At 38.3% G+C, this 50,663-nt stretch overlaps 5 protein-coding genes across 6 annotated transcripts; 2 read left to right on the top strand and 3 right to left on the bottom strand.

The window, feature by feature from the left end:
* Nucleotides 1-1,275: 1,275 nt before the first annotated feature.
* LOC131012615 (uncharacterized) lies at nt 1,276-3,760 on the top strand. The gene is made up of 4 exons (XM_057940599.1): nt 1,276-1,711; nt 1,917-2,125; nt 2,758-2,865; nt 2,949-3,760. The coding sequence occupies exons 1-4, from the start codon at nt 1,420-1,422 to the stop codon at nt 3,624-3,626; spliced, it is 1,287 nt and encodes a 428-aa protein (XP_057796582.1). The 5' UTR covers nt 1,276-1,419; the 3' UTR covers nt 3,627-3,760.
* A 13-nt stretch (nt 3,761-3,773) lies between these two features.
* LOC131012614 (G-type lectin S-receptor-like serine/threonine-protein kinase At2g19130) lies at nt 3,774-6,801 on the bottom strand. Its single transcript, XM_057940598.1, has one exon. It carries the CDS (start codon nt 6,329-6,331, stop codon nt 3,899-3,901), a length of 2,433 nt encoding a protein of 810 aa, XP_057796581.1. The 5' UTR covers nt 6,332-6,801; the 3' UTR covers nt 3,774-3,898.
* A 318-nt stretch (nt 6,802-7,119) lies between these two features.
* LOC131012616 (uncharacterized) lies at nt 7,120-8,847 on the top strand. Its single transcript, XM_057940600.1, has 2 exons — nt 7,120-7,950; nt 8,081-8,847. Exon 2 carries the CDS (start codon nt 8,111-8,113, stop codon nt 8,717-8,719), a length of 609 nt encoding a protein of 202 aa, XP_057796583.1. The 5' UTR covers nt 7,120-7,950; nt 8,081-8,110; the 3' UTR covers nt 8,720-8,847.
* Nucleotides 8,806-11,558, bottom strand: LOC131012613 (G-type lectin S-receptor-like serine/threonine-protein kinase At2g19130). The gene has a single exon (XM_057940597.1). The coding sequence runs from the start codon at nt 11,369-11,371 to the stop codon at nt 8,936-8,938; it is 2,436 nt and encodes an 811-aa protein (XP_057796580.1). The 5' UTR covers nt 11,372-11,558; the 3' UTR covers nt 8,806-8,935.
* A 5,055-nt stretch (nt 11,559-16,613) lies between these two features.
* LOC131012612 (putative cyclin-D6-1) lies at nt 16,614-19,286 on the bottom strand. 2 transcript variants are annotated; one of them, XM_057940595.1, is made up of 5 exons: nt 18,991-19,286; nt 18,812-18,907; nt 18,518-18,722; nt 17,114-17,244; nt 16,614-17,019 (listed from the first exon to the last, which is right to left on the bottom strand). In XM_057940595.1, exons 1-5 carry the CDS (start codon nt 19,231-19,233, stop codon nt 16,786-16,788), a joined length of 909 nt encoding a protein of 302 aa, XP_057796578.1. In that variant the 5' UTR covers nt 19,234-19,286; the 3' UTR covers nt 16,614-16,785. The 2 variants fall into 2 exon arrangements, with proteins under 2 accessions (XP_057796578.1, XP_057796579.1); XM_057940596.1 differs by having other exon boundaries at nt 18,518-18,719; nt 18,991-19,285.
* Between the last annotated feature and the right edge of the window lie 31,377 nt (nt 19,287-50,663).

Here is a 50,663-nt window from a genome sequence, read left to right as displayed (position 1 = left end):
TAATAAAAGAGATTTATTTGAAATGGGCCTAAAATAAATATTTTATGAAATATATATATATATATATATATATATATATATATATATATATATATATATATATATATATGGTCAGCTTCAATGGAGACCACTTCCCTATATAGATAATAGAGACCAAATCAGAGTCATTGATCTCACCAAAATCAATGAATCAGATTAATTCGAATTCTTCAAGTTTAGGAAATCCCGTAAATTTCTCATTTTCCAATTCTGAGAACCAACGAACATTATTATGAACTTAGGAACATACTAACGTTCGTCGATGTGTTCGTATAAAAAATAAATGAACATACTAATGTTCATCGATATGTTCGTATAAAAACAAATAACATACAAATAAACATACTTATGTTTGTAAGTTCATAATAATGTTCGTTGGTTTCCAGAATTGAAAAATGATGAATTTACGGGATTTCCTAAACTTGAAGAATTCAAATGAATCCGATTCATTGATTTTGGTGAGATCAATGGCTCTGATTTGGTCTTCATTCTCTATATAGGGGAGTGGTTAGGGATGTCAACGGGCCGGATCTGGACCGGGTCTGGCCAATACCAGATCCAGATCCGTTTTCATATACCAGATCCAGATCCAGATCCGTGGATCTGAAAATTTTGGATCCAGATCCAGATCCGTCAGATCCGCGGGTCCACGGGTCCAGATCCATGGATCTGCTATTTTTAAATTAAATTAAAAAAATTTCACAAAATCAACAACATCTAATATCCATCATGAAAAATATAACACAAAATACTTTTATCTAATTACTTTTAGTTTTTATTCTTTTGAATATAATTTATTTATTATTTTTAATTTAGTTAATATTATTAGTAAACTAAATATAAAATATAAAATATATATATATATATATATATATATATATATAAAATAAAACGGATCCACGGGTCAGATCTGGGCCGGATCCGGATCTAAAATCTAAAGATCCAGATCCAGATCTGTTTTCAAAACTGAGATCCAGATCCAGATCCAGATCCGTCGGGTCCAAAAAAATGAGATCCAGATCCGTAAAAACGGATCTGGATCCACGGATCTGGACCGGGTCCAAGATCCACTGCCATCCCTAGGAGTGGTCTCCATTGAACTCTTCCATATATATATATATATATATATATATATTACGTACTTGTGTATTAAACTTTTTCATTAGTATAATTGATTAATTTTCTTTGAAATTAATGCATAATATTATTCATATATATAAATCAACAGCAGCGGAGAAATTTATTTTCAGAATCTCCCGCCCAAAAAAAAGAAAAAAGACTTAGATAGTAATACATTCCATTAAGCATTCGCGCCGCGATTTCTCCGGTCGCCGCAAAGGTCAATTCCACCGCCGCAGCAGCTCGAAAAAAGCATCTCCGATGGAGAGCGGAATGATATCGGTCGACAGATGGACGGCCGGCAGCCAGGCATACTTCCTGACCCACCTCCACGCCGACCACACCGCCGGACTCTCCGGCGCCTGGCGGCACGGCCCGCTCTTTTGCTCCCGCCTCACGGCCAAGCTTATCCCCTGCAAGTTCCCGGGCTTCGATCTCTCCCTCCTCCGCATCGTCGACATCGGCAGCTGGCATTCGCTCTCCCTCACCTCCCCTTCGTCTGGCTCCCGCGTCGATTTCGCGTTCAAGGCGATTGATGCTCAGCATTGTCCAGGTAATTGTGTTTACTGCTTTTGATTCGTAACTTCTCAGTTAGATTTTGCTGCGATTGGCGTTGTTTGGGGTCGGATTTTCCTTGCGATTGAAATTTTCCGATTTCCCCTCTTTTGATTGTTAAGAGCCCTATTGTGTTCATCAATTCTCGGATCCTGGAATCATCTCATTGCTTTTGATTGACCTCTTTCATTCACTCTAAATAGGTTCAGTTATGTACTTGTTTCGTGGTGAATCTGGCTGTACGCTTCACACTGGGGATTTTCGATGGGAAACGAGTAGTTTAAGCACCGAAAATGGAAGGGCTGTGTTGCTTGATGCTCTCAAGGATCAGACACTCGATACCCTTTATCTGGATAACACTTACTGCAACCCAGATTACTCGTTTCCTCCTCGTGAAGTTGCTGCCAAACAGGTACATGTCGTAATCCCTCTGAAATTTGATTCTTGTTTTTCGTGGTTATTTTCGTTCCATTATGTAGTAGACAAGCTGCCTCTTACCGTTATCTTAGAAAGCTGCTCTGTTTTGTGTTATATGAGTGCTAGAGGTTGTTTCAAGTTTCAACCTAGATTTTCACTCATTAATTCTTCAAGAAATGAAGGAAGTGAATCAGAAGATGCTTGTATAGTTGGATTGTGTTAGTAGGTTTACGCGTGGATGAGACAGCGAAAGAATTGTTGCTGCTGCTTCAGATGCTTCGTCTTCTTTTGTGTTAAATGAGTACTAATTCAAGTTTCAGCGAAGGTTTTGATTCATTAATTTTTCAATAAAAAAAAGAAGTGAATCAGAAGATGCATGTATTATGTTAGGTTTACGCGTGGATGAGACAGTGAAAGAATTGTTGCTGTCCACTGTCACATGATCTTTAAATTTATTTGTTCATTGACCAAAAAATAAAAAAAGAAAGAAGAAAGAATTGTTTTGTGGAGCTTTGATTCTTCCTCTTGCATTTATTGAAATATTTCTTTGGGTGAATTAATGTTTTGTGGAGCTTTGAGCTGTCATCTCTGTTATGTTTCAGAAGATTGAACCCCACTTTTTTACAGATTGTTGAGATTATCACTTCTCATCCAAACGATGATATAGTTATTCCAATATACTCATTGGGTAAGGAAGACCTTCTGCTCTATATATCACAAGCACTGAACATGAAGGTATTTGTTTTACCCTATTGCAATAGATTTCTATTACTTTACTAAGTTTATAATTGAAACAGTGAAACTTGGCCTCATTACAGATTTGGGTATGGCCAGAACGATTACAGATTATGCATCTCCTTGGATTTCACGAAAATTTCACGACCCAGACTTCTCTTACTAGAGTTCGTGCCATCCCTCATTACAGTTTTAGCAGTGACACTCTTAAAGAGCTGAATGAATTCCACGGCCCAACAATAGGTATTATGCCATCTGGCATGCCGTGGTCTGTGGCCTGGAAAGATGGAAATATGTCTGGCGGTTCTGCATCTCACGTAAAGAAAAAAGAGTGCAGCAGGAATACCGGAAGTTTGGGTCGTAATTTAGAAAGTGCTACAAAATACTATGAAGTTCCTTATTCTACTCACTCATGCTATTCTGAGATACAAGAATTCATTGAGCTTCTCCGGCCTGTTAATATCAAAGGCATTGTGTCTTCGAGATCATGTTACATTGACCCTCGTTACTACTTTGGACACCTTTGTGGACCTGAGCAAGCACTCTGGAGGGTACAGCAGAAACTTGACTATGAGGAAGGTTTAAGGAGAGCTGAAGTTGCTGACATAAAACCTGTAACAGAATATGTAACCCCTGTGGCAGGAAGGAAAAGGAAGAATGATCACATTGAGTTTTTTGGTATACGCATAAGTAGGGTAAGCTTGTTGAGGAGGTTGAGCCGTGGAGTTAGAATTACAGAATCGGAGTCTCTTCCTGAATGACTAGAAATCATGGCAGTGTATATCCACTTAAGATGTTTAGGAGGAATGGTAAATATAGCTGTGTAATCAGTTGTAATTAAATGACCATTTTAATCTAGTTATGCAGTTGATTGAATAACATATTTACAGTACAAGATCTTTGTGTGCTGGTATCAACCGAGAAAGACTATGAAAACATTGAAAACATATTGATCTTACATATTAACATATTAACAGTACTATGAAAACATTGAAATACTCAAATATTTGATCTTACAGAACTAATTTGCTGTTTATGAGTTTGTCTTGGAAGGTGAAGAGGGCACACTTGATGCGGAGGAATCATTGAAGAACACTATGTGTTCCTGTCTTGCAGCTAAAACGACTCTGAGACCCTGTGGAATCGGAGGCGAGCTCACACCCACAACTCCTTCAAGAATCTGTACAACTCGACTCATTGAAGGTCTCCTATTCTCATCATCTTGAACGCACCAGCAAGCAACTTTGCATAATGTGGACAACTCTTCTTCATCAGCACGCCTATTCAATAAAGGGTCCAAGAGACCGGGTATGTCGCCTCCATTTACTGTCACGCTTGCAGCCAATGAAGGGAAGAAGTTAGCATTATCATCTGCTGAAAGCTCAGTGTTTCGCCTTCCTGATACAAGCTCAAACAGCAACATCCCATAGCTGTAAACATCTGCTTTGGTTGTGATGGCAACTCCTGATAACCACTCAGGTGCAAGATAACCTCTGGTTCCTCGCATTGTTGTCAGAACCCGGCTGAAATCACGACCAACGAGCTTTGCCAAGCCAAAATCTCCCACCTTGGGACAGAAGTCAGCATCAAGAAGAATGTTCTCCGGTTTTATATCACAGTGAATGATGCAGTCCCTGCACTTCTCATGGAGATACACTAGCCCTCTAGCTATTCCCAGCGCGATCTGGTACCTCATTCTCCACTCCAAAACCATAGATTCCTCAGCTTTGAAGAGATGCGAATCCAAGGAACCATTTTTCAGGTACTCATAGACTAACAACTGCTTCTTACCTTCACGACAGAATCCGAGAAGCCTAACAAGATTCACATGTTGGATTGTCCCAATGGTGCTGACTTCTGCCCTGAACTGCTTCTCTCCTTGGTTAGCGCCCTCAAGTTTCTTCACAGCCATGACGGTTGAGTCAGGTAAAGTCCCTCTATAAACCGATCCAAAACCCCCTCCTCCCAACTTATCTGAGAAATTCTTAGTTGCATTCTTTAAATCTTTGTATTTAAAGGCCACCAAAGAACCCTCCACTTTATTAGTCCCAGATCGTCTCCACCTCCTCCACAGTGCAGCCACAACTGCTAACATGACCACAACCACCACGGAACTACCCACTGCAGCACCAATGACAACACCCTTATCATTCTTTTGGCCTCGAAACACTGTGGAATAAGCAGAAAGTCTAATGTAGATAGACCTCCCACTGCTATTCCCCTCACTCACCCGTTGCAGATTCAGTAACCCTCCATCCCAAAGTGAACATCCACCTTCATCATATGCATAAGCTGTGCAAGAGCAAGCACTTGAGCAGGTTGATTCGCATTCGCCTCTGCTCTCAACACTCAACAGTCGAGAGTACTGAGGCAACCCCATGCCGGAACTCATCATAAACTTATCTTTTCTCCTATCAGCATTCCCACACTCCAAAGCATCCTCTCGCACACAACCACCGGAGAAATCATTCAACTCCCACTCATCTTCAAACCTATGCTTAAATCCCTCCAAACAACTACAGAATGGAAATGAGGGCTCCTTGCACACACCAAACTCTCCACAATAAGCACGAACCTCACATTGCATCGGCTTACTCCAGTACACGTTCCAGTTATCCCCCATCCAAATTAGCTGCTTTACCTGCCCCGAGACATCCAATATCTGCCTTGTTATAATTGATGGATCACGAATCGTGTACGTGTAGGAGGTCTCATTCTCATTGTCAACATATGTGAATTCATAGCCATTCTTACGAGCTGTCCTCATTTCGGGCACAGCGCTAAAAAGCTCACCATCCCAAGGTCCACTAGCCCAATACTGCTCACTGTTATTCCTCCTTATTACATACTGGCTGTTATCTTGATCCGGCTCGAGTGTGAACAATCCGGGAGCAGGATCCTCAGAGTTTTTCCATGATGTAAGAAATTGCTTCTTTTTAGTAATCTTGTTGTAACCAATTCTTGCACCAGGCATCCATGTGTGAGAAGGGTTATTGTAACTTTCCCATAAATTTTGTGCCGGAGACGAAGAATTTGAGCCTAACCCTTGTCTTAAAACCAAGTTCCCATCATCAAGAAGCACTGCAGATACAGAACTACTTGAATCTGTGGTGTTTAGACCAGTGGACCAAATCTCGATTTGGGATTCGTTTACGAGCACCAGATTTCCTTGTGAAATCTTGAGGTGGGCAGAGTGTTTGTCTGAAATGGGAGTTTCTCTATTTGCAACCCAAATCACAGTTTTTTCAGTGGTTTTTTTGTACCATATGCCTATGTAATGTTTGGAAGATTTACCTGTAGTGAAAAATCCAAGCTCGAATCCACCACCGGATGAAATGATGGTTTGATCACCGGAGAGAGTTTGGTTTGGTGAAATGGTGTCAGCTGCATGGGACAAATATGTGTTGGTGCTGAAACATAGGATGATCAGAGCAAGAATCACAGTAGTATAGATTCTCATGATCATGGCTGTGTGTGTGTGTGTGTGTGCGTGTGAGAGAGAGAGTGAGAGAGAGATTGAGAGAGTGGGCTTGAAGCGTGAAATGGTGAGCAAAGGAGCCGTAGCAGGTGAAAATTATTCAAAGTCAGATTTGAAACTCTTACAGAAAAATACATTTAAGTTTGCAGACTTGCAGTTGATCAAGTCAATATTCTTAGCTTTCAAATGAGCAGTCAAACGTGAACATGTTTTAATATGTGGAATACCATACAGTTTAGGTATGCTGTCACTAATTTTAGTTTTTATATTACCTTTCTGCTTGTTTTTAATTAATGCTGGTCGTTTGCTGCTGCGATTTTTTTTTTAATCTTTTGAACAAAAATATACGTACAATTTTACAACTTATGCTATTGCCCTATGTGTTTTATTAATTGTAGATTAGAGATGTTCGTGGTTCTGGTTCAAATTGGGTCGGAATCGTCAGTTTCACGGTTTCGAAAATTGGAATCCGAGGCCTATTGTGGTCATCAATTCTCGGTTCCTGGAATAATCTTATTGCTTTCGATTGACCTCTTTCATTCACTCTAAATAGGTTCAGTTATGTACTTGTTTCGTGGTGAATCTGGCTGTACGCTTCACACTGGGGATTTTCGAAGGGAAACAAGTAGTTTAGGCACCGAAAATGAAAGGGCTGTGTTGCTTGATGCTCTCAAGGATCAGACACTTGATACCCTTTATCTGGATAACACTTACTGCAACCCAGATTACTCGTTTCCTCCTCGTGAAGTTGCTGCCAAACAGGTACATATTGTAATCCCTCTGAAATATGATTCTAGTTTTTGTGGTTATTTTCGTTCCATTATGTAGTAGACTCGAACTGGCTATAGTACTCATGCTGCCTCTTACCGTAATCTTAGACAAGCTGTTCTGTTCATATAAGAAGTTCAAATGAGGAATCGACTACCGTGAAGATTTGTGGTTTTCTTGTTTTGTTTTGTGTTAAATGAGTACTAGAGGATGTTTCAATTTTCAACCTAGATTTTCACTCATTAATTCTTCAAGAAATGAAGGAAGTGAATTAGAAGATGCTTGTATAGTTGTATTGTGTTAGTAGGTTTACGTGTGAATGAAACAGTGAAAGAATTGTTGCTGCTGCTTCAGATGCTTCCTCTTCTTCCTTACTAGCCTCATCTATTTATAATATTTTACAGTGTTAGCAATATGTCTTTTGTGTTAAATGAGTACTATTCAAGTTTCAGCAAAGGTTTTGATTCATTAAATTTTTTAAGAAAAGAAGGAAGTGAATCAGAAGATGCATGTGTTATGTTAGGTTTGCGCGTGGATGAGACAGTGAAAGAATTGTTGCTGTCCACTGTCACACGATCTTTAAATTTATTTGTTCATTGACCAAAAAGAAAAAAAGAAAAAGAAAGAAGGATTGTTTTGTGGAGCTTTGATTTAAATATTTCTGTGTGAATTAATGTTTTGTGGAGCTTTGAGGTGAGATGTCTGCAGAAGATGTTGCATCACTTAAACCCTTACATCTCCGTTATGTTTCAGAAGATTGAACCCCACTTTCTTACAGATTGTTGAGATCATCAGTTCTCATCCACACGATGATATAGTTATTCCAATATACTCATTGGGTAAGGAAGACCTTCTGCTCTATATATCACAAGCACTGAACATGAAGATATCTGTTTTACCCTATTGCAATAGATTTCTTTTACTTTACTAAGTTTATAATTGAAACAGTGAAACTTGGCCTCATTACAGATTTGGGTATGGCCAGAACGATTACAGATTATGCATCTCCTTGGATTTCACGAAAACTTCGCGACCCAGACTTCTATTACTAGAGTTCGTGCCGTCCCTCATTACAGTTTTAGCAGTGACACTCTTAAAGAGCTGAATGAATTCCGCGGCCCAACAATAGGTATTATGCCATCTGGCATGCCGTGGTCTGTGGCCCGGAAAGATGGAAATATGTCTGGCGGTTCTGCATCTCACGTAAAGAAAAAAGAGTGCAGCAGGAATACCGGAAGTTTGGGTGGTAATTTAGGAAGTGTTACAAAATACTATGAAGTTCCTTATTCTACTCACTCATGCTATTCTGAGATACAAGAATTCATTGAGCTTCTCCGGCCTGTTAATATCAAAGGCATTGTGTCTTCGAGATCATGTTGCATTGACCCTCGTTACTACTTTGGTCACCTTTGTGGACCTGAGCAAGCGCTCTGGAGGGTACAGCAGAAACTTGACTATGAGGAAGGTTTAAGGAGAGCTGAAGTTGCTGACATAAAACCTATAACAGAATGTGTAATCCATGTGTCAAGAAGGAAATGGAAGAATGATCACATCGAGTTTTTTGGTATGCGCACCCAGCTGGTTGAGGAGGTTGAGCCGTGGAGTTAGAATTACAGAATCGGAGTCTCTTCCTGAATGACTCGAAATCATGACAGTGTATATCCACTTAAGATGTTTAGGCGGAATGGTAAATGTAGCTGTGTAATCAGTTGTAATTAAATGACCTTTTCAATCTAGTTATGCAGTTTATTGAATAACATATTGACAGTACTATGAAAACATTGAAATATTCAAATATTCGAACTTACAGAACTAATTTGCTGTTTATGAGTTTGTCTTGGAAGGAGAAGAGGGCACACTTGATGCGGAGGAATCATTGAAGAACACTATGTGTTCCTGTCTTGCAGCTAAAACGACTCTGAGACCTTGTGGAATCGGAGGCGAGCTCACACCCACTACTCCTTCAAGAATCTGTACGACTCGACTCATTGAAGGTCGCCTATTCTCATCATCTTGAATGCACCAGCAAGCAACTTTGCATAATGTGGACAACTGTTCTTCATCAGCACGCCTGTTCAATAAAGGGTCCAAGAGACCAGGTATGTCGCCTCCATTTACTGTCACGCTTGCAGCCAATGAAGGGAAGAAGTTAGCATTATCATCTGCTGAAAGCTCAGTGTTCCGCCTTCCTGATACAAGCTCAAACAGCAACATTCCATAGCTGTAAACATCTGCTTTGGTTGTGATGGCAACTCCTGATAACCACTCAGGTGCAAGATAACCTATGGTTCCTCGCATTGTTGTCAGAACCCGGCTGAAATCACGACCAACGAGCTTTGCCAAGCCAAAATCTCCCACCTTGGGGCAGAAGTCAGCATCAAGAAGAATGTTCTCCGGCTTTATATCACAGTGAATGATGCAGTCCCTGCACTTCTCATGGAGATACACTAGCCCTCTAGCTATCCCCAGCGCGATCTGGTACCTCATTTTCCAATCCAAAACCTTAGATTCCTCGGCTTTGAAGAGATTCGAATCCAAGGAACCATTTTGCAGGTACTCATAGACTAACAACTGCTTCGTACCTTCACGACAGAATCCGAGAAGCCTAACAAGATTCACATGTTGGATTGTCCCAATGGTGCTGACTTCTGCCCTGAACTGCTTCTCTCCTTGGTTAGCTCCCTCAAGTTTCTTCACAGCCATGATGGTTGAATCAGGTAAAGTCCCTCTATAAACCGATCCAAAACCCCCTCCCCCCAACTTATCTGAAAAATTCTTAGTTGCATTCTGCAAATCTTTGTATTTAAAGGCCACCAAAGAACCCTCCACCACTTTATTAGTCCCACATCGTCTCCGCCTCCTCCACAGTGCAGCCCCAACTGCTAACATGACCACCACCACCACGGAACAACCCACTGCAGCACCATTGACAACACCCTTATCATTCTTTTGGCTTCGAAACACTGACGAATAAGCAGAAAGTCTAATGTAGATAGTCCTCCCACTGCTATTCCCCTCACTCACCCGTTGCAGATTCAATATCCCTCCATCCCAAAGTGAACATCCACCTTCATCATATGCATAAGCTGTGCAAGAGCAAGCACTCGAGCAGGTTGATTCGCATTCACCTCTGCTCTTAACACTCAACAGTCGAGAGTACTGAGGCAACTCCATGCCGGAACTCATCATAAACTTATCTTTTCTCCTATCAGCATTCCCACACTCCAAAGCATTCTCTCTCACACAACCACCAGAGAAATCACTCAACTCCCAGTCATGTTCAAACCTATGCTTAAATCCCTCCAAACAACTACAGAATGGAAATGAGTGCTCCTTGCACACACCGAACTCTCCACAATAAGCACGAACATCACACTGCATCGGCTCACTCCAGAACACATTCCAGTCAGCCCCCATCCACATTAGCTGCTTTACCTGCCCTGAGATATCCAATATCTGCCTTGTTATAATTGATGGATCACGAATCGTGTACGTGTAGTAGATCTCATTCTCGTTGTCAACATAGGTGAATTTATAGCCATGCTTACTAGCCGTCCTCATTTCGGGCACAGCGCTAAAAAACTCACCATCCCAAGGTCCACTAGCCCAATACTGCTCACTGTTATTCCTCCTTATTACATACTGGCGGTTATCTTGATCCGGCTCGAGTGTGAACAATCCGGGAGCAGGATCCTCAGAGTTTTTCCATGATGTAAGAAATTGCTTCTTTTTAGTAATCTTGTTGTAACCAATTCTTGCACCAGGCATCCATGTGTGAGAAGGGTTATTGTAACTTTCCCATAAATTTTGTGCCGGAGACGAAGAATTTGAGCCTAACCCTTGTCTTAAAACCAAGTTCCCATCATCAAGAAGCACTGCAGATACAGAACTACCTGAATCTGTGGAGTTTAGACCAGTGGACCAAATCTCGATTTGGGATTCGTCTACGAGCACCAGATTTCCTTGTGAAATCTTGAGGTGGGCAGAGTGCTTGTCTGAAATGGGAGTTTCTCTATTTGCAACCCAAATCACAGTTTTTTCAGTGGTTTTTTTGTACCATATGCCTATGTAGTGCTTGGAAGCTTTACCTGGAGTGAAAAATCCGAGCTCGAATCCGCCACCGGAGGAGATGATGGTTTGATCACCGGAGAGAGTTTGGTTTGGTGAAATGGTGTCAGCTGCATGGGACAAATATGTGTTGGTGCTGAAACATAGGATGATCAGAGCAAGAATCACAGTGGTATAGGTTCTCATGATCATGGCTCTGTGTGTGTGTGTGAGGGAGAGAGAGAGATTGAGAGAGGGCTTGAAGCGTTTAATGGTGGGCAAAGGAGCCGTAGCAGCTTAAAATTATTCAAAGTCAGGTTTCAAAGTCTAACTGCAAAATACATTAAGTCTGCAGACTTGCACTTGTTCAAGTCAAACGTGAGCATGTTCTAATATGTGGAATCAATGCCGGTCATTTGCTGCTGCGATTTTTTTTTTCTTAAGCTTTTGAACAAAAATATACGTACAGTTTATGCTAACGACCTATGTGTTTCATTTATTCTAGAATATTAGAGATGTTCACGGGTTCGGTTCGAATTGGGTCGGAACCGTCGGTTCCACGGTTTCGAAAATTGGAATCGGAACCGTCCCATGAAGCATGTTTGACGGTTCGCGGTTCGAACATTTTTTTTTCCCTTATATTTTTTCTATATTTTTTGAATTATTGGTTTTCAATTCATAGATTTTACATTTATTATAATTTAATAAAAAAAGTGTCACAAAAATAAATATGAGATTCAAATTGCATCATTTTATTTTTATAAATATGTTTGTATATAAATTTTACATTTCGTAAATTATCGTAAAGCTAGATGTTGAATTATAGAATTAATAAATATAAATAACTTAAGAAAAATCAAATTTATTATTTTAATATTTTAATATATGAACTCACATTATTCAATAAATATAATTATTGGTCAAAGTAATACTCCTTCCGTCCTTGAAATAACATTTTTTTTTTGGGATGTTCCCAAATAACTTTCTCTTTCTTTATTTCCATTTTTGAACAACTATCCCACCACTAATAATATTATAATATTTTTTCACAACTTCCAATAATAATTATAATATTTTTTCTCCACTATCAATACACTTTACAATTTTTCTTTAAAACTCGTGTCGTCCTCAAGGAGGAAGCTATTTCGGGGATGGAGGGAGTATTAAATTATTTTTTAATAAGAATATAATTATTATTGGGCCAATTAAAAGTTAATTGATCAAATTAAATTGATGGTGCAAATATCTATTGGTTTGCAATTCATGAAATGTAATATCAAAATATATGAAACAGTGAATGAATTATATCGAAATGGGTTGGAATGAGGGGGTATTTATAGGAGAATTGATGAAGAAATTTGAAAATTGAAAATTTGGGGGAAAACTCGTCGGTTCGTATGGTTCGGACGATTCTGATGATTCAAAATTGTCGGTTTCGGTTCGAAATAAAAAAAGTTCGTACGATTATGATTTAGAATCATGGATTTGCCGTTTCGATAAAATTGAAATCAAAATCAAAACGAGTGGAGGCGGTTACGTCCAATTATGGGCTGATTCGACGGTTTCAATTCCAAGTTACCACCTCTATATGATGTGTTAAAATAAAATTTAAATTTTCCATAAAAACAGATGGTCTCACGTGAAACCGATTTTGGAAGATTTTTTGTGCCATAAAAACGAAGAACTCTTGCACCTCATAAAATTTGTACACTAAAAATGACAATTTTATCTGCGGATTTGATTACTCGCCCCTAATGGGGCGGGGGCAAACTATTGGGAACTTGGCCGGGTTTATATTTAACACCCATATCGAGTTTGAGGTGAGTTTTGAGTATAATTTCTTTATGTTATGTTGAAAAACATATATAGGCTAATACTGTTTATTTTATTCTTTTCATGAATTTTATGTTTGTTGTGATGAGTCAATATGTTTGTTATTTAAATATTATTTTTTGGAAATTAGTTTTTAATTTTTTTGCAATAACATGTAAAATAAATATTTGATCGGTACTCTCTCCTCGTTGGGTTATCACTTAAAAAGGGTATGCGGTGTGTGCGTGTGTTGACCAAGTGGTAAGGAATTAATGCCTAAGGTCAAAGGTTTTGGATTCAAGTCCTCTGATACACCGTGACACTTCTATATTTCTTTTCCTTTTCTTTTTTAATAATTGAATCAGTTATTTATTCTTAGTATTTGTTGTCAAGTAATTCGGGCTACAGGCCTATAACATGTGCATGAGCTTTTAGGGTTAGGGTTTCCTTTTTTCCTATTTAATAGGCACATCATAGTTGGAGTTGATTATGTGGAATCATAGTATTGGTTAGAGACAATTATTGTTGTAGGCTTTTTGTATTATTTATAATATTTTCGTTCAGTTCTCATACTCCACCTTTACTTTATCATCTCCTGTGACGTGACCTTTAAATTTCTTTATTTAATACTGTTAATTTATCAAATACATGCATAAGAAGGAATGGGTATGTGATTGATTTCGAGTTGGTGTGAGTACGGATGGGGTGGGAAAGCAATATCTTATGCCGCCTCACCTGGTTTACATCTTCATTTTGCATTAAATCTTGGACGATATTTTTGAAGTGCAAAGAGTTGGTTTATAAATTTGAGGAGGTCTGATTTTGAGTGAAAGCATAGATAATGAAAAGTTACCTATCCAATTGCATATGTCGCACACACAAAAAGCAAACGTGCAGCACAAAGTATCAACGAAAGTAACAACACTGAACACAAGAGTTGTTCACCCAGTTCGGTGATAAAACACCTATGTCTGGGGGGTCACTCCCAGGGTAAATTATCCACTAGTGAAGATAAGATATTTACAGGACTTATGCGACAGACTCTCTAGCCTTCTAGCCTCAATATCTTCCCAAACCCTCACAACGATGAATAATTGAGAAAAGAACAACGATCTAATCTCTAAGCGTGAATGAACCTCACTCACCACCAACACCCACGAAAATAACATCCACCAACAGGCTGGAGAAAGCAACAAATGAATAAGAAAACACTACCCCAACAGATTGCTCAATAAACCCACGAAAAAGCAATCGAACAAGATCACACACACTCACGAAATTGTATGATCTGAAACCCACGAAATTACTCTCCAATATGTAGAAGAATATCAATGAAATCAGCCACCAAAAACGTCCTCATTCTCTTCCTTAAATAGGCAAACCCTAGAAAGAGTTATATCTTGAGTAGAACTCTAATAAAGATGATATACTCAATCTATAATCATAAACCCTCAATATTTCGAGCATATAGCTGATATACTGTGAGATATAACCATAAGAGACGTGATATACTCAAACACTAATAAGCTGGAAAATCGCAAAGCTGAAAACCCGTAATGAACAGTACCAGCCGAAGTATCAACTCTGTCAGATACTTTGAGAGCAACACTAGCAAATTTGTCTACATAATGACAATAACCAAACTTGAGTATCAAAAACTCAACAGATAAGAATGAGTTGATGAGGAAGACGATGAGCCACTCATCATCATTCAAGCTCCAAACAACTCTCTAACTCTGACTGCTAAAGTTTGGACTGGTAAATGGTTCATGGAATCCGATCAAGGGCATGACATGTCGCACTGCAAGAAAACGCGACTTTAACGACCGGAAATTCGGTCGTTAATATCTTAACGACCTAAAAATGTTGTCTTGTTTTGTTCGTCGTTCGGTTGTTAACGATCGAAAATTTTCGATCGTTAAAAAGTAACAACCGAAAATTAATTTTAACGACCGTTTATTTTGTCGTTAAAACGGTGGAGAAGTCGTGCACAGACGACGTTCTGGGAAAGCTAAAACGGTCGTTGAGATCCGGCGAGATTTAATGACCGTTTCATTTCCGGCGTTTCGGTCGCAGCATGCGTGTTTTCTAATAGTGTCAATATTCAACCCTCAGGCCTATGGTGCTGCAAAATTTGGGATCTTTCATCAGCCTGAGGGTTCAAATAGAAGCATTAGAGTTGGAGTTGACATCAAGCCCTTAAGAAAGACTTCCAAGGAAAAGAGATGTGGATGAGTTCACTAGCATGATTATTCAATATATTCTTCACATGATCAAAGAAGAGAACTTATCTTTGATGCACATTTCTTTGATTGCTGAAACTTTATTTGGTACATATGGATGCTTATGTCTTAACTTTCTGGTGATATGATGAAATCAAAGTTTTATGTTTGACCCTATAAAAAAAATTGAGGTTTCACATTTAAGATTATATCTATATCAACCACCTATAAACTTTTTTATTTTTTAGGGGACTAACAGAAAGAACGTACGTGTAATTAATGTTATTTTATTTGATAATCTATTATTTTAAAAAATCTATTAATTTTTTTTTTGAATCCAATTTATTATTTATTATTTTTATTAGATAACTTATTGAATGAATATATTTATCCATAAGCCTTACCAATAACTATAGATATATATCATATAGATTTAATGTAATATCTAATGAATTAATATATTCTTATAAATATATAATATGTAAAATAATATTAAAATAAAATATATAATAAAATAAAATAGGCAATCCTCAAGTTGTGTCTCTTTTTCTATTAAGTATAGATGAAACCTATAAACTTGGTGAATGGATTTTAAAATCAAATGGTATGATATCGTGGCGGGAAAGTTGCCTCCATTTGATTATGGGCCTGAAGAGGTTGATTTAAGCCCATATACAAAATTAATGTCGTACTAATGTGTCTGGCCCATTAGCCCATTGAAAGTAGAAATATTTTTTGAAGCGGGCTAGTAGATATAAGCCCATTAAAAAGAGTGTTGATTTTGCACACTTTTTCAGTTCTATTAATATTGAAATTGATCTGACACGTCGGAATGTCGATATGGAGCAATTAGACGTTTTCAAAAAAGACATCATGGACATATCATCCCAACATCATTATTTTTTGTTAAAAAAAATCTATTCAAATTGAACGAAATCATGAGACATGCATGCTATTAAATATCGTCTTCCGCAAACGCATCCTATTCTTCTTGAGGTCCGAATATTGACTGTCGTTTGTAACTATAGATATCAAGCTGAGATGTCGATGTCATCCTTTTCAAGTCACATCACATCTCTCTCTTTTTGTCAATGTCCATCTCACTCAATTAATGTCATTGAATTGATTACCTAGCTAGTTTTAATTTGACTGAAAATAGAATTCATGTCAATACACAGCTTAATAAGTTGATATAATTTTTGACACTTTTTAAAATTCATATTAAAAATCAAAATTGATCCAAAATTAATGTAATTATATCCCAATAATCCTAAAATCAGAATCATAATCAAAGGTGTTATCAATCTCATTTGCCTGCAATGATTTGCTAACGAATATTGTTGATTGCATATTTATTTATTGAATTCAATAAATATGCAATCAGAATGATTCATTGCAATACATAGAAATACAATATATAGGTGCAAGGATGACACACATAAATCGAGAAATATCTAACATAGAGAAATCGACAAATGCTGAACCATTCGAACTAGCTCGAACTTTCGTTAGTAATAAAAAGATATACAAACAAAATGGATAATAAATTGCTCGTATATATAGTTTGCAGGCTATTAAGTGAATAATGAAAAGCTATGTCCCATGCAATCCAGCCATCCCAAAATCTCCAAATTTTGGACGTTTTGGAGCCCTAATTTCGCCATGGGCATTTATGCTTGTTGCACTCATTGATTTATTTTCTGAATTGGAAGGGCTATAGCATTGTAAATCAAGCACATTATATGGTGTCGACGAGTTCGAGGACGCATCGGAGGCCGAAGGATCCCTCCTTTCTTGCATCAGATAATAACAATTGAATAACTCGACCTAAAATATATTGATAAAAATATAAATAGGTTGTGAGCTTGAAATCGTCGACGAAAGCATCAATAAATAAGCTACATCAAGCGATTATATTTACCTTACTCACGTATTCACAACAAGAGATGGAATCACTAAAACGTGGAAGTTGGGACGGGAACAACTCGTTAGCGACGGAGAGAAGCGCGGCCGCAGAGATTATCGATGGGTTGAACTCGAGTAATTTGATATCTATATAATAATAAATAAATAAAAAACTAATAATATAATAAATAGTCAACTATAAACTTGATGAAAGTTTGTTGTTAGTATAATCTCGTATTTTATTTCATTAAAATATCATATATATATATATATATATATATATATATATTGTTCGATCACTTAAGATTTTATTGTGCTATAATTGCTCGAGATTAATTTTATCTAATTAAGATTAATCCTACATTGTAATGTTTTGAGACTAAATATCGGGTCGTATCTACCCAACCGAACAACCTACCATGAAACTAGATCCCGTCTAATCTTATCTAATCATATCGATAGAACACTACCATATATGATTAAATATGATTTGCCTCATGATATCCTATTAAATTGGATAGATACCATTCGATGCTCAATCTTAAAATAAAAGTGCTTTTAACAAAGAACTAGAATTTCAGCTTCCAAAATGTCACATCATCTATCGAAACTCACTTTTTTTACGTAACATTTACTCCAACAAGAAATCAATTTCTAATTTTTAGAGGATCCCGCTATAATAAACTTTCTATGACAAAATTAATCTTAATTAATTTCAAATCGATTTAATCTCTTACTAATTCAATCTATAGAGAATAAATGTTGTCTATACATACACTAAGGGTGCCTTAATTCATTGGTGAACTAGAAATTCAGCTTCCAAATTATCATATCATACTTGAGAATTTATCTAACATATACTCGAACAATAAATCATTTTCTAATTTTTAAAGCGTTTCACTATAATACTTAAAAATACAAAAAAGTGCGATTAGAAATTGTGATGTGTCAAGCAGGGTCCACAAAAAGGTGGTTCCTAGTTGGAAACTGATTTCTTGATTTTTTTTCTTGTTTCTCCAATGTATAAAATAGTATTTTCAATTTTTGAAAATCGTTGTTGGACATATGACTCTTAGGGTGTGTTCATTTTTATGAATGAGAAAAGGAGGGATAACAAAAATTTATGTCTTTAAATGTCTTATTTTTTTTATTCCACATTTTACATAAAATAGAAGTTTACCATTTTTTGTTCCTTATTTTCACTTCAAGGAGGGATAAGAAAGCAAATATAGGGATAATATTATCCCTCCTTGAAATGAAAATAAGGAAGGAAAAATGGTGTTTGTGTAAAATGTGAAATAAGAAAACAAACATTTAAAGACATAAATTTTTGTTATATAGAGGGATAAAAACTATACACACCCTTAAAAGATAGTAGTAATAAATAAAATACGAAACTAAAACACACATCGAAACTAACCATTTTGAGCTCTCAAAATATTCTCCGTCGCTCTATCTTTGAGTCTATGAATCGATGTTTCATCTTCAATTCCGAAAAAAGGTATGAAAAAATTGATGAAAGAAAATGGATTCACAGACCGCATTCGCCATTTTAAAGCTCCAAGAATCAACATCTCTGCTCTTTCTATCGTAACTGAATCAAGAATCATTCCACCATCATCCTGCTAAAAAAAAGATAAATAAATAAATAAAAATAAAACAAGTTTTTTTCTCATTAAACACAAAAAATAAAATAAAAAACGAAAAAAATTACTTGAAAATCAGAAGCGGAGAACTCTATTTTCCTCATCTTCAACGCCAATGAAACGCAGGAAACAGCAGTAACTCTCAAAATCCACGGCCTCTCCTCCTAATATTTTTTTTTACTTAAATATTTATTTCCATTATAAATTAATTTAATAGTAAGAAAAAAAAAAGTTGCAGACAACGTACGGGGATGGAAACGGCGGAGAGGAAGCGATCCATGTAATTAATAGCAAGATACGATGAAAAGGCATCGAAATTCCGACAAAAACATAGGATCAAAGAGACAATGTGGGCGCGAGTTGCGGGATTGGATTTTGTTGTTTGAAGGTAAGATTTGGAGGGCGTGTGATGAGTCTCTATGTGGAAGAGTAAAGGGAAGTTGAGAGTGGAAGTTGAAAATGGATTTTCGAGATCAAAATCAAACTCCATCGATGGATAATTCTTGCAGGGTCTTTTTTTCTTTTCACCTTTCACTTCACACTTTTATACACAAGTTTTTATTGGGTTTTGTTGTTGAGGGGTGGATGGCTAGTAGGATATTATTATTATTATTACTATTATTATTATTACTCCCTCCGTCCCGACTTTTGGTATCCAGTTGAGAACGACACGAGTTTTAATAAAGTGATTGATGTGTTGTGAGTGGAATAAGGGTCCCACATTTTATGTGAGACTTAAAATAATTAAAGTGGAGTAAGGGCCCCACCTACTTTACTAAAAATAGAAATGGATACCAAAATGTGGGACGACCAAAAAAGGAAAGTTGGATACTAAAAGCTGGGACAGAGGGAATATTATTTTACGTAAAATACACGGACTTTCAACAAATTCTGATTTTTCTAATAATCTTTAAAATTTATAAAAAATACACCATCTTTCAATTTTATTTATTTATTTATTTTGCCCTGACTTAGATTTTTTAATACTTAAGCGTGAGGGATTTTCAATCCACGGATACATCGGTTTTATTATGCCATCTTTATTATCCCCTTAACGCTGAAGTATCAAAAAATCTAAGTAAAAAAAAAATCATAAAATAACCTTTTATTTGAGGTATTTCATACTCGTGGAAAAAATTAGAAAAAATCGAAAGTGGTGTATTTCTTCTCAAATTTTAAAGGTCACAAGAAAAATCAGAATTTATTGAAAGCTTGTGTATTTTACGGCAAATATCTCTATTATTATTATTATTATTATTATTATTATTATTATTATTATTATTATTATTATTATTATTATTATTATTATTATTATTATTATTATTATTATTATTATTATTCAAGTCTAATGTCATATAGTATAAGACATCACAGTCAAATATATCACACTTTATCTTACACTGCATCTCAAACGAGTCTTACATGTCCTTTTATAAGACTGTAACTGTCATATTAAAAATACAAAATCTCCTGTACCCGGGTGTACGGTAAGTGTAATTTGTAAAATAAAATAGTGTTAGTGTCACTCCAAGATAGTGTTAATGTTAGTGTTCGTGTATTTTACACTCCAAAATAGTGTTATTGTTATTGTCCATATTATAGCTATTAATTTTTATTTTTTATAAATAAAAAGGAATTACAAAAAATAGCCGATGTGAGCATTACACTTAAAAAAGCTAGAACTTTTCTTTTTATTTATAAAAATAAATTAAACGAATCGTGTTTTTTCTTATTTGATTAGTTTATGGTTACACTGTAGACATGTTATCTGCATAAATTTATGGAGTATTATTAGAAAGCTAATTAGCTAATAGATTAATTTGAAAAATGGCTACATAATTCGACTATAAGTCTCATAATTGTGGATTCGGTCAACTACGTAAAATTAATGTTTTCTTGTGTAGAAATAATAATTATGGATTCCTCCTCGTTCAAATACAAAATTATTTAAAATATCTACTAATTAATAAATGCATCAACAAGTGTAACGACCAATACCTTTGGACTATTCGAACATTTTTATGTAATCAAATCCCAACATATGCTCCTATGAGCATGTGAATCTAAGACTGGTGACAAATGAAACAACTGGAATTCATAAAATTTTACTTTTGAATAAATCTTTGCAACCATTGTTCTTACCCATAAACTAATTTAATAGAAAAAAATTGGTTTATTTAATTCATACTTTAAATAAAAATAGGATTTAATTATTTTATTATATTTTCTATTACTTATTTTTATTTTTATTTTATTTTTGATAAAAAGTTAAGTTACAAAAAAATAACAATACAGTAAAATAAACAAATTATATATATTTTTTTGAAAAATAAGTTAAATAAATATTTTTTTATTTAATTAATTTGTGGATGAACATAATATGACTGTTTGGCATCACTTAAAACTTTTTTAAGTGATACACAACTTTATTCAATTAGCATGAGTTTCCCCAAAAATTGACCAGATACACACTCCTTCATCTCATAATAAATTTATTGAATTTTATGCAAAAATAAGAAAATTATTTAAAAAATTATATAAATAACTTTCTAATATATCCATATTTTTTCTTTTATAATATATTAGTACTAAAGTTAATCAAAGAATTAAATAAAGGTTTATTAATAAAATTAAATATACATTACTTTTTGGGAAAATCAACCTATATATTTGGAGCATTTAAGAAAAGTAAACACGCCTATACTATATGATTAAGCACGTAGGCGGAACCACCAACCTATATATTTGGAGCATTTAATAAAAGAAAACACTCCTATACTATATGATTAAGCACGTAGGTGGAACCACTGCCCACATAAAAATGAGAAAACTATTTTGCCTATACTATATGATTAAGCACGTAAGTGGAACCACTGCCCACACAAAAATGAGAAAATTATCCCACACCAGGCGAGAATTGAACCCAAAACTTCACAAAGAAGAGTCTTTGAGTATCTTAACTTTGCCACTTGAACTAGACCTCATCGTCAAAATATTTATATGATTTAATATACTAACAAGAGGCTTATAAATAATACTCCCTCCGTCCACGAAATGAGTACCCATTTGTGGACGGCACGGGTTTTAAGAAATGTATGGAGTGTAGTGTGAATAGTTTAAGGGTCCCATTTTTTGAGTGTATTAATTAAAGAGATGTGTGGGATACACTTGCCAAAAAGTGAAATGAGTACTCATTTCGTGGACGGACGAAAAAGGAAATATGGGTACTCATTTCGTGGACGGAGGGAGTAGTAATTTTTACTGGGTTCGACCTGGCGTTCATAAATCTTTGTAGGAATCTCACATTAATATCTTTGGACAAGAAATGCAAAGACACAAACAAGTTGAGAAATCTTCTATTTCAAATAAAACCAAAAAACTACAACACAAACTGATAAATGTTTAAAAATCTATTGCCTCTTTCTTACAAATGGAAGATTACAAATTTAGCACTATATAATATTGCAATTTCTAGTGAGACACAGTTATATCTACAAAAGACATGAGTAGGACAAAAACTTCAATAATTTCTATGTAGAGATTTATAACAATTGTTTCACACCACAGTCCAAAAAGGGAAGTTATTAAAATGGTACCATTTTCATGGGTTTTGGTGACCGATGAATTGAAATTTTATAGAAAGAAAAATTAAAGGAAACATAAAACACTCCTCAAATTTAGTATCTTTTCCAGCAAATTTTAATCGAATATATAAAAATATTTACTATTCTCGACAAACAACGACTAATTATGCAGAGGTTAATTGAACTTGGACAACAAAGTCTAAGGTTGTTAGCCAATTAATCTTTAGCTAGTTCACAATTTCAAAAATTGAGGAGCCCACATAACATTATCAACCCGTATTAATTTTACTAAAAATTATTGTAATTATGAAACAATATACAAGATTAAATGACAATCGAAAGTATAATCTATTGTAGAATATAGGTAATGATGTTGACTGTTTTTGTAGGTAATATTATTTTTTTCATTTTTGTGAAAATTGTTGCACTAATTTAAATTCTTCAGCATTTTAATTTTCTGCAACATTGCGTCTGAATTTTTCCAACATTTATTCGGGATTTCGATCAACCAGAATTATAAAATTACGATCGAATTTAATACTCTCTCAGTCCCATTACAAATGCTCCATAATTTCCAACATAGAGATTAAGGAATGCATAATTAATTAGTAAATAAAGTGATTTGGTGAAGATAGAAAAATATATATTGAGATTTGTAAAAATATGTCTAGTTATATAGAGAGATTAAGTGGTGGGCCCATTTGTGTGGTAGTGTTTAAAAATGATATTTTTTGTGAACATACTATAATAACAAAAAGAGAACATTGATCGTGCACGAAGAGAGTAATAAAATTTTACGTCTTTTTCTTTATCATATTTTCTCATAATTAATAAACTTATTAAAAACAACATACTCTTAAAATATGTGAGTGATATACAAGCGACCATTTTCATAAGTCGAAGGTAGGAAATCAAGTGAAAGGTTGTTGGAAGGGAGTGATGGCGATAGTTGGCAGTGGTCACGCTTTAAGCATAAAAAGAATGATAGCGCGCACGCGCTTATACCTCATGCAATCCAACACCATCATTCAATTTTATGCTATTATCATAAAAGCCAAACACAACAAAATAATAGTAACATCAAAAGTGAAACTGGGTGGATACAGTGCTTCCCCTTTTTATACGGTGTTTTTATTTTATATTTTACAAATAAATAATAATATTACAATATAAGTCGATGTATATCTTAATGAAAGAAATTGATAAAGTTTGAGCGATGGGAAAATACATATATATATATATATATATATATATATATATATATATATAGGCAAGGGATCATATAGAACTCCTACCCTTAAGTAGTATATAGGTCTCAATCTCGGCCATCCATCAATCTAATCTAATGGTTGAGATTGAACCTGCATTTTTTACCCCTTTTCACGTTGAATATGTTTATTAAGGATATAGTGGTCAGTTAATTTTGTTTTCTAGGTTACGTGATTTCTACTTCTTCTTCTCCTCCTCCTAAGTTACGCGATGCGTCGTGGCGTGGTGGTAGGCGATATCGATGGTGGCTGATGCGCATCGGCGGAGGTTGCCGTAGCAGCCACCGACGATTTCTCACGTAATAATTCGAAAATATATTGTAGTTATGATATGGTGGATAGATATGGAGGCTATGGTGGTGGTTTATGGCGAAGTTTGCCGGAAATCAGAGAAGGAGGGGGTGGATTCAAGAGAAGTTCGCCGGAAACACGAAGAAGATGGTTGCAAAACTGGTGGAGGAAAATTGAAAAAGATTTTGCTGTCAAAATTAAACCATGCATATTGTGTCAATAAATCCTGCATATTATGTCAATGAACCCTGCATCTCGATTCAATGAACCATGCATCATTTTTTTTCTCTCTAAAATTTGCTCTATTTAAATTGAACTGCTATATTTAAATACTGTTGGGTATCTTCGCCTAGCCAGGGTTACACCACTTGGTTCCCGAACCTCCTGTTTCCCCCACTCGTGCTCAAGCACTTGATCTTCCTCTGCTCGGGGTGACTTCCCTGCTCGCTGTGATTCCGAGGCGACTTCCCTGCTCGCCGCGATTCCTTTGATCGGCAGAGGATTCACGACTCCGCTGGCCTAGCAGCCTCGACCCCGTTGCACTGGAGGACTCCGCTGCGCTGGACTGGACACCGCCCCGCTGGAGTCGATTCCTCTGGCGTCTTGGTCCCGCTGGCCTTGATCCCTCTGGCAGCGGGGAAGCGACTCCTCTGGCCTTTGATCCCGCTGGCCTCGATCCCGCTGGCGTTGATCCCGCTGGAGTCGATTCCTCTAGCGCCTCTTCTGTGATTCCTCTGACACCTCCTCTGTGATTCCTCTGGCGGTTCCTCTGGCCTCGGAGCTTCGATCCCTCTGCTCTTCTTCACTTCTCTGCAACACACAAAGAAAGGCAGCAAGTAAAAGAGAAACAAGGGAAAGTCAGAGGAAAGTAAGAAATTCAGAGGGAACTCAAGGTGGGAAAATGTGTCCTCGGGACACTTTGGCTCAGATTTTCCCTCAGTAGGCAACGGCTTCTTCCGGCAGCTCAATGATCACGGCTCAAAGGGAACAGGAAGAACGGATCAGCAACCACATCTCAGTTGCACAGCCATCAACAGCAGGAATCCGATGGACAGGATTCTGATGACTTGCTCACCCACAAAGTATCACCAACCAGGAAACCGATGGACAGGAATCCGGTGATACAAGCACTCAATCGAAGCGAAGTTCACACCCACAGTCACCAATCAGGAAACCACGAACAGGAATTCGGTGACACTTCAAGAAGGAATAGCAGAGCCTTTTGAGAAAAACGGTGTGAAAACTTCCTTACCATTGAAAGACTTGCAGCAGGGATAAAAAGGAGTGGAGGTCATTGGGAAGGAGGATGGAGCATTGAAGTCGGAGGTGGGAATCGAGGAGACGGGCGGCGGAAAAAGATGAAGCGGCGCAGGTGGGATAGGATGAGGGGAGTAAAACTGAAGGGTAGTGGGCTTAGGGTTTGGGAATGGGCCGGGTAGCAGATTTGGGCTAGGGAATTAAAGATCATTGGGCCAACTCTCCACATTCCACCTTTGGCACAATGATCATTAAGTCACCAGGGAAGAGCATGCTTTTGATTCGAGCTTATCATCACAGCCATTTTTACTATCATCCTATCACAAAGACAAGACAATAGAGGGTGAGAAAAATATTATACATATTAATCTCAGTCTCAACACCAGAGACCAACCCAAGGGAAATCACCACATTCTCAAACCAAAGAGGTTATCATTGAAGACACAACAGACACACACACGCATGCACTCAAGCAACATCACACAAGACACACACAGAAGGGACAAACAGACCAGAGCAGAGCTCACAACAGATCAAACACTCAGAGCAAAAGAAAACACATGCAGAACACACAGACACAGGACAGAGCAACAGACTCAACACAAAACATGGCACACACAAACAGAGCAGAGCTCAATCACAGAGCAGAACTCGACACACAGAATACACAAAGACGTAAAACAAACTCAGAGCAGAGCTTCAACAGACAGAGCTCTGTCACAACAGAGACACAAAAGGTCATCCAAACTCTTTATTTGCCTTAAACAACCATTTGCATTCAACAAAAGAGCAGTTATCCGGTCTTTCAACAAGAACCCAAGTTTTGTTATTATGCAGAGAATTTATTTCAGAGTTTATAGCAGCAAGCAACTTATTAGGTTCAGCATGCATATTAGATTGATTGTCCACCTCAAAAGGAACAGTGGGGGGAGGAAACATAAACTCGTACTTGTTTTGATAAAAAACATTCAGTTTTTCCACCTCACTTGGAGCATCAGATTGTGAGGATTCAGCCAAACATGGAAAGGTAAGTTCATTAAACACTACATCCCTACTGATGCAAGTTCTAAACCCAGGGACAAACATATCCCTCAACCTATATCCATTGTTCATGATGAGCACAGAAGCAACACTTAGGCAAACACACTTTCTCACAGAAAGTCACAACAACCACAGAGCGCAGAAACAAGACAAGCAACAAGGCACACACAGCCACACTAGATAAACCCCTCTCTCTCTTGTTTTCCAGGATACTCGCACGAGGAGACCCACAGGGGAATCCAGACGAACTGGACCAAAACAGGGGAGATCTCACTCGGCTTGGAATGCCAAGGGTTTATCGAGATAAGATGCCAACAAGCGGAAGCAAACAAAAAACTCAGGAACACAAGATATCAAAAAAGAGAAAACAAAAGCAACACCTTGACCAAGCCTAAATCTAGGAGCAAAGGTTACAGCTACTTTACCAGAGCCGGACTCTTCAGGAGGAAGAGCCGGACCTACCACAATCCTTGCTCGTCGGGAGCGAATTGGCGCAGCCAAAGGGCGGCGGGGTGGGTAAGATGTGTTCGGAGGGTGCCCTGGCTAGGTCACCGTGGCTCTGATACCACTGTTGGGGTATCTTCGCCTAGCCAGGGTTACACCACTTGGTTCCCGAACCTCCTGTCTCCCCCACTTGTGCTCAAGCACTTGATCTTCCTCTGCTCGGGGCGACTTCCCTGCTCGCCGCGATTCCTTTGATCGGCAGAGGATTCACGACTCCGCTGGCCTAGCAGCCTCGACCCCGCTGCACTGGAGGACTCCGCTGCGCTGGACTAGACACCGCCCCGCTGGAGTCGATTCCTCTGGCGTCTTGGTCCCGCTGGCCTTGATCCCTCTGGCAGCGGGGAAGCGACTCCTCTGGCCCTTGATCCCGCTGGCCTCGATCCCGCTGGAGTCGATTCCTCTGGCGCCTCTTCTGTGATTCCTCTGACACCTCCTCTGTGATTCCTCTGGCGCCTCCTCTGGCGGTTCCTCTGGCCTCGGAGCTTCGATCCCTCTGCTCTTCTTCACTTCTCTGCAACACACAAAGAAAGGCAGCAAGTAAAAGAGAAACAAGGGAAAGTCAGAGGAAAGTAAGAAATTCAGAGGGAACTCAAGGTGGGAAAATGTGTCCTCGGGACACTTTGGCTCAGATTTTCCCTCAGTAGGCAACGGCTTCTTCCAGCAGCTCAATGATCACGGCTCAAAGGGAACAGGAAGAACGGATCAACAACCACATCTCAGTTGCACAGCCATCAACAGCAGGAATCCGATGGACAGGATTCCGATGGCTTGCTCACCCACAAAGTATCACCAACCAGGAAACCGATGGACAGGAATCCGGTGATACAAGCACTCAATCGAAGCGAAGTTCACACCCACAGTCACCAATTAGGAAACCACGAACAGGAATTCGGTGACACTTCAAGAAGGAATAGCAGAGCCTTTTGAGAAAAACGGTGTGAAAACTTCCTTACCATTGAAAGACTTGCAGCAGGGATAAAAAGGAGTGGAGGTCATTGGGAAGGAGGATGGAGCATTGAAGTCGGAGGTGGGAATCGAGGAGACGGGCGACGGAAAAAGATGAAGCGGCGCAGGTGGGATAGGATGAGGGGAGTAAAACTGAAGGGTAGTGGGCTTAGGGTTTGGGAATGGGCCGGGTAGCAGATTTGGGCTAGGGAATTAAAGATCATTGGGCCAACTCTCCACAAATACTATGAGAGATTTAGTTGTATATGATCATTCAGTTACTTGTCAATCATTTTCATATAATGAAGACTCGTCGGAAATTAGAGAATAGCCGAAAATTGGAGAAGGGGGCGGTGGGTTACAGAAGAGTTCGCCGGAAACACGAAGAAGAATGTTGCAAAACTGGTGGAGGAAAAATTGGAAAGGATTTTTCTGTCAAAATTAAGCCATGCATATTGGGTCAATAAATCCTGCATATTGTGTCAAAAACCTTGCATATCGTGTCAGTGAACCATGCATCATTTTTCCTGAAATCTGGTATATTTAAACTGAAATCCGCTATATTTAAATAGTATGAGAGATTTAGTTTTATATGATTAATCAGTCACTTTAATTTCTAATGAAAAAGTTGTCGATCACTTTCAAATAATGAAGACTCGTCGAAAAATAAATTAGATATTTATGTATTTTTCTTTTGTATTTTTGAAATATATAATTTTAAAACTTAACAATGTTTCTAAACGTATTACTTTTAACATTAAATATTTTCTACATTCATGATTATGTAATTATTTGTCGCACCCCCAAATTCAAAATCTTGGATCAATTACTGGTCATATGCATGGTTTCTTGCAATTAGTCGTGCATGATTCTATTTTATAGTAACATGCATTGTTCTGTTGTGCAATATGCAGTGTTTCTACTTCGTTATATGCATGATTTTTGCAAGAAACGGAAAAATGACTGTTTTGCCCCTCCGTATTTTTTTAAGAATGAAATCTTTTAGTGTCAGTGTCACGTGTCGTTCATCTGTGCAGTCCGCCTTTTTCAGTTAATGGTGTAGATTTTGACCTATATGTTACCTAAGGGAAGGGTTTTATCGGAACTTAACCATATATATATAGGGGTGGGTTAATAACATAAAAACTAAGAACCGATTTAAACCATTAATAACATAAAAACTAACGGCTGAGATCTTACCAAATGTATTTCATGCGTTTTCTTTAAATTAAGGGCATGAAATATAACAAGGGTCAACATAGTACTTTAGCATAATCAATAACTGCCTATCATAATTATTGCAAATATTTATTATCTACTTTCACTTGTAGGATTGTTGGCTTGTTGAATAGGAGTTAATACGATTTGCATAGAAATCTTTCATCTATGCAACTACAAATCCTTCAACTATGCAACTTAGAAACTACAAATTAATTTTTCAACTATGCAACTCAAAATTCCGAACTCTTCAACTATGCAAGTATATATAACTATGAATCCTTCAACTATGCAATTCAGAAACTACGAATCCTTCATCTATGCAACTACAAATCTTTCAATTGTGCAACTAAGAAACTACTAATCTTTCAACTATGCAACTCAGAACTTGGAATCCTTCAACGATGGAAATAGCAATATCAACAAATGCAACATTAACACGTCAATGTGCACCATCAAACTTATATTCAAACATATATATATATATAGGGGGCGGTTATTCAATAAACCACCCTTATTTTAAGAATTACGAACCAACAAAAATGCATGAATTTTATGTATAACACGCATGAATAAACTGTATAAAGGCATGAATTGCGAAAAATATTTTTTTGCTACCTTTGGGATTCGAACTCAGGACCATGAATTTATCCAACAAGGTGATGAATCAACCGTAGATCTTGATGATCTAAGGGCTGAAAATGGTTCCTAATTTATATTTTAAGAAGCGTTCTTATTTTAGCCTTCCCCTATATATATATATGTGTGTGATGTTGTACAGTGTTGTGTATGTTGTTGCATTGTAAGTTCTCTTCATAGTTGCACACATTATAAGTGTTCTTGCACAAAATAGTTTATGTTGTTACATTGTATACTGTTCGAATAATATATGAAATGTTAAGTGTTCTTGCACAAAATTCATAGTTGCATATCAAATGTGTTACAACGTCGTTGCACAGAAATATTTATTTTGTTGCACAAAATAATTTATATGAAAATACGAAAGATGTATAATAATTAAATATGGGATAATGTTAAATGTATAATATTTTTCTTTCATAATAATCTATCACTATTATTAACGTGAATGACATATGAAATAGGTATAATATTAAATAACGCGAAGGACATATGATTCCTAAAAAATCTCCCACGACCATAATTAAAATTAACAAAAATTACAATACTATATATCCTTAAACAATAAAAAAAGGAAAAAAAAACATCAATTTAAACAACAAAAGAAAAAAAAAACCGGCTAATAATAAGTCAAATTCTTAATCGCTAGATATTAAAAATAAAGGATTAAGATTAGTTCTCATTTCTCATGTTAATATTGGTTTTCATTAGAACCACTCCATATATATATATATATATATATATATATATATTTATTTATCGCTGCACGTAATATATTAAGTTGAATAATTCTTACGTCTCTGAGTACTAAGTATCATTTTTAAAATAATTTCCTTCATCCTTGGTGCAAAGTTCAATTAAACTATATAATTGAGGTTGATAGATTGTTATGACTATGCAAACAAACTCTTCATATTTCCCACAATAATTAGGATAAAAAAGAGTATATTTCTCGACCTTTTTGGTATACATTTTCCAATACTTATTCAAATAATGAAAAAAATATACTCCATCCGTCCATGAAAGAACTTCTTAGGAGGGAGTGGCACGGATTTTAAGAAAAAATATTGATAAGTGTATTGAGAGTGGATAAAAGGTAGTTGAGTGTATTGGGAGTGGTGAAAATGTGTTATAATTAATATTAAGAGTTGTGAAAAGTGAAAAGTAAGAGGATTATAAGTGGTAGGGTATTATCCAAAAATAAGTAGAAAGTTCTTTTGTGGACGTCCCAAAAAAAAAAGATAGAAAGTTCTTTCGTGGACGGAGAGAGTAATATTTAATAGTAAAAATTAAAAATACCCATTACTTGGTTGGTCGGCTAGTCAATTAGGCGATCCACGATCGGTTGATAGAAAAAATTCGAGCAATTAATATCGGAGTACTGTCACAAAAATCTATATTGCAGTCTATTTCATATTTAAGGGATTTTTTGTTCTTCCACTTAATTAAAATTGGATAGTTTCTTCAAATTTTCATGAAAATGTGAGTAATTTTATTCATTAATACAAATTTAAACACGATAAATAAATAAATATGGGAACATGTTGTGAGCACAACAATCGAAACCCTAGAGTCTTTTTTATTTGGGAGTATTTATACTAGGATGCTGTGTCATTGCAAAACTAGAGGTGTCATAATTAAACTCATCACTTTTTGTTCAACTTTTGTCTAGTCGATTCCAACCAGACGACTTTCCGATTCCCATTATAGAAAAGATTAAAAGAAAAATGTCAACAATAGAGACATTACAATTATCAGTAATTATATGTATATCACTTTTGTCCCATTTTATATAGTGCACTTTGATTTTATGCATGGGCTAAAGATTTTATTGGACAAGTAAATTATACTCCCTCCGTCTACGAATTAAGTATTTATTTGATGTTCGACATGAAAATTAAAAAAAATAAAAAATATGTTGTGAGTGAAATAAAAGGGTAGCTGACTAAAGTTATAAAGTTGTTGTCTGGTGGGTCCACTAAATATAAAGTGTAGTAAAATATAAAAGTGATAAAATATGTTGTGAGATTAATTCATTAATAATACTCCTGATAGTTAAATTAAAAGGTATGAGAGAATATAAATGTCCATGAAACAGAGTAGGTACACCTAAAACTTTTTTTTTTGTGCATTTTAGATTTTTCTTAAGATTAAATATGAGGGTATTTACAATTATGACTAAAAGTAGTGTTTTCTAAGAAAAATAAATGTAGTGTCAAATATAGAAAAATGCAAATTAAAAACCAAACTATATATTCACAATGGATGAATTATTACTTACTACTATAACAATCTTATGAGGCAAATTCCTATAAGGGTGATTCTATTCATAACCCTTATTTTACTCTTTAAAGCCCCATAATTAAAATAATCAAAAATTTACTATTTTATCTTATATCTATTTTATAATCTCTAAATTAAATTAGTATAACCCCTAACTCAAAATACATATAGATACCATAGTTCAGATGCAACGAATTTGCTTTTCTCTGGGTAAATCGCCATTAATCGACTTCAATCAGCAGCTGAATTAGGGAAATTGTTTTTGTTTATTAGGGCCATTTCCTCTCCACCACAAACTGAGGAAATCTACTAAACCCAAAATGGTAGAAAAAAATAATACTCCATCCGTCCGCGATATCGTTTTCACATTGTGGACGACACGAATTTTAAGAAAAGTGGTTGATAGTAGTGGGTATTGTAATGAGTGGAGTTTGGGTCCTACTATTGTTATGTGTGGAAATTTGTGGACCATACTTCTATAAATGGAAGTGGAAACTATATTGCAGACGGATCGAAATGGCAAATATGAAAACGATATCACGGAGGGAGGGAGTACATGTTATAAATCACGTATATCTAGATCTTTTTTTCTTTTCTTTGTTCGCCCCTCTTACTCTGTCACGAATCTCACACGAAGAACACTCACGATTCCAAAGCAAAGCAATGGAATAGTAGCGCAAACACTCAAACTCACTCGAATAAATTGAAAAACAAGAATGTAAAGGGTGGCTCAAGATTTACGCGGTTCAATATTTTCAGATCTACATCCACGGACACACAATCAAGAGATTTTACTATGAACACGAATCAGAAAACAAGTTACACATTCAGCAACAGAAGCAGAAAAAAAAATGGCAGTCTAAACAAGCTATCTTCTAGCTACTGTGCTCTCAATTTCTCTCTTCTTTTTCAGTTGAAAACTTAACTAACTCTAAATCTAATATGCAGAGAACATATATTTAGAATTGAGACTAAACCAACAAACAACTTGCGCTAGAAGCTTCTATGAAGATTGCTGGATGAGAGTCGAAATAAATTAAGAAGAAATAAATCTCAAATAAATAAATTAAGAAGAAATAAATTAAGAAGAAATAACAAGCTTCTCTGGAAAACAAATAAATCAAGTTACAAGGGACAATTAAGAAGAAATAAATTATCACATGCAAAGGTTTCAACGTATTGGAAATCTCAACAGATTCAATTCAACAATCAAGATAATTCTCCTAGGACAATCTCAAAGCTAGTCTATACCCACTTCCGTGGCGTACAAACTGTTGATTACATGCAACCGTCCCGAATCACACTTCTAACATGCAACTCCTAAAAGTTCCTAGGATTAATGTCCTCACAAATACCAATTCCCTTTAGAATTAAAATAAATAAGTTATATGTTCTTCGTTCAGGTAACATGCAAGACTACCGTTTTCGGATCACACTTCTAACATGCAACTCCTAAAAGTTCTTAGGCTTAATGTCCTCACAAATACCAATTCCCTTTAGAATTAAAATAAATATGTTCTATGTTCTTTGTTTATGTAATAATTACCATCTGTCGATATCAAATTAAAACCCAAGATTATGCTAAATTGGTGATGAGACAATAAATCAAACAACATGCATAAGAAGAAAAAAAGGATAAATAAATCTGATTAATTGAATCATGAAATTGTACCTATCCAGCAAACATACGTCTCGGCCACACACAAGTATAAATTGAGTAGAGATACTTGTAATAAATAGTGCAGAAAGTAAAGAACACAAGAACACCAACAATGGTTACCCAGTTCGGTGAAAACACACCTACGTCTGGGGGGCCACGCCCAGGGTAAATTATCCACTAGTGATGATAAGATATACTCCCCCCCGTCCCACTTTAATTGGCACTTTTACTTTGGGCACAGAGATTAATAATAAATGGTTGGGTGTGTAAAGTGGGTGGGGACCATTTGTTTAATGTGTGTAGAGAAGGTAGGGACCACATGCTATTTTTGGAAAGTGCCAATTGAAGTGGGACAAACAAAAAAGGCAAGTGTGCTAATTGAAGTGGGATGGAGGGAGTACAAAAGGACTTACACGCGAAGACTCGTTCTCCCTAGCCTCTATATCTTCCAAAACTTCCACCAAGATGAATAATTGAGAGCAAATTAACAACTCACTCCCTAAGCTTGAATGCTACACATTCAACGCTTAAACCCAACAAATAAACTTACTCCAACAGGCTGGAGCAATCGTAAACACAATAGAACAAACCCACGATCCGCGCTTACAAAAGAAATAAGCCACAAACTAGAACACACTCACATGTATTGTATGCTCTCTACTCTAGCACAAAAATAATCTAAATATGAAGTAGAATATCAGATAAAACAGCAGCCCATTCGAAATCTCTTCTTCACCAATATATGGCCAAACCCTAGAAGAAGTTTGGGCTCTTGTCAGGCTCCAGGTGACGGCCCATAAAGCGATCCAGTTGCAGCGGCACAAATTAGGGTTCAATGAAACCCTATGAATGAGGACTCCCAAGCCAACAAAAGATCTAGTAGATATATATCCATAAATAGATCCAAGAGAAACTCCTTCAAAATCCCGCAGGGAAAGGAATCTGCTAGACAAGAGACTGAAGACCCAACAAGAGACATTCTGTGGAAACATCTTTGGTCTACACAATGACAACAAAACTTAGAGTGTAGAAATACTCTAACAAATCAAAACTGTCAAGAATTCAAATCTGTTTACTTCCTAAACCTTAGGATAAAAGATTGCTAGCCACACATAGACATATGAACTAGCAATGAAAAATCAAGAATAAAAATAAACATTCACAAATAAATCGTAGGGAAAAAATGTGAATCTTCAGTTCTTGCTCTTGAAGTCTTCTCCGTCTGTCTCTCTCACCTCTCAGGAAAAGTAGAATATGATAAAAGTTCTTTTCAATATGTTTCTAGGGAGTTTTTATATGACATAGGTCTCAAAATATAGGTCAAAACCATCTCAAAATATAGGTCAAAACCATGTAGGATCGAAAAATAACTGAAATAATAAAAAAAATGCGTATAAACTGAGCTGGCACGCGGCACGAGGTACGGCCGCACGCCTCGCCCGCATGCGGCGCCGAAAGGCACGACGAGGTCTTGACAGCTTTGCGTAGCGATTTTGTTTTGGTTCATTCTCCCTCGTCTGAATCCACTTTACAATCCGTTTGCGCTCATGAACTCCTATCGAGATGAACTACGGCTTGTATTTCAGCAAATTCTTCCAAATTTTGCTTCATTATTTCTAAAAATTCGTTCAAACAACAAGGAAGTGACAAGTTCTTGACCATAAACTAATATAAGCTCAAATAAACCATCAAACACACAAAATCATCATAACTAAACATCAAATATGACGCACCAAGAGGTAAAAAAGCATGTTTATCAGCTCCAATGAGACCCCCTATTTTTAATGAGATCTTAGACACGATCTCGTGTGTTTATTTTATCAATCATATGGCTGATATTGTACATAGAGAGCGAAATTTTCTCTCAGGGTTAGAATCCTGGAGGGAGCGAAATATTTTAAATTTCATTATTCATGAGTATATACTGCATTGTTCATCAGTATATATGTCTTATTCATTACCAATTTTTTAAATTTCGTTATTCATCAGTATATACTGCCTATACTGCCTTGTTCATCAGTATATATATTTTATTCATTGTACTCAGTGTCTCACGAAAAATAGGGGGTCGTACTAGAGCGCGCCCCTATATATATATATAGCCTATAAAGGTCGATTACTAAACCGACTTAATGTTGCTAGAATAATCTAGCTAGCTAAACAATTAAATAATGCAAGTGGCATATATTTTATAATTAGTTTAGGTTCTAGAATTCTCTATATTTTTCTCTTTTTTTCTTTTTTTCTTGATTCTAGATATTTCTAATACAAATATCTTCACTTAAAAAATCAAGTTTATTTTTATATTCTAACACTCCCCCTAAAACTTGATTTGTCATTCCTAGCAAACTTCTGAACAAAGTCTTCATATTTGAGCGGCTTGGTAAAAATGTTGGCGATTTGATCCTGCAATTTCACGTACTCCACTTGAACCTTCTTCTTTGCGATGCATTCTCTGTTATAGTGGAAACGGGTGTCTATGTCCTTGCTTCGATTATGAACCACTGAATTCTTTGATAGTGCGATCGATGGCTTGTTATTCACGCAAATAGTTGTTGGCTCCTTTTGTGGCCATCCAAGCTCTTCCAATAAAGTTTGTAGCCAAACCACATGGCAAACAATGGATGTAGCAGCCACATATTCAGCTTCACATGTTGACGGTGTGACTATAGGTTGCTTCTTCAACATCCAGGTGAAAGCGGTGTCTTCCATGAAAAACACGAACCCGCTTGTACTCTTGCAGCCATCACGATCTCCAGCCCAATCACTATCACTTTACCCGACAAGCTTATATTGATTAGTACTTGAATAGAGCAGGTCATAGTTCATCGTACCTTTGAGATATCGAAGTATTCTTTTTGTTGCCTTCATATGCATTGTGGTTGGAACCTCCATATAGCGACTTATGAGCCATGTAACATAAATAATATCTGGCCTTGTGCAAGTTCAGTACTGCAAGCTTCCAACCAAGCTCTTAAATAATGTCGGGTCCATATTTTATCCTCCATCATTCTTGGATAATTTTATCCCACACTCCACCGACATGTTGATTGCTTTGCAGTCCTCCATCTTGAATTTCTTGAGGATTTCCTTGACATAACCTTTTTATGTGATGAAGATCCCATTTTCGAGTTGCTTGACTTCCACACCGAGTTAGCACGCCATTAGCCCAATATCGTTCATCTCGAACTCCTTTGTCATGGCCTTCTTGAATTCCTCAATCATCTTTAGATTATTACCTGTGAAGATCAAATTATCTACATACAAGCACACAATTAGCGTATCTCCTCCATTAATTTTAACGTAGTGGGCATGCTCGTGAGGGCATTTGATGAAACAATTCTCCTCCAAGTATTTATCAATCATGTTATTCCATGCCTTTGGTTCTTGCTTTAGTCCATATAGGGCCTTCTATTTTACTTAAAGACTTTATCCTCATGCCCTTTTACCTCGTAGCCCGTTGGCTGCTTGATATAAACTTCTTTGTCTATATATTCATTCAAGAAGGCTGACTTGACATCCATATAATAAATTTTTCATCTATTTTGGGCTGCAAGAGAAATTATCAGTCGAATAGTTTCTAGACGAGCGACTGGAGCAAATACATCATCATAATCGATTCCGGCTCTTCGGCTATATCCTTTCGCAACTAGCCTTACTTTATATCTTTCAACTTCACCTTTGGAATTCTTCTTAACTTTATATACCCACTTGACTCCAATGGCTTTGTGCCCTTTCGGTAGTGTCACGAGCTCCCACGTATCATTCTTCTTTATGGCTTTGATCTCTTCGTCCATCACGACTCGCCAATGTTCACTATTTGCTGCTTCTTCAAAGCTAACAGGTTCACAATCAACAAATAGACAGAGTAAGATGAGATCTTCTAACTTCTCCGTTTCTTCATATATCTCGTCCAAACTCCTTGCTCGTGATGTGGCTCTTTTATTTAAGAAAGATGGTGGCGAGTCCTCAGTAACTGGTATAGGTGAAGCTGGTGGAGTCACTGGCTCTTGTTGGACTTCTCCAACTTGTTTGATTGTCGGCTAATCTTCAAATTGTGGGATGAAAGTAAAGTCATTACTGGAGCTGAAATCCCAGACTCCTTCGTCGAACTCCACATCTCCACTTATCACTGCTGAGGTGTTAGTCCAACTGACAAGTCAACTGATAGTCAGTTAGATTAATAACTCTACTATATTTTACAAACTCTAGACTGAAGCCTTACGTGGATATTGATAACACTCATGTTTCCATGATTTTTAATGTTCATATGATGTTAATTTTATAGGAAATTGAGTTTTGGATTATTATTTTGTGCTTAAATTGCTTTATCTTGTGAAATATGTTACTTGCTTGTACTTTGATGAATTTTACAGAAATATGGATTCTGAATTTGGACTGATGGTCTTAATTAAAGTTTTAGTTTGTCTCGATATGAGTTCATAGGCACAAACGGTTTGCAAATCCGAGTTCAGACAAGGAAGATATGGTCGAAAAACAAAAGTCGCGCGCAGAAGTGAATAGTGCCTGACGGGAATTTTCGAATTTTTGGGATTTTGCGAGATTTTCGGATTTTATCAGTATTTTCGAGTTCTGTACTGTATTTATCCCCTGACACTATATATCTTCTTTGACCTATCTAGGGTTCCTAGCTTAAGTTTTTTAGTTTCATAGCTTTAGATTTTATTGCTTTCCAGTTTTTAGAGCTTGGATTGGATTTCCACAAGATTGAAAATTCAAGATCGTTCTTTCAGTTTTATACAATTCAGTTTTTACAATTGCGTTCTTTTTAATTATGTTTCTATTTTATTTCATTATGTCTGGCTAGGATTTTTTTATCTGATTCTAGGGTTTGTAAATAGTTAATTAGATTCATGTGATTTATTTGGTAGTACCTATTTGTCTTCCAGTTTATGATTCATAATTTCTGGTGCTTGATTTCTTGTGGATTATCTGGCCAATAATTTGCATGTGTAGCTATTTGGTTTGAGACCTAGCCGAGATAACTGTTTAGCGGATTCAGGAATGTATGATATGATCTTAACCTTGAGACCTAGCGGAGATAGATGAATCATAAAGAGCTATTCTTAGGTGTTAGGTCCTGAGGGTCTCGAATAAGTGTATGAGGGGGGGGGAATACACCTATGGGCTATTTTTACAACTTCCTCAATCAGAGGGATCTCCAGAAAGAGATCTAAACGAAACTTTACACGCAAACTCTATCATGATCTCTTTACACGCAAACTTTATCCATATTCGGTTCGTCTGGACTCATCATTGTTTTGTCTCCATGGATGTTGTTCCTTCTGGAACTGAACTGATTTCAGTTTCTGACTGATGTGGCCGTTCTTCCCCCTGGAAAGGTGAGGAAGATTCTTCTTGATTCCTGATAATCCTTCCCCGAACTTTAACTGAAATCTGCTTTCCAGTCTTCTCAGTAGGCTGATCTGGTTGGGGGCCTCCTTTGCTCGTCTGTAGCTCCGTGGAGGTGGAACATTTGATCTTGCCATCAGTTTGCGTTTGCGAACTTTATCCATATCATGATCTCTTGATTCTTCTGATGTTGTGATTTCAGAAGTATCGTCCTTTGAAATGATCATGACATTCTTTCCTTTGTCAGCTGCAACCTTTCCTCCAATACTTTCAACAAGGCCTTTTGATGGAAAGTTGCTCATCATGGGTGACTTCATCATGCAGTTCTTGACTGTTTCTTCGAGCTTGTGATTGAGCCTCTTGATCTCATGAGACGCTCTATCACATTCCGAGTTGGAGATTTTGAGCTTTTCTTCCAGTCGACTGTTCTCCATGATTAGCTGATCAAGACAAGTTTCATCCGGAAAGTAGATGATTGTCTGATTCCTAGCTCGTTCATCATTGATCTCCTTTTCAGTTTTCTGATTCTGCTTGAGGAGATCTTTGAACATTTTTCTCAACTGACAGTGATCAATCATGAGCTGATCAAACTCGTCAGTTTCATCGGATGAGCTTTCTTCAGATTCTGAGTGGTCTCCTGAAAGCATCAGGAAGTTATCAGTATAAGGAGTTTTTGAATGAGAGATTACCTCTGAGCCATTCATTCCATTGTCGTAGCTGTTGTCAGCCACGCTTTCAGATCCATTGGCCATCAGGGCTTGACTCTCATCGTCTGAGCTTGTGCTGTCGAAGTCGGAAGATTCTGATGTGTCTTTGGAAGAATCAGCATCGTGAGCAACCATCGCTTTCTTCTTCGAAAAGCTGCGATCTTTCTTGGCTTTCAGCTCTTTGCGCTCAGATTGAGTCAGTTCAGGGCATTCATTTCGAAAGTGCCATTTCTTTCTGCATCCAAAGCATTCCATGTCTTTGATGTCGTAAGCGGCTGACTTCCTTTCTCCGCTTCGATCAGTGGAATGTCTGGAGTTGCTTTCTCTTTCATTTCCTTTGTAGTGCTGCTTGTGGAACCTTCTGTACTTACGGAACTTGGACTCCATTTTGTTGAATCTTTTGGTCAACAAAGCATATTGACTGAAGAAGTCCTCAGGGTTGAGTTTCGCTGGTTCCTTGATTTGCTTCTTGCCTTCTCTTGCTGAAGCTTTCAGTGCTGCTCCTTTTGAGGTTGATCGACCATCTTCGTCTGATCCTCCAGCCTTCTTGATTCCAAGATTTCTCTGAAGGTCGAACTCATTTACCATGAGATCCGAGAAAAGCTTGTTTGTCGGGAGCTGACTGAATCCAGGCTTATGCTGATGAGCTACTGAGTAGATCTGCCAATCTCCTCGTGGCAGTGCTTGAAGAATCTTCAGGTTGATTTCTCGTTGAGTGTATTTATCTTTAGAAATGGATTGAACTTCATTCAGGATTTGATTGAATCTGAGTTCCATCTCTTCGACAGATTCATTCTTGAGCATGAGGAATGAGTCAAACTTCTGGCAAGCTATGGATAGCTTATTCTCCTTGATTTCCTCGGAACCTACGCACATTCTTTCAAGAATGTCCCACATCTCCTTTGCAGTTCCGCACTTGATGATCTTCATGACATGCTTGTCGGGAACGGTGCCGAAGATGATGCTCTTGGAGAGGTTGTCTAGCTCATCTTGCTTCCTTTCTTTGGTGGTAAAGTCTGCCTTTTGCTTTGGCTGGACCTCATCGTAAGGATCCTGATGTGGATCGACAGGGATCCGTTTGACGGTTTCGGTGATGATGATTGGTCCTTTGGTGATGACTTCCCACATTCGACAATGTTGGCGGTGAGGAAGCTTTCAAGCCGAAACTTCCATATGTCGTATTTTTCAATACTAAACATAGGTAGAGAAGATAATCTTCTGTGGTTAGTCACCATCAAAAAAGAGAGAACTGATAACAACAGATAGAACAAACAGCAAGCACAAATTGAAAGAGAAAACTTTTTCGAGACCTTTGAGAAAAATGATCTAGTTCAATTAGAACCTAATCAGATACAAAATGTTCTTGCGAACAACAGGCTCTGATACCAATTGTTAGGTCCTGAGGGTCTCGAATAGGTGTATGGGGAGGGAATACACCTATGGGCTATTTTTACAAATTCCTTAATCAGAGGGATCTCTAGAAAGAGATCTAAACGAAACTTTACACGCAAACAGTGACGCCTGTTAACTGAAAACAGTTTTGACCAAACAGGGTTGACGACTGATACTGAAAGCTCTTCAGTAAAGAGTTATCAGTTAAGTTACTGGAACTTAACTGATGCACTTATGGACTTCAGTCGAGTTTGCTAAAACAGAGATGATAACACTCTTCCTGACTATCAAAAGATAGATCAGTCAGACTGATATCATACGCAGCGAAAATTAAACTTAGTTTCGCAATAGCCTCGGTTGAGCACGTTGTTGGTCTTAGGTTTCTCTTTGCAGTTATTCAGTATTCAGTTTATCAATTGAAACAACACAAGTAGGAATGTAAAACTAAAAGCTGTAAACAACACAGAGACTTTTACGTGGTTCGGAAAAACCCTTTCCTACATCCACGGTCGGTTGATCAGACCAACAATCCACTCCGCAAGTGCTTAACAGGTGCACTGCAAACCAAACCGTGTGCTTGCCGGGTGCACACAACCGTACCACTGAAGAAAACCCTTCTTCAGTACCCACGCTTCACTCGCGTCGGATTTCTCTTGCTTAGCACAACCCGCGCTAAAACTCTCAGAGTCAGAAAACCTTTCTGAACTCCGAATCACTCAAAACACTCAAAACTTTCTTTTGGAAAGGAGGTTTGAACGAGTGCGAACTATACTGCAAAGAACAAGTTCTTTGTAGCAAGTTTGACCTTGGCTTCTGGGTGAACAAAGGTTTGCCTAAGGTCTAAGAGAATGTATGTAATCAGCAGTGACTGATTTTGGCTTTGGAATTCTCTTCTTCGATTCAAGCTTTGGGGAAGTTAAGATTTAGGCTGAGTAGCGATTTTGGCAGAGCTTCAGCTTATGTTGTTGAATCGGTGAAGATTGAAGTTGATCCTCGAGCGCTATTTGTAGGAGAACTCTTGAATAGATCCGTTGGCGTAGAACGTCCTCAAGATTTCTTCCGTTGGAGAGCAATTCAAATTTGGGCTGAGGCTTCAATCTTCGAGGTTCCTTGTCGGATGGAAACGACTCTCTTGATGGACAGGAGATGTGACGTCTCTGATAAAGTAGCCACCAGATAGGAATGACCTCTGCAGAGATAAGATCCTGAGATCTCTGCATTTAATGCGACTGTACTTTGTGAGTACGTGGCTTTCTTTGAACGTTGAAAGATCAGTCCGAGGAAGCATGTTCAATTGATACTTGACTTTAGTATCAGTCCGTGGCACGCATTAAGTAATCAGTTTCAAACTGATTCTTCAACTGATACTTCAGTTGGTATCTTCAGTCTTCAGTCCTTCGTTCTTCAGTCTTCAGAACCGCAGGCTAAACTAGAAACGAACTCTAACACTTGAGTTCAAAACAGTTCTAGTCTATTACAATTAAGACATATAAATTTTGGTATCATTAAAACAAGGATTAGGATATTCCACAAGGTTCCCAACATTAGGAGCTATTGGGAGTTAGTAGATTTTCTTGAGACCTAGCGGAGATAGAGAATTTACTAATCTACGATCGTTGTTGCTCTAGCGAAAGTGATTGATTAATTAAGTGATCTCTCATCATAACTGGATTAAATTGGTTAAATAGGATTAATAGATTTATTATGTGGATTTAGTTAATGAAATTACTACCATAGGATCAGTTGTTTTGATAATTTGATTTTTCTCTGTGAATTTTATTTGCTGCTATTTGAATTTAGTTTTAGTTAAATCTTCTTTCCTTTTATTTTTATTTTTTTTATTCTCGTATTTTCAGGCACACTACTTATGATGGCTACTGCTGAACAAATTCGTGCTCTACAAGAGCAGCTGCAACAGTTTTTGGATACACAAAAAAGCTAGAGGAGTAGAAGCAGCCCCCGATTAATGAGGCATTCATACCGCAGTATATCTACCAGGAACCTCCACGAGTCAATGTCAATAATTTCGAGCTGAAGACTAGTTTGATCACAATGGTCCAACATAATCAATATGGAGGACATGCGATTGAAGATCCTAATACGCATCTGACACATTTTTTGGAGCTATGCAGCACGGTGAAGATGAATGGTGTTCTCGATGACATTATCCGTCTTCGTCTTTTCCCTTTCTCACTGCGGGATAAGGCGAAGTCGTGGTATCATACGCTGCAATTGGGAGAGACTACTACGTGGGAAGATTGGCTCAAGCGTTCCTATGTAAGTTTCATCTTCCTGGCCTCACCCTAAAGTTGAAGATGGATATTGTGCAGTTCCAGTAGTTCGAGGGAGAAACGCTGGCAGAAACATGGGAGATGTATCAAGAAAAGCTAAGGAAGTGACCATCACATGGTTTTGATGAAGGTACAATTATGGTGATGTTCTACAATGCTTGCGGGGAACGTACAAGAATGCATATGAATATAGCTGCGGGTGGTTCTCTGCTCAGAAAAGGCAGTTCTGAGGCGTGGGGCATCATTGTGAGTATGGCTGCTGCAAGCTATCAATGGCCATCAGAGATAGTACAATTGAAGAAGGTGGCAACTGCTTCCAGCTCTGATCCTATGACAGCGATAGTTACACAGCAGGCAGCGATTGCTACGCATCTGGCAGAGTTGAATGTGAAGATAAATGTGTTGGCTGTTGGCAATCCTGAGCAAGTTGTGAAAGACACGTAAGGCGTAGAAGACGTCAATTATATCAATGGCAAAAATTATGAGAATTTCCAGCAGGGACAGCCAATAGTGTATAATATAGGTCAACAGTTTCAGCCAGGAGGGCGCCTACATCCAAATCTATCTTACAGAAACCCGAACAATGCTTTGCAACCTCCACCGAGGTTTTCAGTTTCTAGTGGGGGAGTCATCCAAGAGAAAAAGAAGGAGCCATTAGAAGATATGATGAAGCAGCTTTTGACAGAGGTGTCTGGGATGAAGACAACTGTGAATGCAAGGATGACCAGTATGGAGACTCAAGTGGGTCAGCTGAGAAATAATTATTTAGCACTGTCAGATGGCCAACGACGCAGCTGCGCAGAACACGCATGGCAAATTTCGTAGCAACACTGAGATCAATCCTAAAAATCAGTGTAATGCTATTCACTTGAGGAGTGGAACTGAATATCATAATCATTCAGAGTTGCAACAAGATAAAGGAAAAGATATAGTGATTGAGGAGGAGGATGATGATTTGGAGAAGATAGCAGCTGATCAGTCGCATACTCATAAGGCGAGTTCGAGCACGCCCGTTCCTGCTGTTGCTAAGAAGTCTGTTCCTACTCCTACGTTTCCCAGGCCATAGTACAAGCCTGTAGCGCCTTTCCCACGTCGCTTGGCAAAGCCAAAGATGGACAAGAAGATGACCAAGTTTATGGAGATGCTATTAAAGCTTCATATCAACATTCCATTACTTGATGCATTGGGGAAATGCGAGACGATCAATCTTTTTGAAGAATGCAGTGCTGTGCTACAAAGAAGGCTACCATTGAAGCAGAAGGATCTTGGCAGCTTCACCATCGCTTGTGTAATTGGAGGACAGAATTTCTCCCGTGCTCTTTACGATTTAGGGGCAAGCATCAATTTGATGCCCCTCTCTATTTTCAACCGTTTGGAGATTGGAGACATCAAGCCTACTTCCATTACTTTGCAAAGAATCACTTATAAAATGTGGTTTGATATGATCTGTGTTTACTGTTTGCTAATTGAAGAGATCCGGCGGCGACGTAGCTGCCGAAGCTTCTGTTGATGCCATAATACAGTATGATGTTTGACAGAAAAGAGAGCTTGCAGCAAAAGTAAAGTGTGTTTCATATTGATCAAGGGATTACATCACACAACTAACACTTATATACTAGGTACAATCGGAAAGGAAATACACACACGCACCGCGCATGGTGCCAGCTCAGCATAACTAATCTAGATGCAGCTAGGCTTATTTAATAGTGGGTGCATGCAGCATGCATGACCCTTATTCTAATATTCTCAACAGGCCCCCTCAAGATGGAAGATAGATGCTCCCAAAACCCATCTTGACCATGATACTACGCAGAGCCGGCGCAGATAGTGCTTTAGTTAAGACATCCGCGAGCTGGAGTGTGTTCTTGACATGCAAAGGTTTCACCACCCCTTGCAAAAATTTGTCTCGAACTGTATGGCAATCGATCTCTATGTGTTTGGTACATTCGTGGAACACAGGATTGCAGCAAATATAAACTGCTGCTTGGTTATCACAATACAAAGGCGAAGCATTCCTTTGCTCAACTCCGAACTCAAGTAGCAGATTCCGAATCCACGTAACTTCGCAGCTTGCTTGTGCCATGGCCCTATACTTTGCTTCGGCTGAAGATCGAGAGATGGTAGTTTGCTTTTTAGACTTCCAGGAGATCAAGGAGGAACCTAAAAACACCGCAAACCCAGTGACAGATCTTCTAGTAGTGGGGCAGTTACCCCAGTCCGCATCTGAAAAGGCAGATAGGCTTAAGGAAGAATTTTTATTAAAGAACAAGCCATGGCCTGCTGTGCCTTTTAAGAATTTAAGAACCCTTTCAGCTGCTTCCATATGCCCTTCACAAGGCTTAGCTACAAATTGACTCAGATTATGCACAACAAAGGTGATATCTGGTCGAGTGAGGCAGAGATATAACAACCGTCCAATGAGTCGTCTGTAACTAGTAGGATCTGATAATGGAGGTCCCTCGTCAAGTGCCAAATGCTTTCCAGATTCCATAGGAGTACTAGCTGGTCTGCAGTTTGTTAACCCTGCATCTTTGAGCAAATCAAGAACATACTTTCGTTGACATAGATATATACCGTTGTCATTACGAGCAATCTCCAAACCAAGAAAATATGAAGGTTTTCCCAAATCCTTATATTTGAAAGTCTTGCCCAAGAAATCTTTAAAAGAAGTGACCAAGGCAGCATCATTACTAGCAAGTAGAATGTCATCTACATACACAATCAATCCCAAGAATTTATCACCATCCTTTTTATAAAAAAAAGAGTGATCACAAGCAGACTGTACCATACCAAAACTGCTCAAAGCTTGAGAGAATTTCAAATACCATTGCCGCGAGGCTTGCTTGAGGCCATATAAAGATTTCTTCAACTTATAAACGGATCCAGGAGGATAAGGATGGCCCTCTGCATCAAGTAAGCCAGGAGGCAACTCCATGTAGATATCCTCATCAAGATCACCATAAAGAAAAACATTATTAATGTCTAGATGACAGAGATCCCAGCCATGAACGGCAGCCAAAGATAAGAGTACCTTGACTGTGACTAACTTCGCAACCGGAGAAAAAGTATCGAAGAAGTCAATCCCAGCCTGTTGGGTGTAACCCTTGGCAACAAGACGAGCCTTATATCGGTCTAAAGTGCCATCAGCAAAGAACTTAGTGCGAAAGACCCATTTACAGCCAATGGCGATCTTATCAGCAAGTAACAATGTAATAAACCAAGTGTTGTTCTTGATGAGAGCTTCTAGCTTAGCTTGCATAGCTTTCCTCCACTCAGAGTACTTAGCAGCCTGGTGATATGAGGAAGGCTCAGGGATAGATGATAAAGAGCAGATTAATCGAAAATAGGCTGAAGATAATTGGGAATAGGAGATATACTTATGGAGTGGGTAAGGTGAAGCTAAGACAGCATTACACACATAGTCATTCAGATGAGATGTAGGCTTAATGACCCGACCAGATTTAGTGGTAGGGACCACAGGAGCAGGAGGAGTATCATGTGGAGAAGAGGATGAGGATGATGGCTCAATGACAGGCGCAGAATTGGGAGGTGAGGCAGGAGGAGAGTCTTGCATGATAGGTGAAGGAGGAGAAAAAGGCTGAGTAGGGAGAGGAATAGACTCGATGGGAAAAGTAAATTGAGGTTCAGGAAAAGTAAGTGAGAATAAGGGAAGATAGTTTCATGGAAAACAACATCCCTACTAATGGAGATTTGTTGTGTATCTAAGTGAAGAACTTTATAGCCTTTGTACCCCGGTGGATATCCCAAAAACACACATTTGGTAGCTCGTGGAGAGAATTTAGACCGATTTCTGTCAAGGGTAGAGGTGAAACATAAACACCCAAAGACCCGAAGATGACTATAGGAAGGAGATTTCCCAAACAAAACCTCAAAAGGAGTGCTATTGTGTGGCAGAACAGAAGAAGGTAAACGATTTATGTGATAGGAAGCTGTGTGTACACAATCTCCCCAGAAAGAAACAGGTAAGTGTGACTGAAAAAGAAGACTACGAGCGACATTTAACAGATGCTTGATGCGTCTTCGACTTTTGGGCCATTTGGCCCTCTTTTTCTCTTTATTTGTGTCAGTTCAGGTCTGTCCAGGGGGAAAACAAAGTTGTGGAGGAAGGAAGATCAGTGGAGCGGAAACGGAAGAAATGCGGTCAGTATGGGCCTTACCAAGCCCAGATTGCTACATCATGTTTACCAGCATAAAGCTTCGGCCAACAAGTACCTCTCCAATTCAACTTGGGGCATGGGAACCTGGAGCAACCACCTGGTATGAGCCACACCGATAAGAGCAGTCGATCTGATCGTTACCGGAAGAAGCAGGCAGCCAGAGCCATAAAAGGAAGGTCAATCTCGGAGATCTCATGGAACAAGCGGAAGGTTGAAGAAGAGACTAGAAGGACCGAAGGGATGGGAAAGGTTGACTAAGCTTGCAGCTGGACGCCATCTTCAATCAGGATCAATCAAAGATCGAGCTAATTAAGGAAAGAAGATCCCGACGAAGATTTGGAACCGGCGCAGCTAGGGTTAGGCCTCTACCATTCGGCAGTATAAAAGGCTAATGTTGTGCAACGTGAAGAAGCTCTTGGCACTCCAGAAACATTTTACTTTACTCTAGTTATTATTCGCCGCGTGTGGCATCAAAAACACTTTACATTTCCGTACTTTAATTCCGTCGTGTTGTTACTTTTGAACAAGTTCGAAGGCTTGAAGCCTAGGTATTACTTTATCTATTTCAGTATTTCATTTCGTTCAATCATGTGTTTACTTCTTTTCGCATCTATGAATTTTATTATGTGTGAGTAGCCCTTTAGGTGAGGTTTGAGGGGAGGAAATAATTGTTGTTAACATGTAAACATTCGTGAGGCACTTGCTCTTTCGGTTGAATCTCGTGGTTCCGGAAGGATCTGTTCGATATCATGGGCAGTAGAGACCTAACGGGAGACCCTCGTTCGGTAAAATGCTGTCCGTGTCAAGCAAAGGCCAGGGTATACCAAGGCGTGACAACCGGTATGCCCAAGACCGAGTAGCTGAGCAGCGTCAACAAAAGGCGTTGTAGATCCGGAAGGTGGGGAAAGGATTGATGGGATACACTGTCCTCCCTCAGTCTTGGGCTTCTCTAGAGAATATCCATCAACTGTGACGAGGCATAAAGCCATGGTTATCAAACGAGGAAAGCAATCTCGGCGCCGTAGCATGTCTATGACTGGTCGGTCGACAAGGCCGGAAATGGTTGAGTCCAGGAGGCATGTGTCACCCTAGTGCGGAGTTGGGGACCTCGGGAGAGAAGGTTGGTGAGGGTCATACTTGGTGAGTAACGGGTATGACTACTATCTAAGGAGAAGTGAAGCGCAGCCTTGTGACCGGGGATTGTGTGACCTTCGGACCAAGTGATCACAATGAGATCAACCATCCTATATGCGAAGTGCAATTCCTTGAAACGCCCCAATGTCTTTGGGCCACGCCCTGGAATTGCATGGATCATAGACGGATCATCAGTGTGCCTATGACCGAAACGAATGTTAACAACAGTTATGACCTAACCGAATAACCTCACCCCTTTGTTATTATTGATTGTGTTTATTTCTTGTGTAGAGTATACAGATTGAGAATTGTGACACCTCAGTTTGTCGTAGGAGAACAAAGTGGTTCCTCACTCCCTGTGGGATTCGACCCTACGCTTACCGCTAAGACTAAGTCCTTGTCGTGAGAAGTAGGAGCGTGTATTGTCCGTACTGGGCTTACACAGGTATTTTGTCCGCACCGCACGACGGGTGTGTGCCAAAATTGGCGCCGTTGCCGGGGAGTGACGCGCAGCAATTTTGTTCTCTCCTCATTCCATTTTCCGCTACTGGTGTATGCGTGGAACTCGTAGAGCTGTAAGAGCGTTGGTGTTTGACCCTGATATTGATCGCACCGAAAGACGATTACGCGCAGGAGCACGGATAGCGAGACGCGAAGCTATGGCAGAAGATGCACCACATGCAGAAGCCGTACCGGAGCAGACCCTCAGACAGTTGGCGTACCCAACTAACCTCAACTTGAGGCCGAACGGAATCACCTTACCCGCAAATCCGTTCGCACCTCGTCGGTATGAAATGAAGCCCTCATTGCTTCAGATCTTACCGAAGTTCAATGGATACCAAGGAGATGACCCTCATACTCATCTCCAAGATTTTGAGATGACAATCATGCACCAATCAAACGATGAGCAGCAAGAGTATGTCAAGTTGATACTCTTCCCTTTTACCTTGGTGGACAACGCAAGAAGATGGCTGTATGATCTACCCGCGGGTAGTGTTACTACATGGGCACAACTGCAACAAGCTTTCTTAGAAGAATTCTTCCCAGCAGCACGAGTGGAGCGAATGCGGTGGGATATCCGAAGCATCAGGCAAGATGGGCTAGAATCCTTCTACGAATACTGGACGAGATTCAAGAGAATGTTAAGCAATTGCCCCCATCACCAAATCTCTCCAAAAGATCAGGTGGAGGGCTTTGTAAAGGGCATGCGGAGGAACGATCGCAGTCTGGTTCTAGCAGCTTGTAATGGATCATTGATGAGCAAAACCCCGATGGAGATTTTCCAGTTATTGGGCACCATGGCAGAAGAATCACGTGATGAAGGGCATGAAAGGAATCTTGAGAGACCAAGGAAAGCTGAAGAGAAAGGGGAGATGTCTAATTTGGAGAAAACAATGGAGAAGAGCATGAATGAACTCAAAGAACTTCTGTCGGGCTTGACTATACCGAAGAAGGTTCGCCAGTGTGGCCTTTGCGATGCCACTGGACACCAATCTGAAAATTGTCCAAATTTTGGTGAAGATATTGTTGATGTCAATGCTATCGGAGGACATGATGGGAACCCACGAAAGTACGATCCTTATGCAAATACTTACAATCCCGGATGGAGGGATCACCCCAACTTTCGGTGGAAGCAGGATGGTCAGCCCCAGCAACAGAACAATATGGGCGCACCAATGCAACGTCCTCAGTATAATCAGAACCAGCAACAACAACAGTACCAGTTAGGACCACATCAACACCATAACCAGAATCAGCAACAACCTCCTTACCAACCCCCACATCGGAGAGCACCCTGGGAAGAAGCAATTGAAAGCATGGCTAAGGAGAGCGAGAAGTTTCGCAATGAAATTCGAGCCGGCATAAACCAAACTAACCAGCAAATTAGTCATTTGACTAAGGCAGTGGCCAAACTAGAGGAGAACGCTGGTAAACTCCCAGCCATGGGAATCAACCCCAGAGAGCATGCCCAAGTGGTGTTAACCGAATTTCCTGAGGGGGAAGAAAAGGAGGAAGAATTGTTAGCAGAGGCTGAATTGCTTCGAGGAGGATGGAATAAGAACGGGAAAGGTCCAACTGATGAACAAGCTGGAGGTAGTAACCCAACCGAAGCACCTTACACAGGACGCCTGAAGCAGAAAGCCAGAGAGAAAGA

The sequence above is a fragment of the Salvia miltiorrhiza genome, chromosome 2, assembly GCF_028751815.1.
Source record: "Salvia miltiorrhiza cultivar Shanhuang (shh) chromosome 2, IMPLAD_Smil_shh, whole genome shotgun sequence".
Taxonomy (NCBI): domain Eukaryota; kingdom Viridiplantae; phylum Streptophyta; class Magnoliopsida; order Lamiales; family Lamiaceae; genus Salvia; species Salvia miltiorrhiza.
The sequence above is the reverse complement of the archived record's forward strand: the minus strand, read 5'-3'. Positions and strand labels throughout refer to the sequence as shown.

Bases quoted from the DNA above. Each gene is read 5' to 3' on its own strand.
- LOC131012615 (XM_057940599.1), top strand. From the start codon at position 1,420: ATGGAGAGCGGAATGATATCGGTCGACAGATGGACGGCCGGCAGCCAG. The intron at 1,712-1,916 runs GTAATTGTGTTT...CACTCTAAATAG, and splicing joins TGATGCTCAGCATTGTCCAG to GTTCAGTTATGTACTTGTTT. The intron at 2,866-2,948 runs GTATTTGTTTTA...GCCTCATTACAG, and splicing joins CACAAGCACTGAACATGAAG to ATTTGGGTATGGCCAGAACG.
- LOC131012614 (XM_057940598.1), bottom strand. From the start codon at position 6,331: ATGATCATGAGAATCTATACTACTGTGATTCTTGCTCTGATCATCCTA.
- LOC131012616 (XM_057940600.1), top strand. From the start codon at position 8,111: ATGCATCTCCTTGGATTTCACGAAAACTTCGCGACCCAGACTTCTATT.
- LOC131012613 (XM_057940597.1), bottom strand. From the start codon at position 11,371: ATGATCATGAGAACCTATACCACTGTGATTCTTGCTCTGATCATCCTA.
- LOC131012612 (XM_057940595.1), bottom strand. From the start codon at position 19,233: ATGGAGTTTGATTTTGATCTCGAAAATCCATTTTCAACTTCCACTCTC. The intron at 18,723-18,811 runs GTAATTTTTTTC...TCTTTTTTTTAG, and splicing joins TCTCCGCTTCTGATTTTCAA to CAGGATGATGGTGGAATGAT. The intron at 17,020-17,113 runs GTAAATATAATC...AATATATTTTAG, and splicing joins GTTGTGAATACGTGAGTAAG to GTCGAGTTATTCAATTGTTA.